The sequence below is a fragment of the Molothrus ater genome, chromosome 5, assembly GCF_012460135.2.
Source record: "Molothrus ater isolate BHLD 08-10-18 breed brown headed cowbird chromosome 5, BPBGC_Mater_1.1, whole genome shotgun sequence".
NCBI classification, from domain to species: Eukaryota; Metazoa; Chordata; class Aves; order Passeriformes; family Icteridae; genus Molothrus; species Molothrus ater.
The window spans coordinates 60,797,255-60,869,343 of NC_050482.2; the positions used below are offsets into that span (position 1 = coordinate 60,797,255).

A 72,089-nucleotide genomic window follows, 5' to 3' on the forward strand; every position below is an offset into this window, starting at 1 on the left:
TCCAGTCAGCAGCAACCACACTCTGCTGATGGAAGACCCCACAAACAGCTCTCTGCATGGTACTAATTCATTGTCTTTGGGTATTGTGTCTGACTTATTCCCCTGACTGTAAACAAAAGCAGCGATTCAGGGCTAGGAAGAAATCCCTGAATAGAATGATTATGGAAAATCAGAGCTGTGTTAATTAGAATTACCAGGGATTAGCTCCTTTCTCTCACTGAAAAACAAATTAAATTACAAAATATTAGAGAATGGAAAAGGTCATTTTAAACCAAACAGAATTTATTTACCATGATCTAGGTGGGAAACTGGCTCTCTGAGAACCAGAACATGAGACATCACTTTCTGAGTGGGCACATTGCTAAGGTTCCATGACCCAGCCAAAATATTATGCAGCAGGAATTATAAGTGCAAAAGGCACAGCAGGGGGATTCAGATTATTTCTCAATTACCTAAGGGGACTGCTCTGGTTGAGGATGGTGAAGGACTACTGTGTTCTTGCTGGCACTGTCAGACCTTGCAAGAACCCCTGTCACTGTGCAAGCAGCAGACCTGGCTTGCAGGACGTGCCAGACGCCCGCAGGCAGCTCTGCCTGTCCCCCACCAGAATGGGAAGGGACCAGGGTGAGACTCGTCCCCAGATGTGTGAATGGCACCTTCTCACTCTAAAAGTTACTTTTCTGTGCTCATTTTTCAGCACCTGTTGTGAACAAGGAAAGTTGTTCCTTGTTCCATGATCCACTGGTTAAGAGCTGAGAATCGAGCAGAGTCCTGACGCAAATGAACATAATTTCTATTGTGATTAAATGGCACTGTACCCACTTAAGTCAAATCTGAATTTGGCCAGTAACATACACCAAGCTCCAAACTAGTGATGACAGAGCTAATTAAGAAATAATGACAGTGGAATAGAACAATGTCACAGGATAAAGGTCTCCTGCTCTCAACAAATGCTGAAATGAGGCTCATTTATCATGAATGAATGTCGAGGGTAGAGATGCTATCTTCTAAAAGCATGGAGCTTTACTCTTTTGACAATGCTGAGTAGTAATTATTTGTTTCTTTTATGTGGAACTTCATGATTTATATGGATGAAATAATTTTATTACCTACATGTACATCTCTACAGTGGCTATTGATAGTGTAGGTGAACAGGTGTTTATTTCATAATAGTTGATCTATTTCATTCTAATTATCTTGAGATATGAATTAAATGTATTGCAGCAAAAGTGTTGCCCTTCAAAGCAAATGTTTTTGCTGTAGCTGCCCTACCACAAATTATTTCAGTGAGTTTTGTGCTGTTCCATTAGGACCTAATCACACATTCACTGAATAGTGTTGCTGTGAGAGCAGGATACAACCAAATGGGCCACAATACCCTTAATTTATCAGGATTTTTAAATTAAATATTTTTTAAGCAGAATAAATTTGGAGCTATTATAGGAGGCACTCAACCATGAAAATCAAGTAGAGAGGAACAAAACTGGAACAAAAATTATATTCACAAACAAACTCCTTGTGTCTGTGTTTAGGTTGATAATAGAGCTTGAAAATCATTAAGGAGCATGCTCACAGCTGTATCACTAGAAGGCACACAGAGACAGAAATTCATTAGGTGCAGAGGAATAGCCCAAATTAATCAGCATAACCTGGCTGCATTGAGCAATTCTAGTAGCAAAAAATTCCTTATTTCACCAAAGCTTAGGGTTGGCTTGTATTACCAGAAAGCATTTTAAGAAAGTTGGCTTTCAGGAAAAACTTTGAAAAGTATGCTGAGAGAAGAAAAATATTTTTTTCCTATTATTTTATGGGTTCTTCAAACCAATCAACTTTGCGAATCATTATTTCAGTGTGATATCTTGTCCTGAAGCTGAAGAAAACTTGCTAATGCCAGTCTCAAACTCATTCCTCAATAAGTGCAACAAAGAGAAAGAAGGGAAGGTAATAGGAAGAAAAATGGCAACAGAGATTGTTAACATGCTATGATTCAATAGAACATGTCCTTTCAGGGCACCATGTCACACATACATGCTCAAACACGTTGCTTCTCTGTGACCTTGCTTTTCTTCTGCTTCAAAAATTAGGTGAAAATGATAAATGAGAGGCTGTGTGGATACAGCCTCAGAGAGGAGGCAAGAAAGCCCTTCAAGCCCTTCAGCTGAGAAATGGCAGATATAAAAGGTTGATCAGACCCAAAAATACTTCATCTACTTAAAACAAAACCAAAACAAAAACAAAAAAAAACCCACAAACAAACAAAAACCCAAAACCAAACAAAAACAAAAGATGGAAACTGTCTTTAATTTGCCCTTCTTACCTCTTCCAACAGTCTGTCCACTGGACGCACCAAGTGAGGACCAAGCTACATCCATCCTCTCCATGAGCCAGGATGAGCTCTAGGGATCTGCTGGCTGCTCTGCCATTCCTCCTGCTCAAACAGCCATAAAAAACACCACACCCCATGCCTAGGATTTTGCAGTGAAAAAAGGGATTTTATGTAATTACCTGCTAGCAGCTAAAAAGCAAACAACAACTCACAGTGGATGCAGGGCTCCAAGACACCAAGAATTTGTCAATGCCACGTACCACATAAAAAGCACAATTTGAAATAAAATACAGTAGTAATCACTTTGTCCTCTCTCCCTAACCAATTATTCTGCAGGACTTATAGTAAATCTTCATAAATTCTTCCAAGCTATGCATCTTTTAAAAAATGTTTTCACAAAACTGCCAACATTGTTAGCTGCTGGCTCTCAGAAGTGGCTTCATCTGTTTGTGCAGGTCCTGAAGGACTGTCTTTGCTCAGATTTGTAGTCTAAGTACCAACTGCACCAAATCAAGTGGAAAAAAAATAAAGTAACAGTCGCTCAGTATTTCTGAAAATTGAAGAAGCATCTGTTTGGACAAAATATGGGGAGCTCTCTTTATGATTATGAGTTTTATTCACAGTGAATTAGAAGTTGGAAGAAGCAACTCAGAGGAGGACTCTGTAGTACCACATATTATGAAACTGTGAAAGCAAGAAGAAAAAATTTTAAGAATGGTGGAAAAAAAAATTTTAAATTAGGTGGTTTTTGTATTACTGCTTAAACTAAGGAAGGGTCCCTGTTTATATGTGCTCATAGCAGTCTTCCTTTCTAATTCACAAGTTAGGAACATTCAGCTTTGACTGGCTCCTGGACTGCTATATGCCTTTTTTTTTCTTCACTTCTTACTCAAAAGTAGAGGATTAAAAATATGTAGATAGAGTAAAGCAGTCTTTAATGTTTCAGGGTTTATTTTGCTGTTTACAAGGAATTTATGGAGATGTTATCCGGAAAAAATGTAACTGTTACAAAAAAAAATTTGTAACTGTTGCAAAGGCAAATCGTGTTTGTAACTTATAGTTTCCATCTTTTCTTCTACTCATAGCTTCTTAAAAGCTGAATGTTGAAATGTCTCTTTTCCCCCAGCCCCGATGCTTTTTTTTTTTTTTTTGGCATCCTTATTGGATTCCAAAACAAGAGATCAGGGCCAAAATTTTTATCTGTGTTTATATAGGCTACCTATATTGCCTAATCTTCAAAACCCCCCAATGAAGTATCCCCATTAAAGGATGCTTCTCACAAAACAGAGCATCTTGCCCTGCTTTTCCTGTCCAGAGCACAGTACCCTTACCTCTGGTTGGACACTTCATGAACAACATGAGGATGTGAATACGTGCAATTAATTTGAAAAAAAGAGGAATTTTTTCCCTTAGTCAAGAGGGATCTGTCAAGGCAGTATGAACCTGGCAATGACCAGCAGTCAGAACAGCAGGAGCTGGTATGGTCTGGTCTGATGGCACTGCCTGGAACCCATGAGGCAAGAGGTTACTGTGACCTAAAACACTGTGTGAGACCCCTCCCACAGGGAAAATTGATGGTCTTGGTGGATACCAGGGCACAGGATGCAGCTGCATATTAATTTAAAAAGTGCCAGGCTATTGAAAATCAAAGCAGTGGGAGTTGTAGCTCGAAAACAAGCTGTTATGTCCTTCCATATGCAGAAAAAGTTGTTTTCCACTGAGAGAACATATTGGAGAAAAAATGCCGTGATTGGTAATCTGAATTTATATTTATGACTGAAATCCTCAATAGAAAAGCATCTTCCTCATCAATAACTTGACTCCAAAAATAAAAGTTGTTTCTGGAACTGGTTTAGGACAAGTTAGTCAGCATATCTCACCAGAATAATCATTAATCTCATGGTGAAACTACTCTCATAGTACTTAGAATGAGAAAAACTATTCTATTGATTCATTTAAGTTTATGTCCATGCTACTTACTGAAGAATAGGATCTAGATAATTTAGATGCCTTTGATAAAGGTACAGTAATACTATTTAGTGAGGCTGGTGTTTGCTATATACCTAAAAGCATTTTTTAAAATATTTAGGACATCTAAGAGAGATGAGTTGGTATCCACTTCCAAATACCTACCTGAAAATCTTCAAAAGCAGGGGCCTTTTTTTATTATTTACTGTTGAATACAGCTGTTTGTGCTTTTCTGCATCTATGTATACATCAATAATATCAATAACACCAAGGTGGTGTGATTTTCACTGAAATGAAGTTCTTGTGTGCAAAGACAAGCAATAGAGAAATGCACCAAAGTCTCCCTACACAAATAAAAAAGCAGGATAGCAAACTGGTCTATGTGTGGAACTTCACTATAATCAGTGGCAAAGCTGCCATTCACTTCAGAGGCAGAAAATTCCAGTCATGGGCTGTGTGATACATCAATGGGCACAGGCAGTAGAAAAGTTCAAAAGTCAAGGAGCTTAGGTCTCAGCCTTTCAATGCAGTCCTTGCTCTCATTAATACCAATTTCTGATGAAGACCCTTTCTAGGTATATGTGTCTCCTGTTAGCTTTTCTAGGGTTCTGGGTAAGTCTCAAAGATAAACAGACTGCTTAATTATTAGTTGGTGATGCATGACAGAATTTTGGGAACAGGACTGTAAATGTCACACAGACAGTAAATATGTTCATATTTTGAAGTTTGGATGTAGGCAGCAGTTGCCTTCACTCTAATGAAAATGTCTACATACATTTTTATTGCTAGCAAGACTGTTTTAATAATTATACAGATTTAGTTCCCTATGAGGGTGAAAGGAGTCTTCAAATAGACCTCCACAGTTCTGTGCCCTGCCTAGCTACAGTCTAAACATTGTAAGATTTGACAGAATATTTTGCAGCATTAACAAAGGGTTTTGACAGTGCTAGTTTCAGGAAAGGCATTAAATGGGGAACAATTTCTTTAGTAGCATCTGATATTTCTAAAATAGGTGTTATATCTCTGAAAAAAAAGCTCTGTGGAACAGATTTTGTGTTGATGTTACAGTTTGTGTACAACTCAGTCTACTACTTCCCTAAGATTTTGAAGAGTGCATGTGCATTAATTCATCTGTATAAATGCATGCTCCTTCAAACCACCAAAAGGCTGGGGTTTAGAAGTATCTTCTTGTGTTTTTAACAAGTATCTATGCTATATAAAGTACAGAATTTGAGAATTAAAACTGGAATAATAATTAATTTCCTTATTCTGTAATTCAGCTATCGAAGGATGGTTTTAAAGTTTTCAACTGTTAAACTTGACAGTTTGCTAGAGATATTTATCTACAGGTAATGGATAAAAAATTCAAAATGCAGAGGGGAAAAAAAAGCACAGCAGCACAGAAGTTAACTTCTCATGCCTATGAAACCAAGACACCCAAGCAGCAGACTACAGGCAGTGCTGCTAAGTAAACTGCTGGCAGATATCCTTCCATCTATGCCTAGCTAGAATTAAGCATTGCAAGACATATTTATGCCATCGAACTAGAGGAATTTTCCCTCAGAAATATAAAATTGTGTCAGAATTTCAGTAAGTAGATGAACAAGTTAACAGCTGAAGTCTTGCTCAGCTCCGTATCCAATAACTGAAACAACCACTAGTGGTATACACTGCACTGATTTTTAGAAGTATATTCAAACACACAACGTAGCTGCAACTTTTTTACCTATAAAATAACCCAACTTTACAGAATCTGTAGAGGAAACAGACCAGACAACCGTAAGGTTCCTCTAACTCCTTTAGAAGTTAAAGAAATCCACAGAGTCAACGTCCCGCTCCCTCCGCTGCGGAGAAGCGGAGTGGAGACGGTGATTTGGTCAGCGAAGTTAACTCGACGCGGCTCGGTAGCCCGCAATGAAGATCACCCCGCCGAGGTCCCCTCAGAAGAAACGCTGGGGGAAGAACGAGCAGAGCGGTGGGGAGCCAGCTCCGCTGGTGAGCGGCGAGGAGCAGCGCCCGGAGCGCCCCGCTGTCCCCGCACTGTTCCCGCTGCCCCGCCGGGCCGGGGGTGCTGCGGCCGGGAGGGGACCGCGCTCCGCCCACCGCGCCGCACGGAGCGGGGCCGCGGGGCGGGGGAAGGAAAAGTTTCCCGGGGGATGCGAGGGCCCCCCGCCCCCCGCGCCGGGCTGCCATTGGCCGAGCCGCCTGCCGGAGCCCAGAGCCACAAAACGCGTTGCTAAGTGGATGTTTATTTTTTTTCCCCCTCTTTTTATTTTTTTTTCTCCCTCCCCCCCCCCCTTTTTTTCTTTTTTTTTTTGCCTCCCCCCGCTCCTTCACTACTTCTTCGGAGCACTCGCGCCGCTCCCGCCGCCGCCGCCGCCGCTCCGCCCCGCTCCGCTCCCCGCGGAGGCAGCGCGGGTCGGGCGCAGAGCCGTCCCGCGCCGGCCATGGCCTAGCGGTGGCGGCCGGGGCGCAAGATGAGTTTCCCGGCGGAGGACGGCGTGGGCAGCCTCTGCCACAAGGCGCTGCAGATCATCTCGGAGCTGTGCCTGGGCGGGCAGGTGGAGCGGGAGAAGTGCGCCGGCATCTTCCCCCTGGAGAGCGCCCGGCAGGGCATCGGCGGCACAGGTACCGGCACCGGCCCCGCCGCCGCCGCGGGGCGGACAGCGAGGCGTGGGCGGCCGGAGAGCGCAACTTTTCCCTTCGCTTTCCCTGCGTGCGGAGGGGGCGGAATGGGGGGGGCAGGCACGCAGCCCGCCTTAAAATGCGCTCCCTCTCGCAGCCCGCCGAGGAGCGCCGAGGGGAGCGCCGGGACCGGGAGCAGCGCGGCGGGGCAAACGCGGGGGCAGCGGGCGAGGGTGCGGGCGTGGGGCCGGGGAGCACGGACAGGTGCCCAGGGGACAGAAATCGCCGCCGGAGACGGCCCCGTTCCCGCGCAGCTCGCTGGTTTGCCGCCCGCAGCTCCGCTTCGGCAAGGTTTCCCCACGACGGGAGTTTGTCTGTACGGAAAGCCCGGAGCCGGGCTGCTGCTGCTGCTGCTGCTGCTGCTGCATGTGTTAGCGGGGCCGTGCGGGCGGGCACAGGGCTGCGGTCCGTGCTCCTGTCACGGATGGGAAGGGGGCAGAGGGCTGCGGTCCGTGCTCTTGTCACGGGTGGGCAGAGGGCTGCGGTCCGTGCTCCTGTCACGGGTGGGCACCGGGGCACAGGGCTGCGGTCCGTGCTCTTGTCACGGGTGGGCAGGGGGACAAAGCTGCGGTCCGTGCTCCTGTCACGGGTGGGAAGCGGGACAGAGGGCTGCGGTCCGTGCTCCTGTCACGGATGGGCAGCGGGGCACAGAACTGCGGTCCGTGCTCCTGTCACGGGTGGGCAGCGGGGCAGAGGGCTGCGGTCCGTGCTCCTGTCACGGGTGAGCAGCGGGGCACAGAACTGCGGTCCGTGCTCTTGTCACGGGTGGGCAGCGGGGCACAGAACTGCGGTCCGTGCTCTTGTCACGGATGGGCAGCGGGGCACAGAACTGCGGTCCGTGCTCTTGTCACGGGTGGGCAGCGGGGCACAGGGCTGCGGTCCGTGCTCTTGTCACGGGTGAGCAGCGGGGCACAGAACTGCGGTCCGTGCTCTTGTCACGGGTGAGCAGCGGGGCACAGGGCTGCGGTCCGTGCTCTTGTCACGGGTGAGCAGCGGGGCACAGAACTGCGGTCCGTGCTCTTGTCACGGGTGGGCAGCGGTTCCGTGCGCCGGGCGCGCCACGCGTGGGCTGCACCCGCTCTCCCTCTCTCGTCCCCGCTGTCCCTCTGCGTTTGGCGTGCGACACTGGGGCCCGGGTAAGAGGTCGGGCGGCGGGCAGGGCGGGCAGCCGGCAGGGCTCGGGCGCAGCTCGGCACGTCCCGCCTCGCAGTCTCCCTTTTCTGAGTGGGGTTTGAGGGTTTTGCATCCTCTCCGCTCATCGCTGGGGGAGGCAGGAGTGCCGTCTGACAGGCACTGGGAACCTGTGGAATCAAGGCAGAGCTGCGATCCGGCCCGGGACACTTGCACAGGAAAATTGGGGTAGGGTGGGAGGAGAAAATTTAGGTTAATTTAAATATTCCAAATTCAGAAAAATTGTCATATTGAAACTAAGATTTTGAGTCCTAATAGTGGTGCCTTTGGTCCCTGATATCTGGATTTTCTGCACCTTTTGGAACCAACTCTATACTTTTACATTATCCTGTGTGGTGCTCTCTGGACACCTTGTTTTTCTCGGCACTTATTTTTAGGACAGGGCTTGAAAGTTGCTCAAAGTTCTGTGCCTAATTTCTGCTAGATGGGATTGATAACCTCTACTGTCTGTCCATAAATGCAAATGAACAGCTTGCATTATGGCCAGCAAATGCCAAGTGTAACAGTGCAAATTAAATAAATTAATGCCGGGTCATGTAAAGCAGCAGGTTCTCAGCGTGAGCCCCAGCTGCGCTGTCGCTGCCGCCGCAGCTGATGGGCTTTTTGTTGTTACTTTCTTTTCTTTGAATACCCACAGATTTCACCACAAATTTCAGGTTATTTGTAGTGTCTCAGATCAAAATCACTGTTGTCTGACCCTGCTCTAGTCAGCCTAGCCCGACCCAGCCACCGGGACAGGGCAGCAAGGCAAGGAGGGGCAGGGGGGCTGCAGCCTTCCCCCATCACGGATCATGAATATTCTGGTCATGCTCTGTGTTAGTCTTCATGGTCTGAATGGTAGAAGGTTGAATGAAAACAGCATTACCCTATGGAGCCTGGAAAATTAGGCTCTGCAAAGTTGGTGTATAAACAGGTGGGATATGAAGGACACAAAACATTCCATGAGGTAAACCAAGATCTGCTGTTTGGAAAATGAGAATCTTCAACACTTGGTTCAATGCTGCATTATGTATAATAAGATGAGCTTCTTTTTAAGCATTTCTTGAAAGTCAACAATCTTCTTTGTTTTCCATTTGTAATACCTTACAGTTGTTGTATTAGGGAAAAAATATAGTTAACAGGAGCTGGAACCACTGGGTGCCACATCTCAGCTGAATTCCTGAATCTCACTTTTTCCCCCTTAAAAGGAAACCAATATTAGATGATGGGTGTCAACTTTATTGAGATGCACAGTATATTGAGCATTATCTCATTAGCAACGCTGCTAATGAACATATACTCTGTCTCCAGAGGAGGACCAGACACACTGTCATTGCTGATAATTGACAATATTTTAACATGTAAACACTTAGGTAGACAAGATATAAATATAACTTGCATCAATTTTGTGAGCAGAAATATTCTAAATACAGTTTAAGCTGAGAGAAGTGGTGTCACTGAAAGGTGAGCCATGCCACATTTCCTCTTCAAATGCACATAGAGTTCCTTGTCATCTCTATGGATAAAGCTAATGTTGTCTAGAGCACTGAACAACCATGGATCCTCTTCATTAAAGGTGGAAATGTTAAATGTTAAGTTCTGTTTTCCTCATTTCAAAAAGATACCTAAAGTATCACAAAGGTAGAATAGGCAAAAATCACTAATGAGATGTCACTAAAGGAGAGAAGTCTAAGCAGTACCAAGCCTGACAGAGCTCAAGAAACATTTGGACAATGCTTCCAGGCACATGGTGTGATTCTTGGGGATGGTCCTGTGCAGGGCCAGGAGTTGGACTAGGTGATTCTTGTGGGGGCCTTCCAACTCAGAGTATTCAGTGACTCTGTAAACCATGAGGAGACACATATTTGAAAAGGAAAGAACGGTGCAAGCAACCTTTCAGAAAGTAAAAGAGTAGAGGGTAAAAAGGAAAGGAGACCTTTTTCTATTTAATGCAAGGATAAAAACATGTTCTGGAAGTTGAAAACACTGTGAAATGCGACTAGAACTGCATTGGTATGGTTGTGTTAGTGAGTGTGGGGATAGCCTTCTGTTCAGCTAGACCATGAAAAGCAGCCAAGCTTCTCAGAGGAATCAGCTACTTGAGGCAGAAGATGCATCACCCAATCACAGGCTCAAAGCAAAATATGAGACAATATTGACTCCATGACCCAGGAAATTTCAGAGGGAAGCAGAGACGCTGGGCAGTGATTTTTTTTTTTTTTGATACTATATATGCCTAGATGAGAGAAAGAAGCATAAAAAAGATAAACAAACAAAGAGGAAGCTGGAGATACAGACAGAAGAAAAAATGGTAAGTATGGCTCTGGGAAGGCAAAGTGTCACAAAATGAAGCAACCAAGCAGAAAGGGTAGATATTCAGTTTTCCTGCCAATAAGGGAACAGACAGGTTTACATCAAAGAAATGATTGATTATTCAACAGGTTTTTTCTTCTCAGTGCCAGCACCAACACCTTAGGACCCTCAATTACTGCTCGCTGCTTAGGTCAAGTAGAGGTGATCATATTTAATGTAATAAACAATCACTCTACAGAACTCATAGCAAATAATCTTCATGAGACAGGAAATTTAGTAAATTTCTAAGAACTTTTAAGTGAATATAGACATCTGCTGTATATTTTCTGCCCCAGCAATGACAAGAACTATTAATTTGCTCATCTCAGGGGAATGCTCAAGTGAAAAGATTAGGAAGATGTTTAGGTTTATAGTACCTCTGTATGATTAGATGACTGTGAGCTTTCTTCTGAAAGTTATAGCATTTTTGGCAAAATGCACAATTAGATGTGCAGCTGTTTTCTTTTTGTTTTACACCTCCAGTACATTTGGGCAAAATAATTAAGATGTCAATTATAAGAGTTAAGGTGGAAAATAAATGGGAGCTGGATGTGCAGGATTTCACATAATAAAATTTATCTCTAAACTTATTAAATTATTCATTTTCTATAACTGTCCCAAACTCAAATATGCAGTGTGGTTATACCGGTATCTTGGCTCAGGTTATCTCATAAAAAAAGGACTCTAATTAATTTTTTTCAGCTAAGCATCCCTCCTCATTTTCAGTGGAACCAAGCACATCAAAGGTCCCAGTTGTGAGCATTTCTGAAGATTAAGCCAATTGCATACAGTATAATGAGAGGAGTTTGGACATTCTGCTCTAGGGACACATGTTTAAAATTCATTTTATGTCCTCTGCAAATGGTGGGTACTTTGTGCTCTTTGCCTTTTTTTAGGCCTGCTGGTCATGCAAAACTTTACTCTCTCATTATCAGTTCCCATGGGTGACAAATGTTTATTACAGAGCTGCAAACCCAGCTCTGCTATAAACATTGAGGGCATATTTTAGCCCACTAGAATGGGTAGTGACTATCTTGAGAGTGATGTTCACTCTTGCTCCTTTGTTTGTCAGACAATTGATTTTTGAAAGTTGACCATGCAAAGAGCATCAGCTTCTAGGGGATCATTTGTTATTCATGTAAATATTCTACTGACAGTTATTCTGTTAACAAAACAGTTTAACCTACCAAGTTTTTAACCCTACCCCTGACTGACAGTTTGCTATAAAAGTACAGAGGGAGTAAGAAAGCACTGGAGCATCCTGCCCATGGCCAGTCTGTAATACAGACCCACTCTTCCACGGAGAGCAATGCCTTGTGTCCTCCTGCTGTAGCTGCCATGTGACTCCTGTTGGCTGTCAGAAGCTTCTCTGACAGCTCTCAGCCTGCTGGGTGGCAGCTGATTTAGTTTACATTTAGTCCTGGCTCCTTTGAACACACTGTGTTCATGCACATAGTGCACACTCATCCACGAGCAGTGTGAGCTGTGGCTGTGCTTGCACTGCCTGGATCTATTTAGGGGAGGGGGAAGAACAGATTTACCCCACAGAGTGCTTGTAAATTCTGCTCAACTGTGCCAAAGCATGAAGGGGATGAGAAATGGCTTGGACAAATGTGACGGCTACAGTGATCAGGCTGTCATACAAGAAAGGAGCATTTTTCTTTGTGATAAAGTAACTGTTGTGTGAAACAAGTGAGCATTCTGTTACAGAGAAATGAAACAGTGTCTCTGCTACAGGGGAATGTGAGAAAGTCAAATAATAAACATTTTAACAGGTAACAGACCGACCAAATTATTTTGCATCCAGTTCATCACCTGGTTAGATCAATGTTGCTATCAGAGAAATAAGGCTTGATGGGAAAAAAGTGCATAACATAAAAAACATAACTTACAAGATCAGTGTTAATCAGCTGTGAAAACCAGAAATACATCTAATTCAGCAGCATAAAGGCAAAACCAGGGGGGTAAACGTACCACTGAGACCAGACTTATTTACAAAAAATGTGAAGGCAGTCACAGCAATACAGACAGCAGCAATACACAGAAAAACAAGAGGTTTACAAAAGCATCTTACTCTATACACATTTCATAATAAAATACAGGGGGAAATACAGAAAGATTTATACCATCTGGAGAACAAATCTATACAGATGATGAGGAGACATAGTGTTTCTCTGGGTCCTGTCATATGTGTGAGATGTTTGTTATATAATGCTGGGTAGGAATAAACATAGCCATGACAATTCAAAGATGACTCTTGAGCTGCAGGAACCTCCTTACAGCTTTTGGTGTCCTTGTGGTGAGCAGCAGCCCAGGGAGCTCATGGAGTGTTCTGATTGAAAGAGGATAGTGAGGGCTTCCTGCAGACACAAAGAGATCCTCAAAAGTCTGAGAATTGCACAGGACCAAGCATAAGGCTGTAGTTTTTCTTCATTTAATGGAAAACTAAATGGGCAGGTGTAGGTCTAGCAGAGAGTCCCTCCTGTTGAGATTAAGTGAGAGTCAACAAGCAGAAAAGCATGTAGGCCAGAAAGAGCCTTGAGAGTGAAGACCAATAATTTCCAGACCCAGCCAGGCAAAAGTGAGACCCATCATCTCTAATATAGCTTAGATAAATTGATTTTGACAAGAGATTAATAATTCTGCGTGCTGTGATCATGTAGTAAATCACAGTGATCCCTGAATTCATTTGGCTCCCTCCTGTCAGGAAAAAAGCTATCACAGAGTTCTGCTAGCATTAAGTGATCTACCAGAAGCCAGAAGATGGTGGTGGCTGTGTGGAAAAAAATCAGACACCAGAATGAATTAACAGGGAGGGAACACAGTCACAATAAGGCCAGAGTAAAAGTCTGAGCAAGATCTTCTAAGGATGCTTCTCCATGGGAACAGGAGAGGAGGTCACACCTACTCTTTTAAGTGAAAGGCTTTTTTTTTGCCATTTAATATCTAAGTCAGGTGTTTTGACAGGTTCAGATTGAGAGAGAAAATACAAGACTCTGCACCTGCCACTTTCTGAGGCATGCTAGAGCATCATGTCCCCATCTGAAGGGATTTGGATGAGACAGGGCTAATTGTGGAAGATCTGCTAATGCAGAGTAAAAATTAATACCAGCAAGTTTTTATGTGCTTAAAATTTCCCCAAGGAAACCTAACAGCAGAAATGATGGGTTGAACCAACTAGTTCATCTACATGGGGATAGGGGAGATTTATTGGCCCCAGATCTTTTATAATTTATAAGGGCCACGCTTCCCTTTAAATCCTATAAAATCAGAGACATTAGTTTATCTGATTGAGCTGACTCCTGGTATTACATACACAATAGTTCCTTTATTATGGAAAGAATGAAGTACCTTATGGCTTGATGGACAAGAGAACAAATTCAAAGTTAAAGAAAAATAGGTTTGAACACAGGTTGCAGACATCGCCCTTTAAATATTTCAAGGAACCAAGATCAGATGTAGACAAAGAAATGGGCCAGAAGAGAATAGATCCCTCCTTTCCCCAGGTGTCTCTTTCACTCCTGCTCCTTTTCTGGGAAGAATCCATTCTCTTTAATGTGGTTCATATCAGATGTGTCTGACCCTCACACACCTGTGCATCCACATCACAGCACTCTGTGTTTCTGTCTCCATTCAATACCACAGGTTTCTGGAGTATGTTTTTCCAAATTCAGCCTCATGAGGCATATATTTCCTTAAATGTGAGTGACCTTAATTTGGTTTTGAAATGGAAGTCTGCCAATGTGCATGTGTGCAAACACATGGGCAGAACTTTTCTGAGGCAAGTTCCAAACAAAAACTTTTTGAAATTCACAGTACCAAACCCAATGCTCAAGATATTACCTAGCATCCAGAAAAGAAAATAAAAAGCAACACATGAGGATGTTCCTGAGGTACTTGCCTGATACAAAAACCTGGCTATCAAGGAGACTTTTATGGTAGAAATGTATCAGAGGATGTTTAGAAAAATACAGAGAATTTTTGAGGCTTCTCAATAGACATGCCTTTCTTATATGAGAAATAGAAAATTGTCCAAAATTTCATATCTTGAAAGAGTAGTTTTAAATACCAAACCATGAGGAAACAGGATGCTTCCAGTTATTAAATTTTATCAATACTAGAAATACAACATTTTGAACAAACTTCAGTAAAGGGAGTTCACCAAGAGTGAAATGAAGTTATTGGAAGGTCTCCCACAGACCAGAAGGGGATGGTATGAGAAAAAAAGATCTTCTTGACATTCCTGAGTATACCAAGCATGACAACAAGAATGGAAATGCATAATTCTGTAATATTTCTGAATTTTCAGAGCAAAGTCCTGTTCTATGCAAATCTAAACCATTGCAGACAATCTGCAATTACCAGCTCAAAAAGAGTTGCGCAAGATTGGTTTTGTTTTCTTTTGGACCAGTGAGAACATTATTCACAATGTTGACAATTAATGCTCTCCCAGCATTATCTCCTCTGCCCTTAAAAACTTAGGCAGTCTTTGAATTTGTCACCAGTTCTATATCTTAAAACAACACTTTTTTATGTGAAGTGCAACCCTGGTCTGACTGCAAATCCATCCTTCAGTACCCATTTTTCTTCCCATTCAGGATTCCTTGGCAGGGATGTGAAGAAGTTCCAAGTCTGCAGAACTTCCTCTTAATGTTCTACATTCTTCAACCAAACTTCCTATAAAACCTTAATAAAAGAGGCATATCCAGCCCAACACACAAAGGGTTAGACTGCTCTTCAGATGAGTTCACTCTTCACATAATAACAAATGTCTCATAATTGCTCAGTTGAGTGACTGACAGAAGGAAGGACATTGAGCAATATGCTCTTTATGTCAATTTTTATTTCATGGCACAGTGATTGCTTTTTAGCAATTGTGGTAATAAATGTAATTAGGTAGTTTTCTTAATGAACTATTTTTGGTAATTTTTCTAGCAATTCAAATATTTCCTGTATTTGTTGCACTATGAAATTCAATATGTGAGGCTGTTAAATTTATTAATAAAATAGCCAAAAATTGAAACTACACCTGTTTATAGAATTAGTTCCTTATCTCTGCTGATAAGACTTTAGATATTTCATGGGATTATTTTACAGATATAAAACAAATTTTCTGTAAGGATTTTGGGAGCTTTTTCAACTTTGAAGTAGCTTAATGAAAATCCAGAAAAACAGCTTAGAGAAAGTTGAAGTACAGGAGTAGGTGTTGAAAGGAGACAAGAAGTTATTTGAAGGCTTGAAAAATGTCTTGCAGTGAAAAACTTAAATTAGAATTAGCTAGAAATGCTTTGATGCAATGTTTTTCAGTGATAGTATCTATTCATCAAATTGAGGCTCTGCTGGAAGGGATCAATTTTCATATTTCTGGTTTTGAAATGTTTCCAGCAGTTTCAAAGTTGTTAAAACATCCTCCTTCAACATTTTCCAAATGGAAAAAAACCCTACAATTTTCAGCTCTAAAAGTCTTCCTCTCAAAATATAACCTAATTATGCCAACTGTCCCTAAACTGAGCTGGCAATATTGCAAATCACTCAAAATTGAATTTATTTTTTGTTCTGTTCTCTTTTTTTTCCTTAATTTTTATTTATTTCTGGAAGACCGTCAACATTTTCAAGAGTTCCAGTTTTTGTCACACTTTGAGAAGAGACAAAAAATTTGGCCATGTTGCCTGACCAGATTGGTCTGGTTCAATCTATCAAAGAAGGTTCTTCAGTGAGGCCTACATCTGTATGAATATACCAAACTCATTTTTGACTGTGCATTGGGTTTGCCTGGCCAGGTTTTGGTAGCAGGAGGGGGTGTCTGTGAGAAGCTTCTGGAAGCTTCCCCCATGTCCAACAGAGCCAAGGACAGCTGGCTCCAGGATGGCCTAGGCTGAGCCCCCCACACACAGGGGTTGCAGGAAAAGGTTTTTAAGAAGGGAGAAAAAAAAAATCTGCTGTGCATCAGCAGCTGGAGGAGGGGAGTGAGAATTTGTGAGGAACAACTCTGCAGACACCAAGGTCTGTGAAGAAGGAGAGGAGGGGGAGCTCCAGTGTGACGGTGTTCACAGGGGTCTGAGGTTGAGGGAAGAGATGAGGATCTGACGCCATGTTTCAGAAGGCTTGATTTATTATTTTATGATATATATTATATTAAAACTATACTAAAAGAATAGAAGAAAGGATTTCATCAGAAGGCTAGCTAAGAATAGAAAAATAATGATAACAAAGCCTTGTGACTGACCAAGACAGTCTGAGACAGCTGGACTGTGATTGGTCATTGATGAGAAACAACCACATGAGACCAATCACAGATCCACCTGCTGCATTCCACAGCAGCAGATAACCATTGTTTACATTTTGTTCCTGAGGCCTCTCAGCCTCAGGAGAAAAAATCCTAAGGAAAGGATTTTTAGAAAATACCATGGCTACACTCCACGTGTGAGAGTGAGGTGCCTCCCTCTGCAGGTCTTCACTGCTGCAGCCCATCCCAATCCCAAAGCAGGTGAATTCCCAAAGGAGGCCGTGACCCTGTGAGGAGCCCACCCTGCAGAAGGCCCCTGGCAGGATCTGTGGACCTGTGGAAAGAGAGAGGATTCCTCACTGGAGCAGTCTTGCTGCCAAGACTCCTTGTCGCCACATTTCTCTTCACAGAGACAAGCAAGGCACAATTTTTCCCAAGAATATTTCTGGGTTTCACATTCTCTGAACCTCAGAGAAAGGAAAAGCAATTCTTATCATTTGCTGTGCCTGTGTTTGTGCCAAAGTAGAGTGCAATATGGAGATTGTTTAGCCAAAGTGATGGTGTTTTGTTTCCCTGGCCTGTCAGGGCCAAGTGTGTTCGTGTGGGACTGTCAGCTGACAGTCATGAGATTGTGGGCAGTGGAGTGCAGTTGAGTGCTTGGCAGATTCAGTTTAGATGTAATGTAATATAATGTAATATAATATAGAATAATATAGTATAATAAAGTAATTAATCAGCCTTCTGATAAGATGGAGTCAGATGCATCATTCTCTCCCCCTCGTCGGGGGAAAAAATATCTACAGATGACTGCTGACCCTGCAGTGGGCTCGTGCTGGAGAGTGTGCTCCCAGGAGAAGGGAGACCCTGGGGCAGTGTGTGGGAAGGATTCCCACTAGAGTTTGTGCAGGACTGGCTCCCTTGCCAGGGACCACACACTGCAGGAGAGCAGGAGGGCCGGAGTGTGAGGAGTCCTGAAGAGGATGGAGCAGCAGAGACAATGTGTGATGAGCTGGTGCCCTTCCCCCTGTGCTTCTGCAGGGGGGAGGCAGAGGAAGCAGGAGTGAAGTTGAGCCCCAGAAGAAGGGAGGAGGGCAGAAAATTGGTTTATGGTTTGGTTTTATTTGTCACCATTTATTTGACTGGTAATAAATTTATTTCCCCAAGTTAAGTAATTGCTGAGTGATCTCTCCCTGTCCTTATCTTGCCCCACAAGATTTTTTGTCATATTTTTTTCCCATCCATCTGAGGAGGGGTCTGACAGAGCATCTTTGATGGGCCTCTGGCATCTGTCAATCAATCCACTACAGATCCTTTCCTGAGGATCATGCAAGAGCCTCTCTCCTTGCTATTAATGCCTGTCATCCTCTGAAACAGAAGGACACATCCAAACCACCCACCAAGAACAATCATTTACTTATTGTAATTCCTGATCCATGGCTAGCAATTGGCTGGAAGGGTATGATCGCCAGACCACAACATTTTCTATACATTTTTGCTTTTCTCACACATTTTCATGAAGAGTGGTCTGTAAGTTCAGTTTGGTTCTGTAAGTTCAGTGTTTGTTACTGAGAGATGCATTTGGATATTATATATTAACATAGAAAACATTGCCAGATTTTCACCTTCAGCTCTCTATCTTCATCATTCTGCTTCATCTTTCTGTCTTCAATTCTCATAAGCACTAGTGAAGTACATTATGTTTCATGGAGCTAATCCATACCTTTATACTCACGTGAAAATCTATAAAAATATGCTCAAATTCTCTTTGCACTTTTCCAGTGATTCAGTCTAGTAGCCTGTAGCCTGGAGTTATGGATACAATCAAGTATTAGCTGTTCAGCTGTCAAAACTTGTTGTAACAAACAGCAGCAGCCATTACTTGAGGGATATTTAAGCAGGGCTTAGTGAATAATTTTAAGGCATATAAAAGGCTGTTTTGAAAAGGAAAGGGATTTTTTTGGTTATAATATTACAGGATATTGGAAAAATCAAATGGAAGCATGTCACATAGAATAAAACTCCTAATTAGGGCTCAACTGGCAGTCCTGGTGATCCACCATCGTGTAAAACCGTGTGCGTCCATGGAATTTTGTTGCTATGAAGTCTGTTCTCCTATCTCTGGCCAGGCTATTGGATATTCTAAGCAGTTTTGGCAGCAAAAGTCAAACACAGGGCAGCCAGAGTAGCTCAGTGTACAGCATGATCTCTGTACAGCTCGGGGCATTTCGCTGTGTTCTCTGAAGCCAGCTGCATTTTCACAGCAGAATTTTAGATACTGATATATCTGTGCTATCTTGGTCTGACACAGCCTTAGTCCAGAGCTGGTGATTTAACTACAGAAATCTCTTATTTATGACAGACTTTATCTTGTTCCTATTTACACCTAAATGTTGGGGTTTAAAATGTTTCTGAAGCAGTTGGCACACAGAGTCAGAAGTTTGGCAAATCTCAAAGAAATTTGTGCATCAGCCTTTAGCAGTTTAGATCTAATCTGTCTTCATGTGTACTGATAGAAAATGTTGACTGTGGCTTAACTTTTCCATCAACGTGTTCTTGGTGTTCTAAATATATGTTCTAAAGAACTAAGCATCAACAGCCTCTGACTGAAATTAAAGTTGTTGATGTTTTCAGCATCTGTGTCCTGCATCTGAGGCCAGTAAGCAAAGGGATGTGTACATTACCCATCAGGAGAAGGCTGTCTATATAGGTGCTTGTTTTCAAAACTGGAAATCTAGATTTGAGAACAGAATTCTCATGTGTTTGCTTTAAATCTCAGTGTGAATATTTGTTGTTTGATTATAGTAACTTTGCTTTAGCAAACTAGGTCAATATTTCTTTCATTTACTGATCTCAACATCCTTAGCCAACAATTGCTGGGAAGTTTTGGGGTTGTTTCCTTACTACCTGAGAAGGAAAATTCCTGAGAAGGAAAATTCCTGAGAAGAATCTCTGAGTATGTGGTGAGTGGTATACACATACTGGCCCTTGGCTGGAACAGCTAAAGGAATGTTTATGAAGCAGATATTAGAAAATAATAAAGAAATAATAGAGAAAATAATAAATTAAATAATAATAAAATGATAAAATCTTAAAGCTACATGCTTAGATATCAAAAAGAAAAAGAAAAAAAGAAAGAAAAAGAAAAAGAAAGAAAAAAAAAGAAAAAGAAAAAAAAACCAACTCAAAACAACTCAACAACTCACAACCTTTAATAGGACTTTAAAACTCCACACAGACATAAGAATAAAAATGCTTCTATCTCCTTGCCTGTGTAATTTTTAAATTTTTTTTCTCTGCATGTTTGTCTGTCACGATGCTTTTTGTTTCTAATTCCTTGCAGATGTCTCAGTCAGTCTCTTAGCAGTGGTTGTCAGCTTCTGTGGGCTTGCCTTGCTGGTGGTCTCGCTTTTTGTCTTTTGGAAGCTGTGCTGGCCCTGCTGGAGGAGCAAACCCCTCACCTCCAGTGCCAGCAATGTCCCACAGAGCAACTCCAGCGCTCCCACGGAGGTTTTGGAGAACAGTGAGAAAAAGGAAGTCAAAGAAAATGGGAAAGCTACGACCAAGGTGCTTGAAGCAGCTCTGAAAATCAGCCACACTTCCCCTGATATCCCAGCAGAAGTGCAGAACGCGCTGAAGGAGCACCTGATCAGACACGCTCGGATGCAGAGGCAGATCACCGAGCCCACGTCCTCATCAAGGTAGGTCAGAGGCACCCCCACCTGTGGCACCTTTCCCAGGAACAAGTAGAGCAGGAACACTGCTGAAAATTTCCAGGATTGCTGGATTATTCACAGGTTTCTTAGAAGTTTTGGGTAAAACATCGGTCATGTGAATGTGAAGCCGCATTGTTCTTTGGACAGAATATTCTGGAGCATTTAGTGTACCTTCAGTTACATAATCATTTTAACACATGAAAGTGAAATCTACATCTTCTACTACTTTGTAAAGATAGCTGTTGCCACTTTAAGCGTTTCCCTTTTGGGTTTTGATTACAGAAAAACATATTTCAGTGCTTTTTTAAAGAACTGCGAGTCTAGATTTTCACAGAGATGTTTTTTATAGATCCATCAGTTGTTTTTGCAGATGAAAGTTTCCCTTTCAACCAGATGAATGATAGACTCATTGTTGATGGCACATTTCCTGAAGACATGGTTTGCTGATTATGATGGAATTAAAATTCCAGTCTAAAAATACAGATCCTTATGGACTGATCTTAAAGCTGCACAGATTCCATATAGGTCTATAATAAATGAAAATCACATTGCATTCCTTAGGGGTTTCTTTAGTATTAAAGTGGAGGACAGAAACTTTAATTTTCATCAGGTGCCATGTTATATTGAAAAAGAGTGAAGACGTGCAGGGACCTATAGATTCAAATGGGATTTTCTTCAAACACTGTCAGTAAATTTAATGCATAGAAACAAAAAATGAACTGCAAAGATCATATCCTGAAATAAAAAGGAGATTGTTTTACAAGCAAAGATTGGGAAAATTAAGGCTAAAAGAGGCACCTGAAGTATTGTGTAATGCCATAAGTTACAGCACAGGTACTGTGTAGGAAGTAGGAAGTAGCATTTTTCTCAAAGTGCCGTTTCCTAAGGAAACACATACTGCCAAAAAAAAAAAAAAAAATCCCAAAACCAACCACATGAGAAAACCCACTAACCTCAAAGAAACAAACAAACAAAAAAGGCTCACATTCACAATAATTAGAGGCAAAAGGAGGAGAAGACACACGCTTTACACTGAGTGGGCACATACTTTGCTGGCCTCCTGGGAGCCCCACAGACAATGTTTTGCCAGCTCAGTGCACTCGTTGTGGCAGTGAGTGCTCAAGTGCTTTTTCTCAGCTATTCCAACCTCACAGACCAGCCAGCAGGAAGGCACATGAAGCTCCCAAAATGAGAGCACTCCAGCCAGAGGAGGTCTGACTGACTGGCTTTAGCAGCCCAAGCATCTCCTGAATTATGAGACTGTCCAGCTGGCTTTAAGCCACATTAGCCTGGCTGTGCCTGGTTCCTGCTACTGTATCCATCTGCTCAGAACAGGAGCTGAGCATCCAAACGCTGAGGAACATTCCCACAACACTTGGATAATTCTGAACTTTAAACTGTTGCACTAAACACAGAGGAACAAAAATTGGTACAGTTTAGCATGGCAAGCCCATTATCCAGCTCACTGCTACCTAAAAGGATATTAACTGAAAGAGTTTATCCATCAAATCTAAGTATTCAGACTGTCTGACCTCCTGAATAGACAGAAGAAATAGCTGGCTTGCAAACAGACTTGAATAGTCCCAATTGTACTATAGGGGGAGAAAGAAGTTCCAGGGATATGTTCCAGATCTACTTCAGGCAATGAAAATATTCTCACAGGTCTCTAGAGTGATTTGGACTGGGATCTAATTGAATACAAAATATTTGTGAAGCCAAGGACAGTTTTACATAAGTAAAACTTCCTATCAGTACCAGTCTTTCTGCAACCTCGTAAGGGAGGTTTCTTTTTGTCTTCTCAAGATTATCAGGGTGAAATCTCCTCTGAAAGGGACAGCTCCTGTGCTTTGGATTGTCCCACCACAGCCAATCAGTAGCAGAGTGTTTGGAAACATCACCTTCTTTTAGAGTTTGGTGAAAAATTCTGCATCATTTTACAAAACATGTTTAGAATGACAGGTGCCTTAAAAATTACCCAGAAATTGTGATCTTTCTGTTTGTAAACATTTTATCTACACCCTGCCTGCCTTAAGGGAGTCCTAACAGCCTGTATTAATTGCTGCTGTCAAGAATATCATTTATGACAATGAGGCTGGACATTTAGACCAGGTTTCTGAATTATTCCTTTTTTTTTTGTTTCAAGGCCAGCTGGCAACAATGTACCAGCAAAATGACTGAAATCTGGCTCTTGTTTTCTTGACTGGGGGCCTCTAAATAAAAAGGAGGCAAAGGAAGATGCAGAGGTAGCACAACTTCTCTTGCACCATTTTCAATGCAGCACTGCTTTCTCGTCCTCAGGAGTCCTGAGGGGTTAAGATGCACCCTCTCCTAAATGTATTCCATTGACAAAGGGTCTGAGAGGAATGTTTGCTGCCTGGATTGTCTCCTGTGCACTCAGCTCACCTGAGATGGGGCAAATTAAAAGGTTGTAACCAGTTCTGTGATGGCTTCATGCAGCCTGATCAGCTCTTAATAAAATAAATTAATCCATGTTGAGCAATTGTAATTGAAGCATGAGGATTTTAATAAACCAATCAGAGCAACAATCAGATGTGCCTGATCACATTTTTTAGACTGTACATTAGCACAGAGACATGTTAGTATGGGGGAAATGATACCTTTCTCTTTAGTTATAACTACATATTTTTCATAGTCCCTGATAATATGAAAAGACCTGCTTTAGTCCTTGATACCAATTAACCACTACAGCAGAAGAACTGCAGCAGTGCTGCTCATTTGCAAATTTTGCTCTGTGGTTTTGAGAACCACCCTCTCCCATACTTTGTGATAGTATTTTCCAATATAGTTTATTGCTTCTATGGAAATTAATTCCTCAAACATTCACCTGTACTTTCCAAGAACGTGCTTTTTGCTCTTTAGTGTCAGCTGGAGAGGAACATGTTGAGCCAGTCAGTTCCCCAGAGGCATGAAGGCAAAAGTGAGGTGCTTGGGTTTGTTAAGGTTAAAGAAAAACAAACATATCTGTTGATTTTAGTGGTTGCAAGGAGAAGCTTTTGTTCTGTCTAAATACCACCAGTAATCATGCTGTTTTCTGGATTTGGGCCAAAAGATCGCTCAAATGCCAACTAGGAAAGCTAGACCCAAGTCCCCCTCATAAATCTCAAGTCATACCTTAAATCAGCACCTTATCCCTCCCTTTTGTCACAGATGTGGCAGTCTCACTGAGTTAGAAGCCAGCTTCATAGTGTCATTACGCCCATGAAAATACAGTTTTATATTACATTTACATACAGATTTGCTAATACTCAAAATGCATTTGTTCTGTTATGGAAGGCAAGTCTACTGTAAGAGTGCTGCATGTAAGAGTCAGTAGAGGTTGACATACCTGGATTTACATCTGTTGGTAGCTCTGCCACATTTTAACAACCTGGTTTTCTGACATCCTTGTATTTCATTATCACAGTCATTAATCCCTTTGTTACTGCAGAACAAAAGAAGATAAATATGTTGCCATGACAACAATGAAACATCTTAATAATTAGAAGACCAATTAGCTGTCTTGGTGAAATGCTGTGACTCAGAACAGATACTAGGCACTGTGTAATTAGGACTTTGGCTTACTAGAGCAAAAGTGCTGCTGATTCCCACAGGGAACAGCCATACAAATGCATTCTTTTACTTAGTGACATCTCACAACAATTCAGTAGAGGATCTGAAGTGTGTGAAGTCTGAAAATTTAAAAGAGAGCTCATACCTTAGAAGTCATAGATTTGGTGTCTCATATTTTTTTGCTTGCATTAACTCAGGTTGTCAAAAATGCAAGAGAAGTTGAAGAAAGGAGATTTTGTCATGTACCTGTTTCTGGTCAAACTGATGTTGTATAATCAGCTTCACTGTTTCCCCTAAAAAGGCAGTTTTAGCCACTGCTTGTGCACAACAGGGTTTGAACACCATCCCCCATGGCAGGGGGAGTGCAACTGGGTCATCTATAAGGTCCTCTCTGACTCAAACTATTCTATGACCCCGTGATCATCTGGGCGTCTCAGCTGTACAGCTGCAGGTGTGAGGAGCACTCAGGAAGGCCTCTCTGCACAGGTTTCCTGAGCACTGACAGAAGCAGCAGTAACACAGGTCTGCCTGGACCTCATTAGGAGTCAAAGATACTAAAAAGATGGTCCCTAAACTGCTGTCTGCTCAGGAATTTATTGCCCTGCATTTTGGGTGGAGTTCAGCCCCTTCCCCATGTTTGGCACACCCATGAGATCTTGCTCTTCTTGGAGGCAAAAGCACAAGAACAGCTGTGAAACTCCCTGAGGACAATATTCTACTTTTGTGACCAGTCAGGGCCTTTTCACTCCTCACTCCATTCCAATGTGGAAATTAGACACTATGAATTCAGGGAGTTTTAACATTTAAGAGAGAAGAAAATCTTTTCACTTGTCTGTCTGTAAAGAAAGAAGGGCCGAGTGTGTTACAGGAGGAGTGCAGAGCTCATCTAAATTTGACATCCAAACACCTGGGGTTTTTTGAGCTACTTCAAGTCTAGACTATGTAGCTCTCCCTGCCTTGTTCTTGTGTTGAGCTAGGACTGCTCCCTGCACCTAGCAGGACTCAAACAGCTGAAAGAGGAAAGGTTCTTGTCTATTATTTAATAGCTGCAGATTACCCTCTTGTGTCTCTGCTCAGCTGAACTGCAGCAGTTTTGTGCTTCTTGCATTCTGCAACCTCTTCACTTACAGCAAAAATACAAATAATATCTATGAAATGAGTCCTGGTTGCTTTCAAATGGACAATTTGCATTTCTGTTTTAAAGAAAGAAACACACAGCTGTGACACCTCTTGTTTTCAGAACACAACACCACAGGGAAACCAAGCAACAAGGCAAGGCTACATGTGGCATTAATAAGCAATTGATTGCAAAAAAAGCAGAGGAAATTCTGACAATTGGATTGTTCTTTAATGGCAACTAAGTGTGCTCACAGGAGGAGGTGGTAAGCTTTGGCAGCACAGATTGTTGGGGTAGGGAAGTACCAAGGAAATGTGAAAATGCCTAAAAAATAAACTGGATAGTGTAGTCATAATGGCATCTGCTGCTGATAAATGCTGTGAAGGTTTTTGTCCAGTGTTTTTATACTACTCTAAGGTTGCATGGCACGCCAGGGGTTTGATTTCACTCTTAGTAGGAATAGCACAACTTTCCATTCAGATTCATGAGCCGAGATAAGCCCTTAAGTACGTATGTTTATGTAACATTGTATTCAGAATTGCAAGGAATTTTACATACTGTTTCTTGCTAGTGGCACAGGAATCAGCTTTCTAATACACCTCATGGCAGACCGTGAGAACAAAAGGGAAAAAAAAAAAAAAAGCAATGGCAGAAAATTGTTGGCAAAACTCTGAAATGCTTTGCAAGCAGAACAAAATATTCCCAGTGCTTCTGGAGAAAGCAGCCTGCACCTCAGTGCAGCAGATACCAAGCGAGTGTATATAAAATGTTGTAGGATGGCAAAGTACTATGCTAAAAACCTCCAGACACAGCTCTGCGTTTCCCTTTCAGGTGCCTTTTACAGTCATCAGTGTGAAGGCTGGTAAATATTTAATTGGAAAACCACCATGGAATGCCTCCAAAAAAGCAGAGAGTACTGATGAAAATTATGCAAGTGCTTTTCTTTTTTTTCTTCTGTTTGACCGTACTTTACTCAGGCCCTGGCAAAGTGGGATCATGCAATGTTGGAACTGTCAACTTGTTCTGTGAAAGAACATGAATTCAGTTTCAACTGCACAGTCTGAAAGCAAAGTTATAAATATATTTATTTCGGGGACAGTGGGTGTCTCCTGGGCCAAGAAATTAATTCTGAATGATCATTTCCTCTCAAGGATGCTTGAACACTTGCAAAACACTGAAAGAGGTGTGCAGAGGACTATTTTTTAATTCTTTTAGTCTTTTCACTAATTTGCTCTTATATTTTCTGTTGAGAGATGATCTTTTCCCAGAGATAACCATTGCTTGTTTTGTGTGTCTGTGTGTCTGTGTCTGTGTGTGCAGGCACAATTCCTTCAGGAGGCACTTGCCAAGGCAGATGCAGGTGTCCAGTGTTGATTTTAACATGGGGACAGACCCAGTTTTGCAAAGGGGAGAGACCACAACCAGCATTGGGAGAATTAAACCAGAACTCTACAAACAGAAGTCTGTGGATTCTGATGGGCAACAAGAAGATGTGAAAACATGTGGAAAACTTAACTTCACTCTCCGGTACGATTATGAGAATGAACTTCTGGCTGTCACAATTGTCAAAGCCTTAGATCTGCCTGCTAAAGACTTCACAGGAACATCCGACCCCTACGTTAAGATTTATCTGCTTCCAGATAGGAAAAAGAAGTTTCAGACACGAGTTCACAGAAAGACATTAAATCCAGTCTTTGATGAAACCTTTCAGTTTCCTGTAGCCTATGATCAACTCAGCAACAGGAAATTGCATTTCAGTGTTTATGATTTTGACAGATTTTCTAGACATGACATGATTGGGGAAGTTATTCTTGATAACCTTTTTGAAGTCTCAGATCTCTCCAGGGAAGCCAATGTATGGAAAGACATCCACTGTGCCACCACAGTAAGTAATGTTACAAAAGCATTAACATCATATTTTCATTTCTCTTTTGTAGTTTTTGGCAGTGTACCCTGTTTATCGGCAGAGTCCAATATAAAAAACATTTAAAAAGAGGAGCTGTCAATATTTTCCTTTGAGCACAGAGAATAATGCTTGGGAAGATATAAAATTTAATTACCAAAAAATCTTCTGGGAGCATGCTGTCATCTTTATGGCTCACTGTGTGTATATAAATCACATTTATTAATTAAATGCTACATCATGAAACTCATTGCTTAGCCAGAACTAATAACATTTTCCTGTTAGCAAAACACCTTGTCCTGCAAAGTGACCATCTATTAAGAAAAAGGGCCCATCTTATCCTGGTCTTGTTAGGAAATTTTCATACGTTAGAAACCTTGGTAAGGCAAAGAAGCTGAAAATGCTGAAGTGTAAAATATTCTTTGCTGACTGCACTGTGCTTAGGGTCCCCAGTAGTTGTATCTGCATTGCTGATGGTTGCTAGGAAAACTCAAGAAGCAGCACAAGCAAGAAGAATTAGGAAATAGAAATTAATTTTTTTATTGTTGCAAGCAAGAAAAGGAGGTCTGTGTACAGGTGACAGGAAGAATGACAGGCTACCAGAGAACAGCAGTCTCCAGATATTGCTTTATTTACCTTGAATTACAAACTCATCCTCCCTGATTGGGATTTGAAGGGGGAAAAAAACCCAAACAGTTAAAATAGTGAGGTTTAGGGTGTTTTGGTTTTGATTTTGGTTTTAGTTTCTTTTCAACTGGCATGCTATTTATACAGAAGTTTTGCCATCCTTGGTTCTGTGGGTGTATCCAAACAGTGTGACTCATCCCAAGGTTTCAGCACGGGCTGGGTTTCCACATGGGGGTGAATGGAGGACAGACCAGTGCTACACATCACTGACAGAAACTTCACACTGTCCCTTCTCTGCAGCCAGAGACTTCCCATGCCTTTTTCACCAAAGGCTTTCCTGATGTTCATACCTGATAGACAGGTCCAGGCCTGCATGATTAGAAGGACAAGGAGCACTGATATGTCCTGGCCAGTTTGAGCATGAGCTCTGTGATCCCTGAGGAAAGAGAAATATCAGAGAGTGTTGAATAGTGCAGTCAGTTTTCAAATGTGAATTCACAACAGCTGCTATTTATTTCAACTGCTCTGAACAGCCTTCAGCACACCTCCAGAAATCTGTGGATGCTTAGTTTGACCAAGCTCAGATTTAAGGTAAATTTAAGAATTGTGTTCTCACACTTGAAATTGAATCTATGTTTAAGGTCTTGGAATAATAGTCCACATAACCGTTTTTAAAAATTTCTTCTAGCTTTGATATTGTATTTAATACCTTAGTAATTACTTAAAAGCACTTTTCACTGGCAGCAGGTGTGTCTATGAGACTTTCAACTGATAACTAGAATGGTTTCAGCAAATAATGATCTCTGGACTGTTCATCACTGGTTTTGAGCAGATGGAAATGCCACACCAGATCATGCATTTGGGGTTGACACTAATACACATATGGGTGAAAATGGTTGCTAAACTTGGCACTGGATCCGATTCAAGTTTCTTCCTCACTAAGGGTTAAGGTTAAAGCATGCAGTTTTTGTGCCCAACTCATTCTGCTGGTGTTTTCCTCTGTGTCAAGCTTAAAAGAAAGCATGAGGGTTTCGGATTTCAGCCTTTCAGTCAGTATAGTTTAAAGTGCTGCTTGTGTATGAAAAGGTTGTCTCTACTTAAACCATCAACAATGGGCACATAAAATTGAGGTGTCTTCTAGTGCTGAGGAACCTCATTATCTTTCACAAACCTTACCCTATTCTCAGAAAATTATGTAAGAAATTGGCAATTGATTTTTTTTTTTCCTGGAAAAATTAAGCCTTCCCAGAAGTTGTCCCGTAACTTTTTGTGCAATGTGCTGCCTTGTGTTTTACTTGAGCTGTTCCATGAAATCAGAATACAGGCTTCTAGTTTTGTCATTTCAGAAACTGTAAGTTGAGAGAGCACTGTGTGAGATGTTAATCAGTGAGGACTCACTGTCTTAAACACCAGACATAAAGTTTACCAAAGTCACTAACTAGCAGTTAAATGACTAGTGTTGGCCAGAGCCAACTGAACTTTGATAAACCTTGAAAAAGAAAGATCCAGCTGGTTCTACAACTGGTGCAAAATCATTCTAATCCAAGCAAATGTGCTTTGGTGTTCATAAAGAATCCTTGCAAATCAAGCAGGCTGTGTGATTGGAAAAGGCCATCCCCACCCACTAGAGCCCAGGAACCAAGATGCCATTCTGCAAATGTATTTCTCTCATGCTTTTTACTTCTTCACCTTTGCTCTGTTTTGTTCTATGTTATGAGAAGTTTTTTGTCTCTGTTCAGATGTGATTCCTACACCCAGTGGTCTGCTCGTGCTGTTGCTAAATGATAGATGTGGAAAATAATAGAAGTGATAGATCAAAGAATTAGTCCAAAACTTAAAAAAAAACCAATGGAAGCAGCCTCTCCTCAGCTGTGAATCTTTTACATCTCTTCCACAGTCAAGAATTTTCTACTCAGAAGTTAAAATGAGGGTAAAAAAAATTCCTATTACCAGTGTGAAAAGAATCTATTCTTATGACACCAAACTCTGCAGTCTTCAACACTACTAGAGAGATTTACCAAAAAGATGAATTGCAACATTCTGCCTATGAAGGAAATTGCTACAGGAGATCAGGAGATTCTTTGTTATGCAACAACTTTTTGTCAGGAGCTAACATAATTTTAAAAAGATTTCTTGTCCAACCGTAAGGAGTTTTTATTTGGTACAGGAAATACAGTCTGGGAAAATCAGACTGAATGGTTGCATTGAGTCCTTTTGGCTCTAAACCCAATGCCTCTGTGTGAATCTACAGTTTTAATACACTTTATTTGCTCCTAATAATAATTTGAAATTATTCTATGGAAGTGCAGGAATGGCCCCCACACACACACTCATTTTTATTCTCATTGTTTTCAGATGCTGATATTTATTCATATTTTGTAGTTTGGGTTTTTGCCTTCCTTTCTTCATTCATACCATTGTTTCTCTGTTGTATTTCTGTGTTGTTGTTTCTATATTGAAAACATGCTTTATAATATGTAACATGTACCTGTTTTAAGTGCAAAAGTATATTCCTTTCTTAAAGTTAGATTATTAATGTAAATTTAGAGCAAAATCAGTAGTGTAGGAAAAGTATCTTAGATATCTGGTATATCCCCAGATTTTGCTTGAATAGGTGATTGAATTTTCAATTAATAGTCCATCATTTGCTTTTGTTCATCTGATTAACTAAAAAAAAAAAAGGAAAATAATCAAGAGTCAGCTTTGGGCTACCTGTGAAGGTTGTTCATTATATTGGAATACTGTAATTCTCACTACACTTGAGAAAATTAATTCATTACATTAGAGGCAAACAAATAATATCTAATGGATTGTTTAACCAAAACATGAGGGTTCTGTTTGTGTCAAGTGTTTGTAAGTTTTGCATACATTTCTGAGGTTTTGTTACTATCAAAATATACTGCATACTTTAAAAAAGTAAACTCTATTTGGAATTGCTAACAAGCACTTCTAATATTCAGTGTCTTAGAATTTTCTAGGAAAGAAGTCCACTGCTTGGGATCCAACAATTTCTGCATGTAAACGTTTATTGCATTACAATAATACTTTAAAAAATTATCACTGCTTTGGAAACTTTCTCTAATGCTGTTGCCTAAAAAAATTGGCAAGTGACTGTCAGAAAGCTTTTTTTTTTTTTTCTGAAGGTATCCTGTGAAGTCTGTTAGAGTAACCAATTATAGGAAACCATGCAACTGGGAAAAAAAATAAAGAATTTAGAGGAAAGCCATTCCCATTTCCAACAGTGGTAGTCTCTTGGGGATCTTAGTCATCAAATTGTCATGTACTTGTACCCTCTTGAATTATCTCACAGTAGACAGATGGAACTTGATTATTATTTAGTTCTCCAACACCAGGCATTTCAGTGCTGCAGTTTGCTCATTTGTGAAGTGGAATGTAAAAGCAGATTTTGTAAGGACACAGTCTTCATGTGATGTCCATGGTGCACAACTGCTGTTTCCAAAGCAATTGGAATATAATTATTAACATCTCTGGGAAAGACAGAAGTGCTTAAATGCATATATTTTTAAATAAGTAGGACAGTAACATTTGTCTCAGTTCATTTATATCAAACTTCTGCCAGAGTAGGGAATAACGCAGGTAATTCTGCTGGCTGCTGGCCTCTGTTATGGAAATAGATTCTTCTGATTTCCTCATCAAACAAGAATGAAACCCACATCTGAATTTCACCCAGAGCATAATCTTTGCTTTGTTTTCTCCATCTCCCCTGCTTTGTAAGTGGGCAAAGCTTTTCCCTGAGTAAGGCAGTTGTGGCAGAGAGCTGGCAGAGGTGTTTTTTGTAGCCCAGCCTTGAGGCCACATTTTAAGGACTGTCCTGTTTCCTTTTGTTCAAAGAGCAGCTCTATGAGGAAAAGATTTATCACCAGCAATGTGGTGGGCCAAGCCCTACAGCTACCCATCTTCATCAGAATGCACTTAGACCTATGAATATCTCTGGAAATGCACCTGAAAGGTTCAATAGAACCTTAAACAGGTTCCTAAAAGTCCTTAAAGAACCTTAAAGACTCGGGGCTTGTCAGTGTAGGAACATTGATCATCTCTGCAAATGGGAAGAGCCCCTTCTAAGCCAAGAACTGCTGGCACTTGCATTTCTGCTCAGGGCCAGTGATAAAAGGGATCCATGTGACCAATGCAGCTGAGAGAATACTCTGGATCACTCTTCAAACCTTTTGGATACCTTAATTTAAACCTTTTGTGTTTAAATTATGTTTAAATTTAAACACAAATTTATGTTTGGAACTGCTTTAGGTCTGGTTGATAACTAGAAAAGGCAATGGAGATATGGTGGATTTCTGTCCAGTTACTGAAGGCTGGGACGGTTTCTATTATTATTATTTAATGTTTCTTTTCATTTGAAATGACAAATTATTTTAATATTTTGATTTTCTAAAGGCAAACCGCTACTTTCACTCTACCCTAAAAGTAATAAATATTAGGTGAATGAAGGGCATGGTTTCCTCAAGGGACTTTTATATCTCTGCATCCAGCCAGCGCTGTGGCCGCTGCAGGTGCATGACTTATCTGACCTGCTGTGTCCTGAGAGCTCTCTGAGTTTCTCACTGCAAAGCCTCTTTGCAGACATTGCACTGCAGCTCCAGAAAAGCATCTTTCTACGGGGGGCTACAGACAATTTGGTTCATTCTCCTATCACAGCTGGTTCACAGAAGCAGCTCTGCTCTCAGCTGTTCTGAGGCAGGAGTAGGCAACGCCCCGGTGCACCAGACAGATGGTTCTATACAGAGGGAGCAGCACAAGGAGCACCCAGGAGGATTCCAGGGCATTCTGCAGCCTCAAGGAATTCTGCCTCTGCCATCAGGGCTGCAGCCAGCAGCAGAGCTTACCCAGAGCAACCAGGGTGACAGGCTCAGGCAAGCATCAGCCCCCCACAAACAGAGGACACGGTCATTATAGAGCAACGGGCCCCACTGCTTCCATACTGTCTTCCACAGAGGCAAGAACAAACACAAACTTAATTGATTCATTTCCCAGGGCAACAGCTCAATCAAGAGGTGGTGCTGAGAGGAAGGAAAGAGCTGGGTTTGATATGCAAAGAATAACAGGAGACGAAAATAAATATTAGCAGTGGGGACAAGGTTTCCAAAGGAAAATCCCCTCGAGAGGTGGTAGAATCAGCTCTGCAGTCTGAGCCTCACAGAACTTTTAATAATTTCTGTGATAGCAAGGGCACCATCAGATTCCAAATGCATAAATGAGAAAACAGACTGGTAGATTTTTCTTCTGTTCTATACTATCATCCTTTGAACTCTTGCTATATGCCTCAAAAGCAGGAATACCTTAATACATTCTTAGCTAATTTTCTCAGGGGGCAGTTCTTCTTTCCCCGTCCATCCAACTCCCAACATTCATTGTTATATTTTATCCCTGATTCTTGAAGCTTAATGTCAGTAGTTTTTATTGGAAAACATAAATATATATGTTTCTAAACAGAGAAAGAAAAATCTGTGCTATGGGGGAATTATACTCCTGCAGTATTTGAGTAATCCAAAGGTCTCACTCTGCCGATACATTTTTCTTCAAATTTACATGCCATATAGAAGGACTTTAGTAACAATTTTCAGTGTTACTAAAGGAAACAGCTAAAAGTCTAGAAAAGCAAATGCTTGAATACCTTCTCAGGTAGCTAGAAAATTACTATTATTATTTATTATGATGGCTTGCTCAAAATATAGCAGGAAAACTGAGAATGAAATTTGCAATTAATTTGGTTAGAAATCAAGTACAAATGGAATTCATGCTGCCATTAGTATTTTTGCTGTGCTACTCATACAGGCAGTCTTTAAAACGTCATTCTAATTACAATTAATAGGAAAGTAGTTCCAGACATTAAAATTGAGATTAAGAACTGAAATTCTTACTGTGGATTATGATAATACGAATGATAAAGTAGCAACAAGTAATTTTTTGAGGGAATCTAATTTCTACTGCACTACTAATTATGCAGATACTTGTTCTTTTAACCATAGAAATCAATGACAGACTAGTAACAACAAAATCATGTAAATTTTCCAGTTCCAGTAGCATTTACATAGTTCATTGTAAGAATACAGAGCAAGTTTTAAGATTTTTTAAGCTGTTTTAAGATTTTGTTTGAATTTCAAAGCTTGAAAAACTAATGGAAAAGAAGAGGAAACAAACATCAGTGAAAAAATGATCTGAAGTTGTGACTCAGTAATGACACCTTTTTTCATATATCAGGTCCCTATAAGCTTTTCACCCTTGCTGTCATAGTTAAGATGTTGGCATAGAGGAGGGAGACTGTGAAAGTTATTAGACTATCAGCATAGGGAATAAACAGTTTTCCTGTTCAGAGTTATGGGGGTTGATACCTGAGTAGAACCACCCTGAACATGGAAGGATCTATAGCCACCTTCCCCACTGAACTTGTGGGGGTTCCTAGTTAAAAGTTGTCTCTTTTATTGAATTTTATGGAGACTACTGAGAAAATTAATTGGCAGCAAAGCTTTTTCCAGCAACAGCAGTTCAGAAACCTCATTCAGTTTAATTGATGCTCCTCTACAAGTTCTCCAAACTTCTCTTCATATCCCTTCCCTTTTATCCATATTGTGAGTGGGGAGCACAGCCTCTGTAGAAATGCTGCAATTTTTACAGGCATATGTGTGGAAATGAGAGCACTGGTGTCCATTGGGTATGATAACAAATAGAATAGAATAAGAATTTTTTTATTTCTGACTGTGCCAACTCCTGGACTAATTTCCCAGGAGCCTACAAAGCACAGATTGTGGACAGATCCTCATGGAAGTAATGGAAAAATATTATTAGCACATTCATTCACGTGGTTACTAATGTGGGATGAGAATTATGCTAATTTTAAAAATCTGCATTCTGTAGCTCAAAACCCACAAAGTTCATCAGAATAACTGATATGTGCATGTCAGACCTTTTTTTTTTTCCTTTGCCTTATTTTGTTTTAGACCCACCATACCAGAAAATGGATGGGGTAGAGGTGAAAGGGTAGCTTTGAAAGTAGCTGAAGCTGCTGGAGTGCTGGGCAGTTTCAGGTCCTTAGTGCTGTGTGGTGGCTGGTGGGTACAGAAGGGAAATATTTCACAGGGAAATAAGTGAAGGACAGATATGAGGTGTCAACAGAAGCTTCCATTTGCATAACTGCAGCTATGCTGGATGCTGGTTTTTCTGTACCTGCTATTGGAAGCCAGTGGGAGGCAATCATTACAAAAATCCATAAATCTAGCTGTTAATTGAAACCCAAATTCAGTTCAAGAAGAAAAAGAAAAAACCGAAATAGGTCTATGAAAGAGATGAAGTGTCATGGGACTTAAGTCATGTGCAATTTTCATAAAATATGTGATATATGTAAGGCAATTTGAGGATTATTTTAAAATATGCACAAATCACAACCACTGGATTGTGTCTTGTGAGTTGTGTTTTGTTTGAGGCACACTGTGATGCAGATGTGGTTGTTGGGGGCAGTGTGTGCCTTGATTTTTCAGGTTTGCTTGTACTGAAGGGCTCCTGTCAGACTACTTCTGTCAACTTAATTATCTAGTGAATTAGAAAGTAAAAAAACACATCAATTTTCCATAGCATTGAGATTCTAAATTAAATTGAATGCTATATTTAAATCTCAACTAAAATTAATAATGTTTAAGGATCCAGGGAATCTTAAAATGTTACTCATGATAATCAATGTGATTAACAAAGACTGTCATGAGAAGTTTAAGAAAAAACAAAACAAAGAGTTACTATGTATATAATCTAGGTCTGAATCTGTGTTTTCAGCTCTGAATTTATAAATCTCTAGTGCTCAAATTAACAATAAAAGTGTGTGTATGAAAATGAGATACCTCAGATTTTTTGCAATACCCAGTTTCTTATACTATAATTATATGGGTATCATTTTAATCTTAATTCTTCCAAAGAACATTTAGAACTTCACACAGTCACACTCCTGTATGAAAAAAAAGATCACCAGTCTTGGCAGATCCTCAGAGCAGAAACTGCTTTTCCCTTCCCCTCAAAAATTCAGAGTAACAACAGAGTGAGTTTGGCAAGCATTTTGAGCAATGCTTCTTTTTAAGTATTTTAAAATATTAGTACATAGTCTGTATTCTTCTTTATCAGCTGAGTTCACACAAACCTTTGAGTGTCTACCCAATTCCTCTTCAAAAAGAAATAATAGAACACTCAAGTTCATACTCCCATCTTCAAAAATTATTTTTTTCTCTATTCACCTACACAAGCCATCTCTCTAAAGAAGAAAAAATTAGATCTTTTTATGAGCTACCCATGGTGTTTCATGATCCAACCCACCTTCATCACTTTTGTCTACACAGACCTGAGGTAACTTTGAAGCACTAAAACTCAGGGGACTCTATTTTCTTTTCAAACAAAAGAACGAGATCTGTTTGAGAAACAACCATCAGACTCTAAACTCAGAGAGCAATGCCAGTAGGAGAAGATCTGCTTGAAACTGTGTTCAGATATGTCAGAATTGTAAAATTTAATACATCACTTGCCACTGTAACAAATGAGTGGAAATAATTGCCATTCAGTTGTTCAAGTTTTATTTGTTTTCTGAAATAGAAAATTGGGTTTGGTAATTTAGTCTCTGGCACAAAATTCTGCACTTTTTGTGACAAAAAAGGAGAGGTCAAATAGCTATATTTGTCATGTGTGAACTGAATGAGCCCAATCATTTTGAAATTCTGGGAAATCTGAAATTCTGACAAGCATGAAATTTGCCCACAGTTCGTGTTCACATGCTTATCAAACTAGTAATTGTCAAAACAAAATCCCAGCAAAATGACTGAACTTGTGAATTGACCAACCTGCACAAAAGTCAATATTTTATTACCACTGCAACACAGACTTTAAAGCTATTCCAAAACTGTATTCTTGACTCTAGTCTGCAATGCAGGGGAAAAAAACAATAACAAAACAAAATACAAAAACTTCACACCCCGAAGCATGTGATTAAGTTCATCTTTACTCAAGAAAGATGTGAAATACTTGTTTCAATTTAGACAGAGTATTAGCCTGAAGGAAGTCAATAAAACTTCACAGCAGTTCACAGCAGCTGAAGAATGTGAACAAGAAGCCCAGTCTTGTCTTGTAACAGTAAACAATATATTTGTCATCTACACAGCAATCATTATTTTAATATGTTTCATTTAAAAATATATTATGTTTGCTTTCTGATGCTAGAACAGCTGTACAGTAAATCCAGCAGCTCTCAAACAAATCTGTGCTCTCAGGGTAACTGTATGTTAGACAGATAAAATACTGAAGCTGAGATGTTAAAAATAAGACTTTTAGTATTAGTCCAAAAATAAAAGTCCTTTGAGATCACATGAGCATGCTTGAGAGTGGCTGCCTTACAGAGTGGCTTCCTTACATGCCCCTTACAAACTCATATCCTAAGTTCTTAATGTGCAATTTTTTGGAGGGTTGGGAGGTAGGTGTAGTTAAAATTTAGAACCGGAAAAATTTAGAACATAGCAAACATCTCAAAACTTAAACTTTTGCAGTGCTAGGATAATTGTATAACTGAGAAACTCCCTCCCTTGGGTTACACACCTCAAGTCTTGTAGCATCTAAACTGTATGGCAACATCTTATTTCATAAGCACTTAGCACATGGTCCTGATATAGAAACTGTTATTAAAATTTATATGGAACCTATCCCTCCTTCTGAGTATATTATCCTCCAAAAAGTTGTTGTTGAGCCAGAAAAGCTGTAGGTGCTACTCCTTTACTTTGCTTTTCTTCTGAAACAGAACAACCTCTTAAAGCACATTGAGAGCAGTGAAGAGAACAACCTTTATGAGCATGTTCTTCTTTTTGAAGCACTTTGACAGGACTAGCTTTTTATACACATACCTGTGCAGAAATTATTCTCCTACCTAAATTCCAGTGTCTAAAGGGCATATAAATGTGCATGACCTAAATATTCCATCAGATTTCTTTCTATATGGGCTGATGGACTATGAGTGTTTTCAAGAGCAGAACTCGACATTCTATTTTCAGGACCTTTTCATTTGTGTGAATTCAACACAAAAATATCAGGAATCCAGAAAGTTTTTGCTCTGATTTTGTTTTAATTTCCCAGTTTAGTAATTGAAAATCTCGTCTCTAAACTATTATTTTGTTGTTACTCCTCCTGTACTTTACAGAAATAATTTTTGAAAATTGCTTGTGGCTTCTTCAGAAGCATCTGAGGCTCAAAAGAAGCCTCTCTCCATGTAAAAAAAAAATATTACAGTTATGCATGATCTGAACTGAATTTGGGTAGCATGATCAGGTTTCTAATAATTGCTATTCTTTTTCAGGAAAGCATAGATTTGGGTGAGATCATGTTTTCCCTTTGTTATTTGCCTACTGCTGGGAGAATGACTTTGACAGTCATCAAATGTCGGAATCTCAAAGCAATGGATATAACTGGTGCATCAGGTGAATCTACTTCTTTTAAAAAAGGCAGAGGCTGTTCAGGAAGGGGATGAGTAAGAGCTCCTTGGGTTTTGTGTGTCTAACATGGCTGGGGGATAGAGGTGGCAGAGAATGAATACAGACCCTGATAGATGGACTGGCAGCCAGCGTGTCTGAATGTCGGAATGGCCATACCTTTCCTTTGCATTTACAGCATGATGAAAGCAGTGTTTTCCAGGGTCACTCAAATCTTTGCAACCTTTTACCTTAGCAGTACAGCATTCCTACCACAAGTGTTGTTCTTATGCTACCATTTGAATGGCTTTGAGTCCTAATGCATGAACTGATTATCTGTTACTCAGATCCATACGTCAAAGTGTCGCTGATGTGCGAGGGACGGAGGCTGAAAAAGAGGAAAACAACCACGAAGAAGAACACACTGAATCCTGTTTATAATGAGGCCATCATCTTTGATATCCCTCCAGAGAATGTGGACCAGGTCAGCCTCTCCATTGCAGTGATGGATTATGACAGGTAAGCACAGTTCTCTTTCTGGCCAGAGACAGCTCCTGATCACTGCAAGCGACTGCTTTCTGCCTTGACCTTACGAGCAGCTTCAGCGTCACAAAAGATAAAGCCTTGGGGCCTTTTCATGAAGAAGTTTAAAGCTTCCACACCTTTTAAAGCACATGGCTTTTTATCTGTGTCTTAAATCACTGAGATGAGGAAGAAATATGGCTCAATTTTCTTCCAGGCCACTAGGCCTGACATACATTCCTGTCCATTTCTGGGGGCTGGACTATGTCCTAACTTTATAAATCAGGTATGTCTTCTAGCCTAAAAAAGTCCCTCACACCTCTATTTTCTATTTAAATGGCAGGTGTTTGAAAGTAAAGAAAATTTCAACGACTAAAAAGGAATTAAATGCTAATTATGTCATTGAACTAAGTCATTAATTATCTCTTTGATTGATTCAGTAAAATAACCTTTTAATGTGTAACCTTCAATATGGAACCTTTGGGTTCCGCCCTCACTGATAACATGTCTTAGGCTAATTATCTATGGCTTCACTGAGAACTGACAGGAAAAGACTCTTGTCTAGAGTGGCTCAAGGACTGCAGGTTGATCAAGACTGTGAGTGACAGAATCCTACCCAAGCCAAGTCTGCTTCATTCAAGTGCTATTAGTAATGAGCTCCTGAGATTGCAAGGCAAATAAACAGCGAAAGTCCAATTTAGTAACATCACCCTTCAGATTGTTTTCCCTTGCCATCAGATTTCTGGTTGTTCTCCAAGTTCTGCCAGGAAGACTTTCTCACTCAGATGTGACAGTGGCACCATGGTGCCATTAGCAGGGAAGGAGCAGAGCAGCTTGCACACTTCCAGTCCTCCTCAGCCCCTTCCTTCCCAGCACTTGCTAAGGGGAAATTGGAAAGCATTATTCTAAGGTACACAGAGTCAAGGTACAGAAAATTACTTTCTGGTGTTCCTCAACCAGTTTATAGCACTGTGAGGAGCACGAAGTATTAAGGTATAGCCTATTACAACTATGACTCTTACCTTTCACATTTTTGACTGAACTTCCAAAGATCACAACCAGCTGGAGCTAAGAAACAGTTTATGAAATTATGTCTGAAGCATTTGCAGCAGGAAATGTATTCCCCACCATTTTCCTTCACCTTCCTCTCACACAAAATTCAAGCATGTTTTCCTTCAGATATCTTTGTGTATTATGATCCTTTCTGTCCTTGTGTCTTTTGGGTTGTAACCTTTTAATGGCAAGGATTATGTTTTCATTGCTATTTTTATAGCTGCTAGAAGCACTCTGGTGGTGGCTGGAGGTTTTTGATGTTACCATTACAGAATTTAATATTACTATACTACCATTACAAGTAATATCTGTAATAAATGATGCGAAAACTTTGGTCATGTATTCTGTGCCACACTAAGCCAGTAAAGAGGATTGTATATCAGATGTTATTAAAACTATTTTTTATTAAAAATAAATTCTTTCTCACTCTGCAATTCTCAGAGTAGGGCACAATGAGGTCATTGGAGTGTGCCGGACAGGAATTGACGCCGAAGGCCTTGGCAGAGATCACTGGAATGAAATGTTGGCTTACCCACGTAAACCAATAACTCACTGGCACCCACTAGTAGAGGTAAGAAGTAGCAAAATTTTCTCCTTGATATTGAATGGCTTTGCCCCTCACATTTATGGGCTTCTGAGAATCATGAAAATCAGTGCAGCACCTATAGAGCAGGTAGAAGATCATTAGCACAGCCTAAATCTAGTTGTATGGGTTTATCTATCATTTAAAAGGGCCATTTCAACAGTTTCCATGATGCTCTGATGGCATTGTAAGATTACATTTAGGCATTTTAAATTCCCAGAGATAAAGAGCTTACAGATACTTAGAAGAGATCATTTGCAAAAATTTCAAAAGCAATCATTTCCTATTCAAAAATCTTTAGCATAAGCTGCTGTTGCTAAAACATTAATCTGTAACTGGCCTGCAAATTAGGCTAAATTGTGGCAACATACCAGCAGCTCCCTCCAGAGTTATTCAACAGATGCTTACTGGAAGCTTTTTCAAATGTAGAGGTGATTATATCTACAAGTCTCTGGGCTTGGACTCCCTCTGTGATCTGCTGTGGCCACACATTGCTGGTGTTCTGTACACAAAAATCCTCACAGCTCTGGACTCAGAAAAACACATATTGAAGCCTTAGGAAGCAGCAGGGCACAGAGGCACTGTTTAGCCCATCACAAAAGCAATCTGTAGAAAAATGATTTGCTGCCTGAGGCCATGTGATTCCCCCACTCTGTAGCACATGGCTGCACAACATCTCCTGTGAGAGGTAGCAAAAGCATAATATTAAGGCTTCAGTAAATCACCAAGAGTTTGGGGGCGAGGAAATTGAATCAAGGAAGTGTCTTTTAGAGGTTCATGGCTCTGTCTAGCCTATGTAAGTTAGGAGACAGAGGTGCCACCCTGTTGGTGAAATAAATCCATTCCTGTGAAACGAGTCAGAGCATTTTTAGAAGGTCACTTCAGAAATTTTCTTTCCATTATTAGTTCTGCTGGAGACTTTGACACCAGAGACTTTGATCCAGAGACTAGAAAGGGTCTGGATGTGATCTGGATTCTTTTTTGAGAGTCTCTCATCCTCTGAAATGAGTGTGATGCACAGCCAGATGTGATAACATCTGTAAAAATAACACTTTTCTTGCAGCTACCTGGCCGAGCAACCAGTTTTGACAGCCAGGGATCCTGTTCCTCACCCAAACCACCGCTTACGCCCTAGGAGCCAGAAAGGATCCATCCTGCTCAGTGTCCAAAGCTCCCCCCTAGCTCACATCTACATCAACAGAAGGTTTGCATTCTGCAGATGAACTGTATCCATATTTTTTATCAAAATGCATCTTTCCTGTTCTAAGTCTTATATGATAACTTATAATAATTTGTTAAAGTGTGAATGAAGTTGACTCAAGTCAAATATAACCCCTCCTTGTGCAAATTCATTCACCTGTTTTTATCTCTGGCATGTATCCAGGATCATATTCAAGCAGTGGTTTGATGGGGCCTGTATCTTTTCAGAGGCAAAGAAACCAGAAAAAAAGATCCCTTAAGTAATTCAAAACTACTGCACCTTTTAACACCTAATTCTTTTGAGGGAGAGCAAATAGTCATACACAGTTCATGCAGTAAATGCCTTCTAAATTGCACTAAATTCTCTGTGACTTTGCAAGACAGCACATCAAACTGGATGTTGCATGAAAAAAAACCAACTGTTGTCATGTTTTGAGTAGCTGGAAAATCAGTTCATTCCTTGGGCAGGGAGGAAGGGCTGATTTAAAGCCCACTGGAGGCAATGAGGCAGCTCTATTGACCTCAGTGGGTTTTAGTCCAGCCCTTCTGAAACAGGTATGAGAACTGGATCTATGCAGTTATAACCTTCCAGCACTCATGATAACAGCTGCATCTCTACACAAGTCAAACTGCAGAGGAGAGAATGCTCAGACGTAAAGGAATTGATTTAATGTGATTTTTCTCTTCACAAAGTTGACCAAATATTGCAGTTACCCACAGCATTTCTGTGATTCTTGATTTAATGTGACAGACTTAGATTTCTTTGAAGTTATTTTGACTGAGTGCAGCACACACATGGAATTTAGTTTCTGGTTGCTGGCTGGATGCCTCTAGACACATATGCTAAATATGAATTTGAGATGTGTTTTCTGTCAGTCTATGGCGAGACAAATCAAAATGTGACTATTTTACAAGCAAGTAAACTCATTTATTAAAATACACAGTGACAGAAAATGCAAAAATCTATTTGCTGTAGTCAGATACATTAAAAACTAGAAGAGAACTACATATTACTTTGTGGATTTATCTCCAAACACTGCAGTTTACTTCAATCAGATAAATCCAATAATTACTTTCTTTTTTCTTTTCTTTCTTTCTGTGAAGAGTGTAGCACAGACAGCATGATTGGGTCTGAGATTTTGAAAGCTGGACTATAATTAGAAAAAGTTAGGAGGTGGCACTTTTTGTACCTTTGCAATATATATAAAAAAAACAGAGGAGACAGCGTTTTCCAAAAAAAGCATTTTTACAGAAGTGTCATGCAGGAGAAAAATGACACAGGAAGATTGATTTATGCTAATGAAAGAAATTTTGAGAATTCATCTGGATTGAAGGGAAAAGGTCATTTTGGCAAACTTCTGAAGAACCATTTTGAGTTGGTTTAGCCTGGCTGACACAAAATATGTTCCTGAAGATCCAGTCCCTCCATGCCACTGAGTGATCTCTAAGACAGACAAAAATACCTTTAAGTGTCTTAAACTGCTCCAGAAAAGCTAGCAGGGCTGGTCTTAACATTACAGGAGTATCTGAGTCAAAAAAGGAGGCACTTTTATGCCTTGCCTCCTGTGCCTATGAACACAGCAAGCAAGCAAATAAATATAAAAATCAATCTCTCAGACAGTCTTTACAAATAAGGGAAAAAAAAGAAAATAAAAGAAAGAAAAAAGGGAAAGAAGCAAAGGCTCCAGCCCAAGTTTTTGAATGTCTGTTTAAGGTTGTTATTCATGGCCTCTAGGCAGAAATGGTTTCTCCCAGAGAGGATTGGTAATGCTGAACTCTGATCCTCCCTGCTTAAGATTGTATTTTCATCACCATAAATACAGAGCAGCCTTGCAGAATTTCATACCTCCTTTTGCTCTGGATGAGTAATTTTTTTAATAGGAGAACAAACTCTCCTCTGTGAGGTTTTTTCCCCTCCCATCATTATTATCCTAACAAAATTCTGTGGCCTAGATAATTTTCAACATGATTCTGTAAGGCTGATATAGAAACAGATATATATGTATATATATATATGGACATTGAAAAACTATTTTATGTATACATTTACCTTAATATAAATTATATCAGCAGTGGCCTTTGTGGCCTAGAGAATACTTTTTGTAATGTGGTACTGTAACAGTTAATTAAATATTCTTTGCACTTTTTTGCACCTAATATTCAAAAAGCAAACAAATTCATGATCAAATGTAGCATAAATGTTCAGCAATGAGCAACATCTTTTTACCTATTTTACTGTTCTCTGAGTATCCTCTGTGTTTCATCATAGGTAATAAGGTATTTCAAGATTCATTTTCTTAAATTTTAATTGTTGTCAAATACCAAAGGCTCGGCTTGTGCCCCTTTGTTGTGTTATTTTTGGTATTGTTAATAACAATAGTGAATGACTTCTGTGTCTAAACCTGATTGATGGGTGCTCTGCATCTAGGAGAAATCAGGCTGCAAAATCATCTGGACATCTAGCTTCAAAGATGATCTCTTAAGTATTTATCTTTATTCCCTTAGCAGTGATTAATAGAACTAGTAAAAAAGATTTATTTTTCTCCATTGTTTCCTTAGCCATCTCAAAAGACAGGATATGTACTTAGCATAATCCATCCATTGGCTTTAGAGCCTGGTTCACAAGTTACTCCCAGTGACATCACAAAAGCACCAAGGAAGAGCTTAGCACAGTTTAAGTCAAGGAATATGTTGCTTGATGCATATCTTTATTAAGGAATTCTAAATATTTTAATTTGGAAAATTGGAGAGGTTGGAAGATCTCTCTCCCATCCTGATGGTTTTTTTCTGCTTATCCACATTTCTCCCATATCCCGTGCATGACCCTTATTTGGGAAAAAAACAAATGTGGCAAAAAGCTGGTTTAAAATATATTGTAGTACTTTTACAACAGCTAGAAAATCTTCCTTTCCTAAAGGCCTACGTTATTTTGCTTGAAGCTGTTTACTGGAAACAGCACCAGTACTTAAGAATTGTATTTATTGCATGGCCTGGCTTTCTTTATACTCTCACGCTGCACAGGTGGGCACAAGCTCACAAAGATTTAAGTCATGTTCTGCACTCCATAACCTCAGCTTTGGATCCCAGCATTTTACAGTCCTGCTGACATGGCCCTTGCCCTCACCCACCCAGCAGCAACCAGCTCCTCCTCACCATCTTTTGGTCTTAGGGATATGAATATTGGTCAGAGACAAAGTGGCCAGCAACTTCCCCTGCAAAATTTCTTCTTTAATAAATGCAATTCTTTGGATTACTTATGCTCAAGTAACAAAATTATACATTTTTCTTAAAGAATCATCACCACTTCCAATATTATTGAAGAAAATATTGAGCTACCAATAAATGTTTTCATTGGGTTGATTTTTTTCAAGGGAAAAAGCAGTTACCTAATTTCTTTCTGTGGATGCATTTTTTGAGCAATATTAAGAAAAAAGTTTAGTTACAAGACTCATGTGATCCATCCTTTTCTCCTCTTTCTCAGCTTCTTAATTGGATTCAATGCAATCCCTTTAAAAATTTTTAACATTATGATGTACAACCTATACATGATAGTCTAGTTACAAGATTATTTTGCTATCTCTTTTTTATAAACTTTTGTATTTACTAACTTTTTATTATACTCCATTAATTTAACAGGCTTTATACATCTGAAATCATTTGTCTGTATTTTTTGAGTGAGCAAACATTCAAAAGAAGGGTATTTCAGAACTCAGTAATAGAGTTCTTCTTCTGCTGAAAATGTAACATTTTTCCGAAATCCATAAATGTGCCTGCCAAATTTGAAAATCACCTTATTTGAGCACGCAAAAACCTAGGTTTGCACATACAAATACTTGCACTTGCTGGATGTACAATCACTATTATTTAGCACTTCTGTTGCAACAGAACCCTCACAGCTAATCAGAAATACAGTTTGAGTTCATGATAAACACTTGGCAAATCTGTACTGAGTGACAATTCCTTGACCTGAGAAGTTCATATGACATTATTTCTACAAATGAACAGGCTTGAAAATTTGATAGCTGTTAAAATATGATGTAAATGTTAATCAGTGAGGTGACTTTTGGACAAAGCTCATGTTTAGTTGGACCACCCAAAATATGGATATGTATTGGACCATCCAAAATATGGATAAAATATACCATATATATGAGAAATATTAATGCAGGTTTTGATGGGACATTTTCTCCGTCATTCACACCACAGCAGAGACTCATTTTAACTCAAGATTCACTTTCATTTAGCTTCTGAGTCTTGCCAGTCTAAACTGAGCTCTCTGAAAAGAGCTAAATTATGGCACAGAGCAGATCCAGAACTAGGAAAGATGAAGAAAAATGTGGCAGTAGACACAAAGCTGTTCCATGCATCTGCAAATGCCCTGAAACTGAAACCTTCCTCCTGAAACTGATAATAATTCCAGTAGTTTTACCACTTGTCCTTTCTTTCTCTGCTGTAAAACAGACAAAAGAAGCACATTCCTGCAGAAGCATCAGCATTAAGCATAGGAGTTTATTGAGGTGCTGATCACAGCCATTTGCCTTTTCCAAGGCAAATAATACCTTAACTTCTAAAAGTATCTTTTGTTTACTCATCTAGATGAATAAATATCTCCTGCACAAGGCACTTTTTCTTAACCCTGGAAAATGGCAGGTTTTTAACAGCATGAAGGAGACCAGGAGCTAGAAATCTAAGAGAAAGTGAAGCTGCAGGTGGGATTTGAATTTCACAGGGCAATCTGGTCAGGAAAATGGAACTAACACCTTCAATCTTGTGCTGAGTGCTAAGGGATGCTTGATGATAGCAGGTGCTCAGGGCTGTGATTTGATGTTTTATCTGATAGCACCTCTACAATGTTGCTGTTGCTGGGAAACCTCTTTACAGGCTCAGAGAGGAGAATGCCTCTGCTATTGTCACGTGAATTTTTTTTCCAGCCAAGTGTAGACTGTGATTCTTGTGTTCCATGGGGGCTCAGTCCCCTGGAAGGGCACAAAGCATGTTAAATTTGCAGAACAGGAAAAATCAATTTGGCTCTGTGCCATCATGGGGACTAGCCATTTTGTTGGTATTAAAGACAAGTGTTTTGCCTTGCTGATCCAAGGGAGGACATTTCTTACAAACTCTGTGGCTGAACCATGTTGATGCTATTGAAGATCCTCAGTACCAACACTGTCAAAATATAACCAATACATATAAATACAGCTTAAATAAGTGGCCAGAACACCAAAGCTCCCTCCTGTGGAAAAGGAATGATGATTCCCTGAAAAATAAATCAAGGCAGTATGTTCTGGAAGTTGGAGCTGCAGGAAGGCACAGAGCTGCTGTGATGAAAGTGGAGCTGCTCTGTAATAATTTATGAATACAATATGTTGAGTTGACTATTGGTCCTGAGCTAGGTGAGTTCAAAAATCTACTTTAGGGAAAAACAGGCAGAAAATGTTTGACAGGGGAGTGTCTCTCAGGAGCAAATGAGTTGTATAAAATGTTAATGTCCATCTTGGTGGCCTGGGAGAGTCTGCTGATGCTATAGCCAGTCTGAAAAATGCATCTCATCTAAAATGGAGAAATCCCAAGCAGGTATAGGGAAAAAGGCACAGGAAACATCAAGAGATCTGATTCAGAGCACACAAGATTTATGTCTGAGCAGGCTGGGGATGCAAGCTGGTACTGTAGTTCACAGAGAAAAAAGGCTTGGTTGCTCTCCCATGAATGGGTGGGAAAGCTTGAGACAGAAAAAATATGCATATAGACTGTTATTTTCAATTCCATTTATTTGAAATATTTAAGTTTGCATATTTGAGATTAAATATTTAAATAGCATTCTATTTTTAATGGAGTACTCACAGACTCTCTAAAAGAAAAGCTGCAGATCCATTCAGACTGCCTGTGTTGGCTCAGACACAGTGTCCCAAAGCCCAGCAAAAATTAAAGAATTGTGAAATCCTGCCTCTCCCCTAGAGAGGTGAAATCAGGAAGCCTGACATTAAAAAAGGAGTGAAGACAGACCAAGGAAAGGATGAGGGCAGGGCTATTTCATCACAACTTCAGGGTTCACAAAGCCATTGATTAGAAAAGAGTGCCAGAAACATGTTTTCATGGCAGCAACCTACCTTTTATACAACTTTCCTTCTTTCAAAATACAAGCATTTAAGTGTTTTTGAGAGATTGCTTTTAAACAGTTTGGGATATTTTCATACCTTACAAATTCAAGACCCTGAAGTAAAGTAAATGCATGCATCCATCCATGAGGAAAATAAAGTAAAATTTAAACAAGAGTGGGGAGTAAAAACTTTCTGTACAATAAATAAAGCTCTAGAACATGCTCAAAACTGCTTTCCTGTGTAGAATAATGGTATAGATAGAAGACCTAATACTCTGGGACCTCTTAGTTTAAAAAGGAAAGATGTGTTTCTGATTGTAAAGCAATATTTTCCTGCAGGTATAGAATTCCTAGTTGCCTGGCCATGTGTGATTTCAAATATCAGAAATATTCCAACAAATATTCATCAACATCACAGATAGGAATTTTAGGCACTTAAGATTAGCACTGACAAAAAGAATCTGTTGTTTTTTTTTGGGACACTTTCTAGGTTAATTTCAGGAGAAATTGTAGGCTGTTGGATGTTTTTGTGAAGCAGATACATTTCCATAAAAGTAGTCTGCAAGAGGAGAGAGCTTTTTTTTCAATATGCTATGAGTTGAGACTGATAATAGGATTAAAAGTGAAGAGGACTGAACAAGAAGATATTTAAAATTTTGTTATGACATCTGAGCCATAACAGGAGACAGGAGAGGAGGGGAAAAGCCAATAGAGTATGAAGAGAGCCCTCTGGAAAACTTAAAAAACAAACAAACAAAACAAAAAAAAAAAAACCCAAAAAGCAAAAAAGCTTAAAGGCAAAGTGGAAAATATAAACAAGGGTTGAATAGTCTTTTCAATAGAGAAAAATGTATATGTAACAAATATTCCAAACAGAAAGGGATTTTTGACATGATTCCCCCACTTCATATCTTGCACAGCCATTTGCAAGCTCACAAGGGTAGTGGGAGCCAATTCCAGAACCTGAGTCTGTTCTTAAAGTAAAAACAACCCTCTACCCCACAGATCTTGCTCTCAGAGGATCCACAGTGCAAAGAGCACTGGTAGTTGCTCATGGCATATCCTACCCCCCTGGTCTCTTTCTTGCAGGACAATTGAGGCAAAAAAAGGACATTTCCCACATGTGCTCAGACACATTCCTCTCTGGATGCTGCCATGGCCTCCTATTTATTTGCACCTGACATAGGTTGGAAGATCTCCAACAGGTGAAAAAAACATTTTTATATAATGTCACCTCTTCATATTATCAAAGCTCCTGACAAAGAGTGCTTGAATAACCATAGGAAACAGCTCTGGAAGTGCTGCTGTGGTACACAAGGTACTGGTTTTGTTCTCAAGTCAAGCCTCAACTAATACCACAAAATGGTGGACAAGTCATTGGGCTGCTGCAGGTGCTAATTCTCTGATGACTCAAAAATATGAAGTCATAATTATGGTGTATTTCTCCCTTAATATCCCACATTGAATAGGGTTCTGGAACTGAGGTTTCAGCCAAATTCTGTTTCCTCCTGTTCTTCCTATTCATGGAGGTTCAGCAGAATAATGAATTCTTATTCCTTTGTCCCAGATTGTCACATAGTAGTGGGTGTACTGTGAATGTTTCACCCTGGGAGTGGCTACCTCTTATCAGAGTGATCAACAGAGGACCATTACTTCCCTCACCGTGGTTTTCTGAGGCTTAATTGTGTAATAATAGTTATGAGGGAAATGACTGCATAGCTGAACAAGACAGAGAATTGCCAGCTGTAATTATTTTTGTCAAATGGGTATGTGTGGATGGGTGTGTCTTTCTTCTTCATGTAAATGGAGATTTGGCTACCACAGAAAATGAAAAAGGAGATTTTGGGGACTCTCCAAAGAGCACATCACACTCTTACATCTATTCCTTTCAAGCCTCATGCATTATGAGTATTTAATGACCTTAATTATCCTTATAGCACAAGAACCTGATTAATTTATTCAAACCTACAACCTTTTCAGTTCTTAGTCCACAAAGGTAACCTTGGGCCATGGAATCAGAGTCACTAATGAGAAAGTGTAGCTTTATCTTAGCCAGCAGCCGAAATCTGCACAGCTGGACCTTTTCTGTATTCCTCTGAAAGGGAGCCTGGCACTATTGCACTTTAGCTACTTGCCAGTAGCAGACAAACAGTTGTAGGTCACAGCCAGGTTTCAGAGACGCTCTGAGGATTAACCCCTCAAATCCTGGCTCTTATTCTGCCTGCCCTCCCAGCACAGGGCAGTCTATGAAGTCAAAGAGCCTTTTTACCCAAAGAGGGCTTGATGATGAGCAATCTCTGCTGAGAAAAGAGATTTCACTCAAATTATATCAACATGGCTTTTAAATTTTTCTTTCCTTTTTTTTTTCATGTACTGTTGTTAAAAATTGACTTTTTCTCAAGACAGAACATTCTAATTTAATCTCTAGCAGGGCAAAAAATGGTACTAAAGTACCAATCTACTCATGCACTGAAAATAATACTGATGCAAAAAAAAGAAGTAAAAAAGCCTTTCAGCAAAAAATATCTGTGGCAGGAAAATATAAAAATGTGGCAAAAAGGCATTTTCCTTTATATGTGACTTTTTCTGACTAGAATTAGAATATTCCACCTCAATTTTTGGGCTATCTGAAGAAAAACACAATATGGTAAAAGTATCTAAAGTAGTTTTAATAGTTATTGGAATAATATAGCACAATAAAAGTGATTCAATTCATCTCTTAAGGTGTAAGTATTAACAATACACATTCATTTATATATTTTGGATCTGCTAAAAAAATCTGTTTATCACCCTATTCCAAATATAGAAGAATTCTAGCATGCTTTCAAAAGGAGCTTTCTTTTGGGCTGATCACTTGCTACTTTATGCGCCAATAGTTCTTGTAAAACAAGATTAAAACAAAAATATTTTCTTAATACCATGACAATAGACCATTAAATGGATCCAGCAAAGTCACTCTGTAGCTCTTTTTAATATGTAATTTCCTCTGAAAGCACTCTGTACTTGGCCAGCCCAACACTGAAATCCAGCAGGACCACTGCTGCTGATTTTGGTGCACTCCACATCAGGTTACACATGAGGATGTGCCAAAGCATCCAAAGAAATGAACCCAGTCTCAAGGCAAGCAGAATGATTTCTCTTACATCCACCATGGATTTTTGTCGCTTTCTGACAGCTCAGACTATATTAGAAGTCTCCAGCACATCTCTGGGGCATGAGCTACTCTTGCAAATGCTGATTTTACTAATAATGGTAGGAAAGATGAGCCTCAGCTGCCTGACTTGGTAAATAAAAACGTCTGGTGTATGTAGTCAGACACGGAGGTGATGTGTTTTTACAGATTTTTCCTTTTTAATGGTGGCCTGCAGGTTTCCACAAAATGCCATTTTGTTCTGAAGCTCAGAGGGTGTGTGTATAGACTAAACCTTTGATATGGAATTTTTAGATAGTCCTGTTGCACATCAGATATAAAGCACTTCTTTTCAGTCTATATTTCTATGGAAAAAATATTGAAAAAAATTTAATTTTGTTAAATAAATAGAAAACTATTTCTCAATAGAAGGAAAAAGCCTAGATATGTATTTAGTATTGTTCCTTGTTTCTTTTTCTTCCAAGTGTAGGTCTAAATTCTTTCTATGCTTCTCTATTTAGGTTTCTGGACTTTATGTTGGACTTAAATGCACATGTCTAAGGATGGGATATGGGTTGTTTTATATCCTAGAAGCTGGCAAGCTGGCTGCCCTGATTTGGAAAGGCACTTCTGACTTGTGCTTTCTCCACTTTCTGGGGGAGATCACGAGGGTGCTTGTTCAGAGAACCATGTGAAATATTGTGTTAACAATATCAAGCTGTTAACCTCAGCTCCCTCCATGGCAGTACAGCCCTGCTGGCTGGGATGGGAGCAGGCAGAGCCGGATGGCATCTCCTGCTTGCCCTGCTCTGCCCAGCACCCACCACCCCGGGCAGCAGGACTGCAGCACCAGCTCCTCTCAACCATCCAGGTGCTCCTCCAACCACCAGGGGAGTCCCAAAAAGCTTCTCCTTCCTTTCCATGAGCTTGTAGTCCATGCTGCATTCGAGCTGACTGGCTTCAGTGGGCTCCTCGTGAGCACTGAACCGGGGGAGGAGAACAGAAATCAGCCACATCTCTGCTTCTGCACAGAACATCCTCTTTTCCTGGTATATGCTTGTTTGTGGGGAAGGCATTCTCCAGAGTGTATGCTTCAAAAGGTAGGAAGTTTAAAATGGAGTTCCTGGCCACAGGAAATATTGACAGTTAAAAAAACCCCACTTAGTATTTAAACACTTAATATCTTGACATCTTAAACGAAAGCACCCAGCACAATGTCTGTCAGGATTTGCTGTGACAGTGAGGGCTCTGGATTAGGCCCTAACTGGCCCAAACTCTAACAGAACTCCCTACCTTTAAAATAATCTTTATGATTAGATCAGAAATGTTGCCAAGTCTATGTAGCTTACAAAGAACTGCAGAGTTCTTCTAAGATTTTGTCTCTTCTTGCTATGTGGTGTTGGCTGACCAAGATCTAATATTAAATACCTGACTGTTTTAGTACCCTTTATTCAGTGTTCATGATGTGACTTTTTAAATGAAGTCTGTGATTTGATACCTAGACATTGTTCAAGTCAATATCCTTGGCTTCTGCGTTATAGAGACAAGAAAACAAAACTTTTTGAACTTGTGTTACTGGCTTTTTGTATGCGCTAAATGGCCATTTGTGAAACTTGACAACATAAATTGTACTACTGATAGTAAATGGGTTTTTTTGCACTAGCCTTTGAGAGCTGTAACACATTTCAGTATTTTTACAATGTATTCTCTAGAAAGTGTGAATCTATTTGTCAGTTCTGAAAAAAATATGTAACAATGAAACCTCAAAAATGTTATGAAGTGTACAGTTTGTGATAATTTTATATTTAAAAAAGACAAGAAAAATCAAAGAGTTCATTTGAAATAATTTTATTCTAATTGTTTCATATGTATTTTGAACAAGAAATAAAGTGATTAAAATTATTCCCTTTTTTCTGTCATTCTTACAAAAGAACACTTTTCAAAGGTCTACAAAGATCCGTGCATTACAATGCCCCCAAGTTGAGCAGCCCTGTCAACATCCAAGGTCTTTTCTTCTCATGAACCTGTTACTTTAAAATTCTACACCTTGAAGAAGCAAAGGATACTTTTGCCACCAGACTTGCAAGGTTCAAGAGAGAATGCCCTTGAGTGAAAACAATTAAATCAAACGGCTCCATTATTACTTTGTGTAATTCTCTCCACATTATCTTCCATTTCCTGCTATGATATTGTTTACTGTAATCTTCAAAGTCATTAGACCATGTTTTAAATAATGGATTAACTATTAAATTTAATATTTTTAAAGTATTTAAGAATATTGAAGTATCTCACTAAAGAGACACAAGCCTAATTTCCATCTTCCTTTTTTCTAGTTGCACAATCATACAGATCAAATAGGCAAGAAATTTACCACTGTTAAATGGAAAAGAATGGCCAGATTTGAATAGGATTTATGTTTAAACTTAATTGGTGTTGATGACAACACCTTATGAAGCAATGATTATTCAGGGTAGACAGGCTCAAGCATAGCAGATTTTTGCTGGCACTTAACAAGGGCTGTTTAAAGAGGAAAACTAAGCTGAAAGTGTTCAGTATCAGCTGAATGTGATCTATTTCCATTGTACCAGATGCTTAAATTCCATATTACAAACACTGGGGGGGAAAAGCAGCATACAAGCAATCGACCTTTGGCAGAAATATTTAATTCTCCTGAAGAGAAATTAGATATATATATATATATATGTGAGGTTCCCATCCTCCTTCTGATCTCTTATGGCTGAACATTAATTTATTCCAAGTCAAGTTTTTGCTAAGATATTAAATACAATTCTGTTCTCTGCTTCAATTCAAAATCTTGGTCCCCATTTGTGATTGAAAGATTCTGTTTCCTTTGGAAAACTGCTTGTCTTTCTCTAGCAAGGGTAATGTCCTTCCAGTTTGCCACTGCTTTTAATCTTAATATTCTCTCTCTCACATATAAAATGCTGATTGTCATTGGAGTGATGGGTTCTGAGGGTTATGAATATTATAGTTTATTTTGAAAACCTGTCTGTAATTTGCATGGAAGCAACACAATTATCTTTAAGATTTCACTGCAGTCTGTGAAATATAATTTCTGCATGAAGTCCTAATCCTTTTGCTTCAGTTACTCCTGAATATATCTTCATTCCTTACAATAATGAAATTTACTAGCCCACAGAGAAGCTAAGCAATGTGCAGCTTAAAATGGTACAAGAACCAGAAGGAAGCAGATTTGTCAGGAAGAGAGGAGAAGAAAGAAAGGCAAACAAAGCCCAGTAAAAAGTATATATGATAAAATCTTGCAAATTATTGATTATTCTTGCACACATAGAAGAGCACTACTTTTCAGTCACTGCACAAAATATAACACACCTTTAAAAGTGATGCAGAGAAAATCAGGGATCAGAAGTGGATCCATATCTCCCATCTCTAGACCATAAAACTCCCATTCCTCTACTTGGATTTGTACTTTGCATGGAATATGTGAGAGTCTCCCAAAGGAAAAGCTGTGATGCATAAGGAGGCAGCAAATGAATTAAAAATACATGTGTAGCAACCTCTTATCCTGCTAAAACACATTGGTTCAGATAAGGAGACAGAAATATGATTTTCACACAGTATTGTTTATATGTCATTCTGAAAGTTGAATAAATGCCCTCCTGCTGCTACTGCTGTAGATAACAGAACCTGTTTTTCAACTCAGAAGACAGACACACATATTTTCAGAACAAAAGGTCCTGAAAGAACTCCCTCCTCTGTGCTGCTTGGATGCAGCTCAGCTGATCACAATGCTGGTTACAGTAATACAAAATATTTTAAAAGCTTTAAGTCTGTGGCATAATAAAGACAGAAATCTTTATTGCTTGTCACATTCTGAATTGTGGCATTTTGGGAGCAGTGCAAGTGCTCTGATTTGCACATGCATTGATTTCGCATAGCATACCCACCGTGCTTAAATTGATCTATTACTCTCCCCTTGGAATTTCAAAATGCAGCAATCACAGCCTGAACTCTTCTGCTGAAGTGATGAGCATACTCACTCACACTTAGGTGCTTCATTTGCCTTCTCCAGAATATTTCCTCAGCCTACAAAAAATAGCAATTCTCCCTGTGTCTGTGTTATACATCCCATGGAGTGCATTTCCAGTTAAGGTCACCAGCCCCAATTTCCCATTTTAATTTCTTTCATAGCTGTTCTGTGTAAATTCTCTTTGCTCTAGTGCTGTTTGTCAAGAAAAATGGTCAACACAATTGCCTTGCTCCAAAGAGTGAGACTGACAAGACTTTGTTTTATGTCCCAACTCTAACAATTTCAAGCCCAGAGCATTTGAGGATCAAAATTGGAGTGACTGAAGACTTTCTATGAGGTTTTCTGTTATCACATGCTCACTGACTTTCAGGAACCAAGCCAACATATTAAATGCTCTATGTGATGTTATATAAATATAAAATATTTGTAAAGTCCTAACAGTCATGGGATTGTGCAGACATGTTTTATGCAGAATTGATAGTGTTTCACTCATTGAATATTAATTTTGTTGGTATTACCAAAAAAAATCCCCAAAAATATTGAAATACAATAATAGTTTTGTACTTAATTAGAGATTAAACTAACAGAACGAAATTTGCATTTGGGAATTCTTGACTTTTCAACTCTTTATTTCTGAACTCTGAGCCCATTAAGTCCACAAAGAACCTCCCTAATAAGTTTCTCTGGCCTTTAGCCTTGGTCTTTAAGATGTGTTTGCTAAATCCATCTGGTTAAAACCAAGTCGTAACTATCAGTTTTGGAAACCTCTAAATCATATAGTCACGAAACAGTTTTTGTTAAGGAAACATCCTACTCAAAATCCCTGTGATACCAAGTCTGAAGCAAGTTGGATCACCATCCTAGCCACCCAGCACCTTCCTCATCATTAACAAATTACAGCCAAACAAAGAAGTGCCCATGCCCAGGTTCTAAAGGTCAGGGGCCTGTCCAGCACAGCAGCCAACCTCACAAACCTGGAAGGCATCCATAGGGACAGCATCAAGCAATTCCTTGCTTTTCTGTTGTAGCTTGTGCCTCTGACTTAAACATGCTGAGGTTTAGACCATGCCAGGTCTTCTAACTGCTGAGGAAACACCTGGCTGGAGAGCATCACCTCCAGGCAGCACACTAGGACAGGGAATCAGCTGCCCTCTTCACTGGAAGAAGTTGGAGCAAAATGTTGGTTAGGAGTTGTGGCCACAGGCTAAAAGTTGAAAGTAGGTGTTCCTGGAAATGTATGTCTATTTTTTATTATTAAAATTTTATTCCTAAACTACTGATCAGTTCTTTATTCCTGAAACCTGATAAATTCAATCCACTAAGGTTAAAGGTTGAACCTGTCACACAAGCATGAAACAGTGGCAAGCATCAGAAGAAACATTTGCTTATCTTCTTCCCAAGCTCCATGAAATCACTTTTGTATTCGAAAGACCTGTCCACTGCAATAACACAAGGGATCATTCTTGCTGTCTCACAAATGTTTTTGTTGGCAGCAGAAACTGAGTCTTGTGCCCTAGCTGTGGCACAAAGGCTCTTAATGAGATCAGCATAACCATAAATTCAACCACTATTCAGGAGGTCTCAGAGAAGAAGCCTTTAAGGTGAGACAGAAGGAAGAAATCCAGGGTAGATAAGAAAAAGAAAATGAAATATATTGTCAAACTATACCATGTTTGGCTGCTTTCAGCTCGCTCCCATTATTCCCTTGGCCTGATTTTAAAGTGGTTTTAAATAAATATCTCTAGCAGGAAAACAAATGTCATTCAGGCATATAAAACCATTTATCTGAGCAGCAGTAGTGCTTGGTTCTAATTCTTTCAAATGAGAGAAGGAAAGCTGACACTGCCCAGCCATGGTGCCACACGGGGTCTTAGCTAGAGGATTGTATTAATCTGCCTACAGCATGGCAATGCAAGCTAATTTTCATATCCATTTAATTGCATAAAGCACTCACAAGCTCATATAAATTCTGATTGATTTGCAAGTGCACTGAATTATGTGTAATTTTGACTGACATTGTAGTCTGATAATATTTATGTGTGTGCTTGTCAGCTGGCAAAAATTAGATTTAAATATTTACATTGAATTCTTATTGAATTTTGGATATCTAAGTTCTATTATGCAGACAAATGCAGGCTGCATACTCAAGTAAAATGAGACCAAGCATAGCTTTCAGAAAACTAATTGAACATCTGCAAGTAATGTTTTAAAAGTGCATGCTATATGAATAGCTTAGCCAGCATATTAAGAAATTAAAATCTTTTTGGGTCTATTTTTTCTCCTACCTCAAGAACTATATATGTAACCAGGAAACTCACATCTAGATTCTTTCCCATTTGCCAAAGAATATAAGTTTCTATTTTGTTCCAGCTAGAGACCATACCTCAGCAAGGTGTGGGATTGAAAGGAAAAGTTGTAATGTTCCCTTCTAGGCATGCCACCTCTGCACCAATCAGCTCCTGTACTCCCCCCTTCATGGGGGACATTTAGGGGACTGCAATGAACCTCACTTCTGCCTCCAGAGACAGAACTTGCAAAGGCCAGGATCAGCCTGGAGCAGTGTGATCTGTGACATTTCATTGTCTTCATGGCATCTCTCTTTTGCTTCAGAAAGGAAAGCACATGTGACTCTTCTCATAACAAGTTATTATCTTCTCACAACAAGTGATTATCTTCTCACATCCAGGTCATTTCCATTTGAAATGATGCTTTGAAAAGGCCAAGCTGAGCGCTTTCCCCACCTTCTCTACTTCACCACCTGCATGGAGAGCAAGAACTTGACATGAAAACCACCCCACTCTGCTCTGAATGACCACACACATAACACAGAGCAATTGTAGAAGATGCTGTGGGATTCTGCTCTTTCTCCACTGTGCAAGCAAGAGCATGTCCTGTCCTCAGAGCAACTGGCTGCCCCAGCTCCTCTGTTCCTGCAAAAACATAGTGCCACCAGAACAGCTTATTTCCTACCAACACAATTCTCAGTTGCAAGGGTGACTCTCTGCCTTGCCCATCAGTATCTGCTCTTATTAAACTCTACTTCCATCCTAACTAGATTGATGAAAAGTTGACAAAAAAGAGGAAAAGGAAGGCAAAGGGAAGCAAAGAGAACATATTAAATTGCAGTGAAAGTCATGTGGTTTTTATTCTCTAAGTGCACCATGGCTCATGTTGCTTGGTTTTGTTTATAAAATTCTGCACTCAAATCAGCTCTGCAGATTGCCAGATATGTCTAAATAACTGGTCTGTCCAAAGAAGTTGAATTTAAAAATGGAGCTATCTTTAAACTGATTGTGCAAGGTGAAATGCTAAAGGGTAAGAATATATTGTTTCATATCTTCAAACGCTTTCAAAGTTCCTGCTGATTGTCTGGTGAATGATGACACTTGCCAAGGGCTGGTTTCAGTCCTAGACTCATGAGAGATCCACTAAAAATATTTTTCTATGTTGAATTCAGGCTGCTTGCTGCTGTTGGTATTGAATTAGTCACCAGAATGTGCTATTCTTCTTTCGGTCCACTGGCACAGGGCTTGGTGATGTCAGTACTAATCCAAATGCCCTTGGGCAAGATTAGAGCTACACAGACACATTTCCTTCAGCTGTTTACCTAGGAAACAGAAAATCTCAAGCAGTTTTATCTTCTATCTTCAGAAGCAAAGCTTGGTGACAGCAGTCAGACAAATTACTCTGAGTGCTCAGTGTCACTTTGTATTATTTAGATTTAATACATCAATAAGGCATCTTCCTTTGGAACATCCATTTAAATTGCAAGCATTTTGATTCAAATATACCTATGCATTCCAGAGAAACAAATGAGATATATAGATAGATACAGCATGTCTCTGCATACAAAGGTAGATTTTTCCCAGGAAGAAGAATATTCTTACTCCCTGCATCCAAAGGAAAGTTCCTGAATATGCAGGTGGATTCATTGCAGCTCACAGTCCTGTTTCTGGAGCAATCCTATTGCCCTCTGTGATGATTAAGGCCAAGGTAGCACTGTTCAGCTCTTGTTTCTGAGGCACACTTGCTGCTGTATACAATTTGTAAAGGGTTTTCAAATTCACAGATTTATTTATTGCCTATCAAGATTACTGCAGCCTTGGTTTTAATCTTGGATAGGGCTTTTTGTCTGTATAAGGGACAAATGAAAACACAGACCTGCTCCCTTTGACCAGGGAATAGCTCATGTTTCTTAGAACATACAGTACTTGTTCTGAGGGATTTGGGATTTTTTTTCCCCCCAAAACTTCAGCCTTTGGCCCCACAAGAAGGTACTAGGTGTTAAGTCAAAAAAATCGAAAAATATGCAACTGAATCGGAAAATTGAAAATTTGAAAAGTGCAGCTGCAGCGTACCTGGAAGGCTACAAATTCAGGCACATGTAAATGTTGACATAACCCATAATTAAGTACCACTTCCGTTTTTAGATAGTCCTGTGAATTTGGAACTATTGGAGCATGACATTTACTCTTGTAAAAAGTCTGTAGTTTCCTTCACCTTTGAAGTTATTTGGCCACCAAAGCTAAGGATTTCCTGTGTGGATTACTGAAGAGATGATGGGCAAGAATTTGCAAAGTAGCCTCTTCTTTTTGTGAAAGGCCAAATTAAGATCACTGAACTGTAGAGAGTGTGAACAGACATCAAGTTTATGTATTCATCCCCTGTCCTACCCATCTTCATGGACAAATATTTTTGCTCATCCCTGAGAATACTTGGTACCCTTCAAACCCCCTCAGTCCCCCCCTGTCTCCCCCAGCTTCATAAACCTCATCCTGCTGCACATCTTTTTATTTTAAAAATAAAAGTAGTATCTTCCCTTTTTGTCACAGCAAATGGAAGAATTTCCCTTTCCCTTTGCTGCATCTTCCCTGGGATCCAAACCTTGGAACACTACAAGGTCTCTCTGATACATTTCCTCCTGCACTGAAGCCATATGTAAATGAAGTTAATTTATGTCACTGACAAATTTCACTCCCCAAAACTATACGTGAAAGTAAAGTAGATTACAAATTGTAAGATCATCTTCTTAGGCAACCAAACCAGAAAAAAAGCAACCTCAAAAGAAGCCCAGAACAAAACCAAAAATCTTAAAGCAGCACAATTTAACGCTAGCCACATGTAACAAACATTTTGGTAATGTGGCATCTAAACCACAAAAAAAAAAAATTGAGAATTGCCCATTTATTACTTTAAAAAGTTTTAAATTCTAAAGGCTAAAAAATATATATAAATAAGGAAGGCAAGATAATTCTTGAGCCTGCCTCACTCTTATATTGCAGTTTGTACAGACATTTTTATATGCATCAAATGTTCATTCATCTCTGCAGTAAAAAAGGACTTTTTTTAACCCAGAGAGGATGTCCCAGAAAGGGCCAGGAACAAGGCAGTGGGGAAAGCAAAGTGAATATGAACAGGCCCCAGTGGCAGCACCCAAATCACTTATTTCAGGAGCCCAGCTCTCATCTTCCAGTCAAGTCAAGCTCTGTCAGGGCAGACCTTGGACACAAGCACCGTACACAGCTGTGCATGTGCCAATATTCACATCAGGTCATGATCTCACTTCTGTATGTGCCACTAATGAAGAGCTGGATAGTTCAGTTCACAGTGGTTACCTGGGCTAGGAATAGGAGTCTAACTGTATTCCAGATGAAGGATTAATTCTTGAATGAGCAATGAGAACATTTGCAGTAGTGAGAATTTGGAAGCATTCAGTATTCCCACTGCCAATTCATAAAAGCATAAAATGCAGCCAAGAGCCAAAAAAGAATCGAAATAAAAGCAGCAGGATGGAAGAAGTTCTTGAGAAATAAAAGAGAATGCAATCCTTTCTGTTGAGAATTTTTCCCCTGAAGAGAATTAAATTTCCCCTGTGGTTCCTCCTCACATATAAACTGCAATTCCACCTGCAAGTCTGGAGTTCTATGTCTGTGTTTCTCCACCAAAGATGCCAACATTTGTGCAAGCAAGGGCTATACAGAGAGATTCCCAATGGCTGAGTCCTCCAAGAACACTGCATCTAAAACTACTGAAGTTCAATTTGATTTGGTCAATAAAATGAAAATGAGTCCTCTGACAAAAGAGCTAAACTGATTTGGTGCCTTTTGAGGCTTTTAAGAAAAGCAAACATATCCCTCTTGGATGTCTTCTTCAAAGCCCCTTGCATACCCAGAGTTTCTCATGTAATCAATAATAGATGCAGGTAATATGCTGCTTTATCTGTTGTCCACAATTGGCCTATGGATACCTGCCTAGGGTAGTAATCTTGATAATCACAGCTGACATTTCACTGTGTGCCTAAAATCAGATGTTTTTCCTAGGTGAAAAAAGAAATCTCTGCCTTGCCATGTGTGGGATTGTTTGATAGGTCCTTTCTGTCACTTAGTCCATGGTTTTATCTAAGATTAGCATCTTGTAAAAGGTGATGTGCAGGTTTTACAGCCACACACCAATGTCAAGGCCAGTGCACAGTTTAGCAAAGAGCTTTGGTTACCATTCCCAGTGCACAGAGATCTGCTATGCAACTGTGACCTTACTTTTACAAAGACTCATCTGGTGAGTGGTTATGGATAATTGAATTCTGAACTCGCTGTCACATGTGAGCTGACACACAATTATTGTATCGGATCTGCCATTCATATGGTGTCAGCTGAGCATGTGACAGCCTTGAGTGTGCAGGGACACTCAGACTTTCTGCAGACCCAAATAACTACCCCAGTGGAAATTTTGTGGAAAGCATACTTGGAAAGAGGACTAAATTTCCTTTCTATGGCATGGCTTTTGTTGTATTTTGTTGTGCTTCTGTCAGGAAAACAAATAATGTGGTTATCCTTGATCTCAGGCAATGCAGTTGAGAACAGAGGCTGATTTATTTCCCATCTGACACTGACATTTTGGGCCCAAGTGCAGTTCCTTACTACAATTTCCTTCCTTACCTTGGCATTGCTCTGCAATGTCTTGTATTATACTTGCATTTTCATGGTTACCTGATTCAGGTGAATTGGTTTTTGACTCACCCGAGGAACATAGAGTCCTACACAAAGAAAGTTATTATCTGATGTTACTGTATTTGTCTATATCACTACTGCAAATAATGGACTCAGCTAGAACAATCCCCACCTCTGCTGCTCTTAGAGCCAATGTGCTAATGCACAGGCTAGAGGATCTCTGATTGCCCGCTGTCTCCAGCCCATTTAGTCTTAAAAATGCACCAGCCAACGTGAGGCAAGCATGTAAAATTTATGACAATAAATTTAATCCTGTTCTCAAAAGGAAGGCACAAATGTAATTTTGCATTCTAATTTATTTGCATGCTCCTTCTCCTCAAATAAATGGTGTCAAACAAGCATCCGTGTAATTTACTTTAGTCACAAACTGCAGCTATTTGCAGTGACTAATATCTTGTTGCCCATCAGCTGGGCTATTACAATGCCAGATATGCTAATTACTTCCTTGAATGTGCAGTACAAAATGTGCTTGGCTTGAAACCATTCTTTAGACAAGTAAAGCACGTTGGTTTTCTTTCCTGGCAGTTTAATTGCACGACTGTCAGCTGCATCAGAGCAAACATCTTTTCTTCCCTCATCCTTCATGCCTTGGTCTGTCCTCTTGCAGTGTGCTTGTAATTTCTAAGTAAAAAAAACACTAAACAAACAAAAAAAACCAAGAAAAATGAAAGAACATGTACAGTTTATAAAGCCACATATGTAGTCTAAATATATATAAATACAGTTGAGTAACATAGTCTTCAGGAAAAATAAAGAAATGAGAAATCATTTAGAATAAGCCAAATTTCTGGAAGTATTTTTGGTATGTCCATGCTATGGAGTTTACAAAGGCCACTGAACACTTACACAACAGAGGGAGTGTTTGATCTGCCCTCATCACATTGCGGCCACCTGTGTGAAGGCTTTGCAGAGAATTTAAAATCTACTTCGCAAGCAAGTAGGGATGGAGGTCAACTGACTGGCTGACTGCTCAGGTGTCACCCATAAATACCCAAAGGCTGGAGCAGCAATGTGGATCATGGAAGGACATGGATAAATGTCATCTCAAAAGCTCCTGCTTTTTATAAATACCACAAAATATAGATTCATGCATCTAAACTGGCTAGAAATACCTAGCTTTTATAATTTTGGATGCTCAGAATAAGAGTTTTGGCTCCAATCAATGCACTTCCACTATTTTAAAAGTAGTTGTGCTTTAAAGAAGTTTTTCCCCTGCTCCCTATCTCCCTTGTTCTCCAGAAAAAAAAATAGGGAATTCTGAGTTCAACCTTAAGATTTCTGCTTTAGAAAACTACCAAGATCAAGGCCAAGTTTTTCGTCCACCTTATTTACCCCCAGGGTCACCCCTTGTCCACAGAAAAAAAACTCTTCATGTATGAGATCCCCAAAAAGGTTTTAACTCTTTGTCTGTCCCCACAGCCCCCATCCGAACTCTGTGTGCTGATGTCCTGTGATCATGGCAGGTGCACAAAACAGTCTGTCCTGCCTTCCTGCTTGAAAAAAATGGTGGTGAGGGGTGAAAAGACAGCTGGGTCTGTATTCTCTTGAAATTCCAGCTGAGCATCAGCTGCCAATAAGGTCAATAGGACATGAGATGCCAGATATCCAGAGCATGCTGGGTGTTGAAATAGCTTTTGTTGTCACCAATTGTTGTGGTGTTGTGAGGGTCCCCAGGACTAGGTGAGAGATGAGGATTTGAATTCAAGTTCTCCGAAGGCTGATTTATATTAATTATATTATATTATATTGTATATATTATATTATATTATATTATATTATATTATATTATATTATATTATATTATATTATATTATATTATATTATATCATATCATATTATATTACATCATATCATATTTATCATATTATATTACATTACATTACATAATATCATATTTATCATATTATATTTATTATGTTTAATATATTATATTAAATGCTGTACTAAAACTATACTAAAGAAAGAGAAAGGAGACCTCAGAAGGCTAGACAAGAATGAATAATAAAAACCCATGGCAGACCAGAGTCCTGACACAGCTGGCTGTGATTGGTCATTAAATTAAAACAATTCACATGCTGGGTAAACTATTCTCCAAATCAGATTCCAAAGCAGCAAAACACAGAGAAGCTGAAGCTTCCCAGCTTCCCAGGAGAAGAAATCCTGGCAAAGGGATTTTTCATAAAATATCATGGTGACAAGCTCTGAAGGACAGCTATCTCAGATGCAATGTTAACATAGACCTGACTCTTTTCGGATTGTTCATACATACAGAGCCCAAGAAAGGCCCTAATATTTATCCTTAAGAAAATGAACACTTTAAGTATAATTTTCTTCATTTCATTCTGCTTCTATGTTGAGATAGGAAGGATCTCTGAACTTTGCTTCTTAAGAGTGTTAGCATCTCTGCAGCCAGACTGAATCCTCTCTGACGTTGCTCAGATCCTCTGTACAGGCTTGTAGATGTATTCTGAAGTGTTTCTTTCTTTGAAGTTTGTGTTCTTTCACATACCCTCCATGCTGATAGGCTGATAGTGCACATCTTGCCTCTGGCACATTGAGCTGCCTTCAGGTAGCCAACAGCTTAACAGTGCTCCAGCAGTCTAGCACAGCCAGAAAAAAAAACCACAAAAATGAAGGCACTACATAACTACTATGGTTCAAGAGGGAGAGGGAGAATGGTGGGAAATGGCTTTTATCACTGCTTTTTTGTCCCACATCCAGCTGCCATGCCCTGCAAACCACATGAGCATTTGCCAGTGAGGCCACTGTGGTATTTCAGAGTAGTTATGACCACTACAGGTGCAGCAAAAACTCTGTAAATGAAAACTGTGCCCAGCCAAGGAATCCACATTTTAAAAACTTCCTGTTTCACCTAGAATCTTAATTTTAATGTAAAATGGTAGAAGACCTTAAAAGGAGAAAGGAAAAAAAAAGCCTCTAAAAGGAGATTATAGGATGTGTTCCTTGTTCACTTTAAATTAATTAGACTTCAGATTTCTGTGTGTCTCTCTCATGCTCCTGAATTCCAAAAATAAAATGCTGAGTTAATAGGCACAAAAACAAGAAATAAAGAGAGAAAAGGTATTGTAAAATGTGGTTGCCATGATGCATTTTGTCCTGTAAATGAAGAGTTGTCAATCAGGATAAAAGGTTGTTATTTCTTCTTCTGCCATTGTTAAATTCTGCTAAGACTGGAAGTGTGAGCCCTGTGAATTCAGCACTGGAGATGTAACTCATTAAAGGCACATTTGTCACTTTTGCTTATTACAGTGTCATCATGGGTCATTTCCCACTGTGTACTTTAAAAAAGGTGATTGTCAGATCCAGAAAGAGAAAGAATAAGCATCAGCTAATTGACTTTTCACACAGCCAAATAATTGGCTTCACTGGAAAAGGTAAAAAGAAATAAACTTGAATGAATATAATTTCTAAAGTTCTGCAGAGGGCTGATCTACGTAGAACTGAAGTTTTGTGCTTACATGAAGGCCCATGTCTCAGAAAAAGCCAGTCACTGCACCAGTGAGTCAGTGGTGAGCTAAGCCAGCACCCCATGGATTTGGGAGCAATGTGTTGCCATGTGTCAAAGGAAATCCTTGCCTGCATCCAAGTGCTGTTCAAGTGTAAAATTCTGGGAGTCAATTCTGTTTGTCTTAGTTTGCTCCACAGTGATATTAAAGCAGCCAGAAACATTGGAACAGATTAGGCATCTTTTCCTCACAAACTCTGGCCTCTTCTTGAGTGCCTTCCTCCCTGGTACGTATGAGACTGAGTGGCAAGCAGCTACAAGGTTTTATAGCTGTGATAAACTTCTCTTCCATCAAGGCAGCTCTGCTTAGCAGGCAAATCTGGGCCCTTTGCTGTTTCTGAATGGTAGAAAGGGTGTGTTAGCATTGAGGTCCTGTCTGTCTTTCCCATCTCCACTATAAACACTTATACATGCAAAATCTGTGCTAGCAGATGTTACCTGATTCTCCTTCAAGTGGAAGAGGTGTTTGACTTTTGCATAGTTTTGTTTCTATCCTTATAGATAAAAGGTCAACCCATATCTGAATCTCTTACGTGTACCACGATAACATGGCGTAGGTTTCACTGAGAGTAAAGTTATGATAATAAATGAGGAATGAAGAGATCAAGAAACCAGTAAGAAAAAATTATATGAATCAACACTGGGAGAGGGTGGAAAATAAAGAGCGTAGAAGAATGGACAAGTAAAATGCAACTATGTCATATAGGAAGGCTTTCATGATGTGAAAGTGCCCAAAACAGGTGAACCAAATTCTTTCATCAAGAGTGGTTCTTTGTACCTCTCCTCGGGAGTTGTCTCCCTGCCAGACCTCAGGGAGCCAAGACACAGAGGGGTCGTCTCCACTCCTGGGACTCTGCAACACTGTGCCAACCTGAGGGGTTTAATGGAACATGGATAACTTTCCAAAACAAAATTTGAAAGGGAAGAGGAGACTTGCTTATGAGCAGCACAGGTTTATCATGGACAGTGGATGACCCTCAAGAGGACCTTTCCTAACACTATGATTTGAACTCAGTGCTGTTCTACATCTATCATAAATAAGTTTTTTCTATTTCTCCTCTTCTCTAGAGAAAAACACTAGCAATAATTTTTTTAATAAAGTTTTGAGTCATAGCAGTTCCAGTCCAGTCTTGCCCTTCTAGCAGATTGATGAGGAACATTTTAACATCCTTCCCTGCTGGTTTGCTGTAGATTCCTTTATTTTCTGTTTATTACTATTTTGCTTTCAAATGAAATGGTAATGGTAGGAACTCAGCACCAGTTTTATGACCTCAGTTTCTTCTGGTTTCTGTGTTGTCAGTTTTACTGTTAGATTGTTGTGAGGCTACAAATAATCCTGGAGTTTGGGGATGGGCTTTTCATTTTCATTTATGAACAATGTGATGAAACTGAGCTGTATTCCACAGCCAACTCAAATCCACTGACTACAGTGAACATTTGGCCAGAAGTCATGGCAGAATCTAATGCACAAAGTTGAAGACCACATACTATATATCTTAGCTAAAATGTTTTCATTTGACAGCTCTGCAGAAAATGTCTTTGCTAGAGGTCAAACAATTCATTTGGTAAACAAGTGATCTGAAAATTAACTGCATAATTAGCAGTTTGAGTGCATTGTAAATAATGTCTAACTTCAGACAAAAATAGCTTTAATTGACATGAATTTCCCAAATCCTCAGACAAGACTGGAAACTGACAAGTGACTGAGAGGAAAGGGCAGAAAAATCTAAGAAGAGGTATTTACTAATGTTCTTTTATTTATTAACAGTTTGGGAGTGCTAATCACACCAACCTTCAGTTTGACAGTCTGGGAACTACCAGACATGGACTTCATTCATTTTCTGTCTTTTTACAGTCACCTCTAATTCCTCTCAGTTACTGGGATCTCTAAGTATCCTCCAGCATGCAGAACCTAAAAGTCTTCCATTGGAGGTGGACATCTTTACATAGAAATTTTAAGCTGGAAGCCTCACTTTTCTTACCTTAGTCCCTTATTTATGTCTTTACAGTCAATTTCTATTCTTACATAACTGTAAAAAATAAAAATTTATCTGATCTTTGCAGGAAGAAAAAGAAGGCCCCAGACTCACCCCAGAATGCTTTCAGCTTTCTCTGCAAAGCACAAGGAGAATTTGAACCTCAAAGGAAGATATGAAAATTATAGTTCCAGGATGTTTTACATTATTTGATTAGGATATAAATCAATAAACCAAAAAGTTTGCCTAAAGACTAAACACTGGAAAAAATAGTGACAGAAGCTGGAGTTTAATACAAGAGAACCCAAAGTTGCAGCTTTCAAAACACGGAAACATGGATGTTGAAATTTGAATTGTCAGATAGAAGCTTTCTTTCATAGCTCTGATGCCAGTTTTACTTTTTTTTTTTCCTAAATCCTGATTTTTGTGTGGCAAAGGTTCCATGAGAAACAGTAATTTTCTTTAAAAGTTGATAAAGTTTATAGCAAAGATGTCCTGAGTTGATCTTTTACTTTCCTAACAGCAGGGACAGAAATTTTAAAAAATAGGGACCTCAACACCAAAGTCTAAATTTATTAGGCTGTGATTTTTAGCTCTCAACTGTGCAAATGTGGATTCTAACACTGCTTTCTTAGACCTGCATTTGGCAATTGCTTGACCAGACTCTCTGGCAGAACAAATATGCAAACACAGATGAAGTTGGTGATACTATGCAAGGTGACACCAAGAAAAACTTCCTGGCAGCACTAAAGCTGCTCTTGACTGCCTATATTTTCCAAAAAACCTGAAAATCAAGAAAAAGTGGATATATGATGGCATAAGGTATCCATATTTTCCCTTGGACAAATCAGCAGCTTTTCTAAGATAGAAGCAAAAAATGACAAAATACAAAAATGAAATCACACAAGGGAAGAAAGAACAATGAAAAAATACTTCTGTCCAAGTGCTTAGATATTTATAAAGTGTATATATATATATATATATATATATATATAAAAATATAAATTCTTTACATTTTTTGTTTATTATGTATGGAGTTTTGATATTCTTTGAAGTTTTGTCAGTTGTTTTCTCTTGTTTTCCATTTAAAGTGTCAAACTTTCTTCAAGAGGTCCCTAATTTTTAAGTGAGACAGCAATATTGCAGTAGGTTCCTTGACTATTTATGTAATAAATTAATTAAATATTATATGCACCTTATATAAAATAAACATTTCAAACACAGGACCCAGAGGTACGTGCATAATAGCAAGTCAGTTTTTTTAAGCAACTCTCTCTTTGAGTCAACCACTTTCAAGCAGAGTGGTTTAATTTACACACAGAAGGACCCTTTAGGGAAGGAAAATCTTGTAGAAGCTGTCTGGATAGATACTTTCTTCTTTCATTTACTTCCCCATGGAATAACACACTTCTTTTCTGCACAGTCAATAGGCTTTTTATGAAGTTTCCTTGAGTTAAATTGATTTCTTTAGCACTAATCAGCAGGTTTTTTAGAGACCAGGCTTTGAAATACATCTTTTCTTCTCTCAGCAGGACATCTTATATTCGTGTTACTTCAGTTTAGGAAAATATATTTGGTCTACTCTGATAACCTGTTCAGTGGGATCAATGCCAGCTGCTTGCCTGTGCTTTGTTAAGCTCTGCATATGATGGATGAAGCCTCCCAACAGCTACATGAATTATACATAAGTATAGATCTGTCCCCATATGTGCAAATCCATACCTGCTTATATGTTCACATGTATATGCATGTGCAACTGAAAAAAGTAGACAATTTTCTTATGATTATGGATTTTTTTCATGCCAGGAGTGTCTTGATGATTGTAAGAGAGTTAATTAGAAGCAGAGGAGAGCTCTGGCATAAGATTTTTTTATCCCACCTGCCTGGTCCCATCTGACAACTGTGCTCAGTGCATCAGGACAAATTCCTGAGTAACCCTAAACACATCTTTGCAGGTCACCAGCTAACATTACACAGGCAGATCTAGACCATTTTGCTGTTTTATTTTGAAGATTATTCTAATATCTGCAGGGAAAAAAAAGGTTTTATTTTGCCTGCCTTCTTGCTGAACAATAAAATAATTTAAAGGCTTTTTATTGTCTTTGTGCTTGCAATCCATACAGGTGAGCAATTGTATGGCAGACACTAAGTTTTCCTATAATGTGACTTTGTATTCTTCCACTGTCTCTTGATAAGTACTAAAAATTTTAACAGCTTTAATTTTACTCTGTAATAGCTGAAATCTCTAGAATCCTTGAAATTCCTCTATGTTTCCTGAATGGCATGTGGTTTTGGAGTCTGTTATTCAATTATGTCTGGAATAAATATGTATGATTTTTATTTTGCTTGATCTGCAAGTGAGCACTCTCTTATACATAAGCAATTGAATTGAATTCTGTCTTCACTAGTAGCCAGCACCCCAAAGTTCACTGAGATCTACAGGAAACCAGGGAAAATTCCTACTAAGAAATGTTATTCTCTATTAATACTTACAGATCCTTTGAGGTACAATCAATGTTACACATCCACTTGATAGCCAAGGACCATGGCTGAAGTTGTGTGATAAATACGTATTCAACTCCATGCTTCTCTGATGACTGCCTACCTGGAATATTTCCAAAGCTCTTGCAGACTGTTTTATTTTCCTCTATCTGCTTGTTAGTTCTTTCTATATGAACACTGTTAGAAAAGTCCACAATGCTATCTTGTTTTCTCTAGCTGTGATTGTCTTTGTGTGAAGAATATTTAAGCATGCTAGAGCTGTGTATGATGTTTGTCTTCTACATAAAATGATATCATGACCTTCTGGAAGAACTGGAGACAGTCTGAACTTTGGCCATATTACCCTGCTTCTCTGAGACATAAAATAAATAGGCAGCAATAAATAATGGGATATATAACATTAAATACTTGGTACATTAAGAATGAAATAAGCACATGACCAGGCATTTTAAGCAATGATAAATGATGTGCAATTATATGTTAGATAGGATGGTTTGGATCACTGTATAGTATGATAAGATAAACCAGTATGTGTAAGCCACAGAACTGAAGTAATTCCTTTAAAAATATTTCATTTCAGGGGAAAAAAATTAATTATTGGTCAAGCCCATCATCTGTTTCTAATTTAAAAATAGACCAGAAATTATTTACTCCTGAATGATATCAGTGAAATTCTGTGAAAATAGTGTGATATTTCAGTGTCATTTTTGTCATTCTGACATTAAGGGGATTAAACTTAGATCTTCACTTTAAAGCAGTGTACTGCAATTAAGCAGTGTTGTATTAAATACAAAGAGAAATACATCAAATACATTCTGTTTAGATTTTTTTTTAAGGAAACTATCCACATCCCTACAAAATGAAATTTTAGGGAAGGTTTCACTCTTCTAATAGTCATTATAACATCCTTCTGGGTTTTTGTTGAGTCACTGCGACATCCATCACTTGCTCAGCTCCAGTTACACATCAATTATGCAGTTATGCATTCTGCCCCTGATCCATGGAAATTGCTTGTCCTCAGATGCTGCTTTCATGCTCTGCTTTCCTCTTGAGTTGCAGAAGTTCACGTTTTGAGCTGTGAAGATTCAAACCCCAGTCACAGCCAAGATGGCTACAATTACAGATAGTCAGGAATAGCATGGTAGAGGAATTCAGGTAATGTATTTCAGTAAATAATTTAGACTGCTTAATTCATTCATAAATGCAGCCTCTTTTCCTCCTTCTACCACCTCCTACTTGGAATATTCTCTTCTGTATGCACTAAAGTAGTTTCTGCCTCTACAGGAGACCAGCAACAGCATAAATAAATAAATAGCCAGCAATGTTCATGTGGAGATTGTTTAAGAGTTATTATTGAGGTCTTGGATGCACAAAGTGCAGTTATATAACAGGAAAGCATCAGAAAAAATCAAACTCATAAAGTGGAAATGCAGCATAATCTGGCAGAATGAACACACCCAAATCAAGCCCAGGTTCCCCCCATGCCATGTATTCTGCTGGGTTGTCTGGAATGTTGCCTTCAGCTTCTCAGTTCCCCACAATAACATATGAGGAGTATCACTTATACCTCTCCTTTTTCAATCACTGCTTTTGGGACTTGATAGTTTCATCAAGTTATGGCCATGCCCCCAAATAAACTCTGACTGAACCAAAGAGCCTTTCTTGCTCCCAGTAACAGCTAAGCCTCCCACTGACTTCATCATAAGTAAAGAGCTCCTGAAGATTTATCACACTAATGGCCACACCTTAGCTATTCAATATCCATTTTCTAATTCTCTAAGACCTCAGAAATCTCAGTGGGTACCAAGTTACTCACTCTTATAAAATGAAGTCTTTCTGATATGTCAGACAGGATGGCAGCAGCTTCAAAGTTGTCTTGCCCATCAACTTTTCCCACAATGTGACTAACCATATCCATCAGGTATCTGTCTAGCCTATTTTTAAAAGATTCCAGGGTAGGATTTAATGATTTTTTCAAACAATTTTCTCCAAAGCTTCCCTATCCTTGCAATTATAATATTATTCTAATGTTTATCCTAAATCTCCCTTTCCATAAATTGGCAGATTCTTCTTGTCCAATTTAAAATGGACACAGAAGAAAATATCTGCATTAAATATTCTCAGCAGTCTTTTTTGCAGATATTTAAGACTCTCACAGTTTCTCTGGTTTGCTTTGCTTCGCTCTAGGCTCAGCAGCACACTTTTTCCAGTCTTTCTTCACAGGTCATACATCCTGAACTTTCCTCCCTCTCACTGTTCTTGGTGGTCTATATTTCAGTTTGCCAAGAAAACCAGGTGGTGCCACAAGCAGTTTCCTCCTGGAGCTCCTACCAGCACTGCTGAGCTGACACAGAGCTGTTGGGTGCA

General features: G+C 39.5%; 1 protein-coding gene across 2 annotated transcripts; it reads left to right on the plus strand.

Moving 5' to 3' along the window:
* The first annotated feature begins 6,748 nt into the window (after positions 1-6,748).
* On the plus strand, positions 6,749-52,601 carry SYT10 (synaptotagmin 10). Of its 2 annotated transcripts, XR_004981769.1 has the most exons (8): positions 6,749-6,922; positions 20,068-20,425; positions 26,448-27,012; positions 38,003-38,123; positions 38,462-38,633; positions 40,131-40,260; positions 41,336-41,498; positions 43,543-52,601. XR_004981769.1 is itself a non-coding variant. In XM_036400200.1 (7 exons), the coding sequence occupies exons 1-7, from the start codon at positions 6,772-6,774 to the stop codon at positions 41,405-41,407; spliced, it is 1,569 nt and encodes a 522-aa protein (XP_036256093.1). In that variant the 5' UTR covers positions 6,749-6,771; the 3' UTR covers positions 41,408-52,601. The 2 variants fall into 2 exon arrangements, 1 of the variants encoding a protein (XP_036256093.1); XM_036400200.1 differs by having other exon boundaries at positions 41,336-52,601.
* The last annotated feature ends 19,488 nt before the right edge of the window (positions 52,602-72,089 follow it).

Excerpts from the sequence above, each read along its gene's own strand:
- SYT10 (XM_036400200.1), top strand. The coding sequence starts at position 6,772 with ATGAGTTTCCCGGCGGAGGACGGCGTGGGCAGCCTCTGCCACAAGGCG. Across the intron at positions 20,426-26,447 it reads GAGCCCACGTCCTCATCAAG|GCACAATTCCTTCAGGAGGC; the intron begins GTAGGTCAGAGG and ends CTGTGTGTGCAG. Across the intron at positions 38,634-40,130 it reads GCAGTGATGGATTATGACAG|AGTAGGGCACAATGAGGTCA; the intron begins GTAAGCACAGTT and ends TGCAATTCTCAG.